Raw genomic sequence first — 66,911 nt, 5'->3', positions numbered from 1 at the left:
GCAGGAGATAACCCACCTGCTCCGCCTCAATATAACACTTCTGTATACCTTCCACCGTCATACACATTACACCGTCACTTAGTCTTCCTGAGTCTGAACTCATCCCGCAATATGAAATTTACTTCACCATCAACTGGGGAACATGAAAAGATCCTTCATACGCCCATCACTCGGGACTATACCTCAAATCAAGATGGAATTCCAGCACCTAATAGTTCCTCTATCCTTCATCAGGCCTTTCTCATCACTCCCACGTCATATAGATACATCTCGCAGTACTAACATACTCATCACATAGCCACGACCGTCACTTCCACTAACGGGGACACTACCGCACATAAAAGTTCAAAATACTTGCTCACACAACCAGCACCTCGGTGCTCAAGCCATAGGCAAAGATCCGGCCTCAAGTCCTCCAGACTGGCCCACTATAACTCATAGAGATCACGTCTCGCTCCTCGATCGGGGAAATCACAGGCCATCAAGGCACATCTGATACTGAGCGCTCATGTGCGCATACGAACGCGTGGGAGGAATTTCAAGAGTTACATTTCAAGCTGAATCAAGGACGCACGATAAGAATTCCAAGAATATGAAGTTTTCCTAAAGGTTCCGCAGCCTCACGAGGATAAATACAGATGTCTCCGTACCGATCCGCGAGACTCTACTAAACCTGCTCATGACTCGTGAGACCTAGTAACCTAGGCTCTGATACCAACTTGTCACGATCCAAACCCCGCTCCGGTCGTGATGGCACCTCTCGTGAAGACAAGGCCAGCCAACCAACCTAAATTGCCTTTTTCAAAATTAGATAAACGTAAATAATCAATTTTAAAGGTGATTCAATAACATTACTTAGCGGAAGTACAACCCAAACACAGCCCAAACCGGGGTGTCACAAGTCACGAGCATCTGTAAGAGTGTAATTACATCTACAAAGTCTAAAAATACGCTGAACAGGAATAATGAACAACAGGGAGAGAAAACGGTGCTGCGAACGCTGGCAGTCACCTCGCAAAACTCCTACAGCTCTGCCTTCACACAGCCAATACCCGATACCGGGTGAATAAATACATGTATCTGCACACAAGGTGCAGGGAGTAAAGTGAGTACTCCAACTCAGTGAGTAATAACAATAAATAATGGCTGAAAGCATGAAAATACATAAATGCACAAGGCAATTCTATATCAGGCAGTAAATTACTTAAAGCATAAAAACCGTAAAGAATCAAATGAAATCTCCTTTTAAAAACAGGTAAATCAGGTAAAACAACAAGTAACTAGTGAGTAGTAATCTGCCCCTCGGGCCCAGTATCAATCACTCAGAACAGTATCAGCCCCTCGGGCTCAGTATCAATCACTCAGCACAGTATCAGCCCCTCGGGCTCACTCTCAGTCACTCAGCATAGTATCAGCCCCTCGGGCTCACTCTCAGATCATATGGGTACCCGCGCTCACTGTGGGTGTGCAGACTCTGGAGGGGCCCCTTACGGCCAAAGCGCTATATCAACATAAGTCCTGAAAGCCTTCTCACATCACTCGTAAGGCATGAAAGCCTCCTCACATCACTCACAAGGCCTGAAAGCCTCCTCAAAACACTCACAAGGCCTGAAAGCCTCCTCACATCACTCACAAGGCCTGAAAGCCTCATATCACTCACCATATCCTCACATATGGCCCTCGGCCTCACTCAGTCCAGATATCATCACAAGCCTCTCAAGCATCAGTACAACAGTAGTGCTCAGCCCAAACAACATTGGAAATATCATATAAATCTCAAAATTCAATTAAAAGTGGCTGAGTTTGCAAAACAGTATTAATCAACAGGACTGAGTTCAAGTAATATATCAAAATAGTGAGGAAAAGGTGATAAAAGTCCACGAAGGATCCAAGTAGTCGGCATGAAGCCCAAAATATGGCAATAAGCCCAAGTCATGTTGATAACAAACACATTTCAATCAAATACGCGGTAAAAATATCAATCAGGACGGACCAAGTCACAATCCCCAACAGTAAACAACCCTGCGCTCGTTATTAAGCGCGTGTTTCACCTCAATATAGCACTACGTTGTGCAAATCCGGGGTTTCAAACCCTCAGGGCATCATTTACTATCATTACTCACCTCGAACCGGCGAAATCTCCAGCTCACGATGCCTTGGCCCCTCAAATCGACCTCCACGCGCGTCGAATCTATCCAAAATCAGAACGAATACATCACAATATGCTAAGGGAACAAAGCCCAAGCGAAAACAATCGAGAAATATCAAAAATCCCGAAATTAGCAAAACCCGAGCCCCGGGCCCACTTTTCGAAACTCAGAAATTTACATCAACGGATTCCTTATCTCCTCACGAGTTCATACATACCAAGAACTCTCAAATCCGAGCTCAAATGACCCATCAAATCCCAATTTGAAATATCAAAAACTCAAGCCCTAGTTCTTCCTCTTTTTGTTAAGTTTCCATGAATTTCAGGATAAATTCCACAATTAAATCATGTTTTTAGATCATAGGACTCACCTCCAATTAATCCCAGTCGAAGCCCTCCTCAATTCCCGTCCTAAAGCTCCCAAGGATGGTCAAAAATGGTGGAAAAATAGCTTAGCTCGCGGAACAAAATGAAACTTTAAAACCCTTCTGCCCAGACATTTTTCGCATCTGCGATCCAAGCACCGCATCTGCGGAATTCTTTCGCTTCTGCGGCCATTCACTTAAGCCAAGACCGCTTCTGCGGTCGCAAATCCGCATCTGCGGCTTCCGCATCTGCGGCTACCATCCGCTTCTGCAGAAATTCCCACATGCCTAAAATCCGCATCTGCGATGCCATCGCCGCATCTGCGACACCGCAGATGCGGCTCCACGCCCGCATCTGCGAAAAACCAACCTTCCAAGAAAACTCACACCTGTGATCCTCCTTCCCGCATCTGCGGTCCCAATTCCGCAGATGCGGAAATACCAGAACCAGAAATTTCTGCAATACACAAGTCCAAAAATTCATCCGGATAGCCATCCGAAATCACCCCGAGGCCCCCGGGACCTCAACCAAAAGCATCAACGCATCCTAAAACATCATTCCAACTTGCTCCTATCATCGAAACACCTCAAACAACACCAAAACCATCAAATTACATCGGATTCAAGCCTAAGTTCTTCTAAAACTTCCGAAACACGCATTTGATCAAAAACCCAACCAAAACACCTCTGAATGACCTGAAAATTTTGCACACACATCCCAAACCACATAACGAAGCTACAGCAACTCTCGGAATTCCATTCCGACCCTCGGATCAAAATCTCACCTATCAACCGAAATTCGCCAGAATACTAACTTCGCCAATTCAAGCCTAATTCTACACCGGACTTCCAAAACCACTCCCGATCACACTCCTAAGTCACAAATCATCTAACGAAGCTAATCAAATCATAAAAACTCCGATCAGAGCTCGTATACAAATAAGTCAACTCTTGGTCAAACCTTTCAAATTCAAAGCTTTCAACTGAAACTGTTCTTTCAAATTCATTCCAAATTTTCCCGGAAACCAAAACCAACGATCCTCATTAGTCATAATACACAACACGGGGCAAGTCATGTCCGAGAACTGGCGATCAAGGTGAAAAAGCTCAAAACGACCGGTCGGGTCGTTACAATATTTTTGCGCCGAAAAGTATTAAATTTGCGGCATGTCGAATAGACACCTTTTCAAACGAACAGGCACCTTTGCACGTGTTGAGACTCGGCCTTGTTGGCTATAAATAGAGAGGCTCAGCCTCATTTTACTACCACTGAATCAGAAAAATCTGTTAGTAATCTGTATTTGTAAAACAATTTTGGAGAAAACATAAACAGAAATGTAAACGAAATAACAAAAACCAATTCGAGCCCACTGAATTCACAGTGTTTCCTTAAGGAATTTAATCCTCTCATAATACCCAAGGTTATGGATTATTTCCTCCCAGGATAGAACGAATTACACACTGGTGTAGTGGTACTTCAAGCCTAGTGTTTCAGCGAACACAAAGTTCGGTAGCAAATCACACTTACTGTTGCTTTCTTTGAAGTTAAAATATGCAGAAGAAAGGAGAAGAACTCAGAAAATTCGTATGAAAATTCTGAGCAGAATAGTCTTTTATTTATAGCCAAAGTTGGGCTGAAATCTGAAGAGGTGCAACTCTTCAGAATGGCTGTTTATGCAAAACGGCCACAGCATAAATGCCATAACATAAATGGCTATTTACTCAACAATAAAGAGGGAAAATTTAAGGGTAGTTAATTTTTTGTTACAAAAACAAAAAACTAGAAATTGGATAACTGAATTGGATTTCATATTAATATTTATTTTAATATTAATATTCTGTTATTAAAATAAATATTAATAACATTTCTGTTAATATTTACTATTAACAAATAAATTTGGTCCAAAAATTAATCAATCAATCGATCATTTGACCAAATCCAAATCCGAATCCGAATCTGAAGCCGAAGTCGAGCCGAGCGAGCGAGCGACGGCGCGAGGCTTGCCTTCTTCTCAACTCTTTATGAGCTAGAAGAAGAGCAATTACTTATATGCCCATCAAAAACCTTTTCCTCTTCCAATATGGGACAATGTTCCTTCATCAAGGGGGAAAACTTAAAATTTCACTTAAAAATTTCATTTCCCTCCAGTTTCCATTCACTCTCTTTTAAGCCTCATTAGTGCTTAAAAACCCAACAATCGCCCACATGAATGGGGAATGGCTATATCACGGAAGTATGCATGAAAAATTGTGTGATTCGCAAGCAAGGATTAATTGCATCTGGATAAGTAGGTTTCCCTTTGAACTTTCCGTAGTGAACTTATGTCGGATATACTCGATCAATCGGTAGATTTGATATCTTTGAACCGTCGAACTTTGGTGTATACCTAGACAACCACAAGTCACACAACCAACCCTTAACCGTCGTTGGTTCTCATTATTGTGTTCGTTTTAGCCATGAACACCGCCTGGTTTCATAAGTGCGTAGAGAACTGGCCTTACAAAGTTCTCCTTGAAGCGGATAACACATCACACTTACATAGATGATTCCTAAACGTGTCATCCCGTAGATACACTATTTGATATACCCCGTATTAAATTTAGAAATCATTAAAAAGCCTTAGTGTTTTATCCTTTGTACTGAACATTGTCTCATCACGAGAATGGACCAAAAGTTTAGTTGACAATGTTGAACCGTCATTAATGACTTTGTTTGATCTCCTTGAACCTAGATCTTGGGATCTCCAGTCTTCTAGGTAGAATTAGCGCCACTATGACTTGTTCTCGGCCATAGTCCCATTCCCCTTGATGATTTCTCAACTACCTCTGTAGTTAGACCTTTTTTAAGTGGATCCGACACATTATCACTTGACTTTACATAATCAATTGTGATAATTCCTCTAGAGAGTAATTGCCTAACGGTTCTATGTCTTCGTCGTATATGACGAGATTTACCGTTATACATAACGCTCTCAGCCCTTCCAATTGCCGTTTGACTATCGCAATATATGCATATTGGTGCCAAAGGTTTGGGCCAAAATGGAATATCTTCCAAGAAATTCCGGAGCCATTCAGCTTCTTCACCGGCTTTATCTAACGCTATGAATTCAGCTTCCATTGAAGAGCGGGCAATACAAGTTTATTTGGACGACTTCCAAGATACCGCTCCTCCACCAATGGTGAATACATATCCACTTGTGGACTTGGAATCAGTTGATCCGGTGATCCAATCTACATCACAGTATCCCTTAATGACCGCAAGATATTTACTATAGTGCAAAGCAAAGTCCTGGGTATGTACTAAATACCCCAAAGCTCGTTTCATGGCCATCCAATGAGATTGACCTGGATTGCTCGTATATAGACTCAATTTACTTATAGCACAAGCTATATCTGGTCATGTACAATTCATAATGTACATTAAGCAACCCAACACACAAGCATAATCCAATTGTGATATGCTTTGGCCTTTGTTCTTTGCTAATGCAAGATTCACGTCAATTGGAGTCTTTGCAACATTAAAGCCCAAGTGCTTGAATTTTTCAAGTACTGACTTAATATAATGAGATTGTGACAATGCCAGACCTTGAGTGTCAGGACCCATTTTTGAAAATAGATCGTGATGGCGCCCAATACCATTATCAGTCAAGCCAACGCGGAAAATGTACTTTAGTTCTCATTTTTACTTTTACCCTAAATAAGTGCAGAAGTTTATAAAGCTCAAGTCAAATCAAAAATTGACAATAATGTGACAAAATAGTTATACAACCCCAAAAAAAAATGATAGTCTATTAACGTGCGTGCCAAGACCTGGTGTCACAAGTAATGGGCAACTAGTAGAATGTATAAAATAGTAAAACTATCCTACTGTCTGAGATAGAATAGACAGCAAAAGTAAGGAAAAGACTCCACCAAGCTGTTGAACGTCACAGGAAAGGAGCAGCTCACCGTGGAAGTCTCAAGCTATGAATCAGGGGTGCGCACCAAACTGATAGCCAGATGTACCTGCCTCAGATCCTGTACAATTAAGTACAGAAGTGTAGTATGAGTACATAAACAATATGTACCTAGTAAGTATCCCGTTTAATCTCGAAAAAGTAGAGACGAGAGATCGACTTGACACTTACTAGGGTCAAATATTATGATAAAATGTTCTACTAGGCAGGATAGTTACAATTAATCAATAGCATGCAGCAAGAGGTAGTAAGTCATGTCCTTAACAAATTTATAGTTAACCATACACATTTCAAGTATTTAGCAGAACAAGTCATGGGTAAGATTTCACATGTATATAAGTCTCATGCGGACATTATGCCGAGGTCGACGGCCCGATCCAACAAAAAATAAATTGTGCACTGCCAGAGAGTCGAATGGCGCGAACCATAGATGCATCTATTTCTACCGAGGCGATCGGCCCGATCCACAAATGTCAATTAATATCAAGAATCACATGAATGCGCATTTATTTCCAAATAAATTTATACAAGTGTCCAACAAGTATATATGTTCGCTTATATGCCTTCCCAAATTTCTAGCATATCCTAAGTGATCACATTGGTGAGAAAATATAGAGACGTTCACAAATATAGCATGATACGGGTCCTAGACTACCCGGACAATTAACATGATAGTAGCTACATACGGACTCTCGTCACCTAGTGCATACGTAGCCCCCGCATTTAGTAGCAAATTACTCAGTTAATACACCTATGGGGACGATTCCCTCTTACAAGGTTAGAAAGGAGACTCACCTCGCTCCAAGTGCACTTCCAATACAAAGAACGAGCGCCAAACCCACAATTCGGAGCCGAACGATCCCAAACTAGTTAAATGAGGTAGGAAGTAATCAATATAAGCTCACAAAGTCGAATTCTAACTATTTAAGCAATTTTCCAACCATTAACACAAGTTTCCTAAAATCCGACCCCGGGCCCACGTGCCCGGATTCCGAAAATTTTTTCGAAGGAAATTGTTCTCTATAACCTAAGGATCAATAATATACAATTTCTAATCCGTTTCATAAGAAATTTCGTGGTTAAATCTAATTTTTTGTTAAAACCCAAGGTTTTGGTCTAACCCCTTGATTTACCTAAATTCTAGTGTTTAATCTACCTAAGATACAAGTATTAAGCTAAGGATAGATGGGATAAACTTACCTCAAGATGCTAGGTGGGAATCTTCTCTCAAAAGCTCCCAAAATCGCCAATGGAAGAGTGAAAAGTGTCAAAAATTGGTTTGGAACCCGTATTAAATGAACCCACTACTTCAGCGATTTCCGCATATGCGGTCCCGCATCTGCAAGGAAATGGCCGCACCTGCGGAACAGGCCAAGATGAGCTGGGACCGCTTTTGCGGTCCTTTGGCCGCTTCTGCGGAGCCGCTACTGCGTTTAGAGGGCCGCTTCTGCGGTTTTGCCTGGCCTTCCCCTGGGCCGCATCTGCGATAGATGGACCGCATCTGCGGTCTCGCACCTGCGGTCCACCAACCGCAGGTGCGGTTATGACAGAAGCAGCAGCTTCAGTACTTCTAAAAAAATTCCACTTCACTCGAGCCTCGTCCGATTGACGCTCGAGGCTCCCGGGCCCCGCCCTAATATACCGACAAGTCTGAAATCACAAAACGGACCTACTCGAACCTTCAGAACGCCCGAAACAATGCTAAATCTAAGAATCACCCCCTAAAACCAATTGAATCAAACTTATGAACTTCAAGTTCTTAATTTTCCTCTAACGGGCCAAAACGCCCTTAAACTACTCGGATTGACACCAAATTTTGCGGGCAAGTCTTAAATGTTATATTGGACTGATACTGGGCTTCGGAACCAACATACGAGCCCGATACTAACGTGATCAATCGTTAGTTAGTTTCTTTAAATCCATGGAATTTCAGTTTAACAATTTCAAATAAAAATTCATTACTCGGGCTAGGGACCTCGGAATTTGATTCCGAGCATACGCCCAGGTCCCATATTTTCCTGCGGACCCTTCGGAACCGCCAAAACACGAATTCGGGCCCGTTTGCTCAAAATGTTGACCAAAGTCAAACTTAGCCTTTTAAGAAAATCCTAAGGAGTCAAATGTGCATATTTCAATCCAAACTCTTCCAAATCCCGAACCAACCATCCCCGCAGGTTGTAAACTAGTTAAAGCAAGAACGGAGAGTGTTATTTGGGGGAACGGGGTTCTAAAAAGGCAAACGACCGATCGGGTCGTTACATCCTCCACCTCTTAAACAAATGTTCGTCCTCGAACGGACATAGAAAAGTACCTGAAGTGCTGAATAAATGAGGGTATATGCTCCGCATATCCTCCTCGGACTCCCAGGTCGCCTCCTCGACTGGTTGGCCCCTCCACTGGACCCTCACCGCAAAAATACTCTTGGACCTCAACTGGTGATCCTGTCTGTCAATTATGGCAATTGGCTCCTCCTCATACCCAAACTCTCATCCAGATGAATAGTACTGAAGTCTAGCACATGGGATAGGTCGGGATGGTACTTTCGAAGCATCGATACATGAAAAACCGGATGAAATCCCGATAAGCTGGGGGGTAAAGCAAGCTCATAGGCAACTTCCCCAACCCGTCTCAACACCTCGAAGGGGCCAATAAACTTTGGGCTCAGCTTGCCCTTCTTCCTGAACCTCATAATACCCTTCATTGGCAAGACTTTCAAGAGAACCTTCTCGCCAACCATGAATGATACATCGAGCGTCTTCTGATCCGCATAACTCTTCTATCTGGACTGAGTCGTGCGAAGCTTTTCCTGAATCAACTTCACCTTGTCTAAGGAATCTTGCACCAAATCTGTACCGTATAACTTAGCCTCCCCCAGCTCAAACAACCTGATAGGAGAACGACACCGCCGACCGTACAAAGCCTCAAATGGGGCCATCTCAATACTGGACTGGTAGCTGTTGTTGTACGCAAACACCGCCAGGGGCAAGAACTGGTCCCACTGCCCCCCAAAGTCAATCACACAGGCTCTAAGAATATCCTCCAGAATCTAAACCGTCCGCTCGGACTGTCCGTCAGTTTGAGGATTGAATGTTGTGCTAAGCTCTATGCGGGTCCCCAACTCACTCTGAATAGCTCTCCAGAAATGGGAAGTGAACTGAGGGCCTCTGTCTGATATAATGGAAACAGGCACACCGTGCAACCGGACTATCTCCCGAATGTAAATCTGAGCATACCTCTCTACCGTATAAGTAGTCGCCACTAGAATAAAGTGGGCCGACTTGGTCAACCTATCAACAATGACCCATACTGAATCAAACTTCCGCAAGGTCCGCGGCAATCCAACTACGAAATCCATGGTAATGTGCTCCCACTTCCACTCTGGTATAGGCATCTGCTGAAGTAGGCCACCCGGCCTCTGATGTTCATACTTGACCTGCTAGCAATTCAAACACCTAGCCACATACTCCACTATGTCTTTCTTCATCCTCCGCCACCAATAATGCTGCCTCAAGTCGCGATACATCTTCGCAGCCCCCGGATGGATGGAATACCGCGAATTGTGTGCCTCCTCTAGTATCCTCTCTCTCAGGCCATCAATATTAGGAACGCATAGACGACCCTAGAGCCGTAGAACACCATCCTCGCCAATAGAAACCTCCTTGGCGCCTCCCTGAAGCACTGTCTCTTTGAGAACCGCCAGATGTGGACCATCGAACTGCCGGGCCTTTATCTCCCCCAACAATGAAGACTGAGCAACCATACACGCAAGAACCCGGCTGGGCTCCGAAATGTCCAACCTCACTAGTCTGTTAACCAAGGACTGAATGTCCCAAGCTAGTGGTCTCTCCTCTGCTGGAATGAATGCCAAGATACCCATACTCTCTGCCTTCCTGCGTAAGGCATCCGCGACCACGTTCGCCTTGCCCGGATGATAAAGAATGGTGATGTCATAATCCTTCAGTAACTCAAGCCACCTGCTCTGCCTCAAATTAAGATCCCTCTGCTTGAACAAATGCTGCAAGCTGCGATGATCACTATAAACCTCGCATGGCGCCCCATACAGGTAGTGCCTCCATATCTTAAGAGCATGAACAATCGCCGCTAACTCCAGATCATGCACAAGTTAATTTTTCTCATGAATCTTCAGCTGACGGGAGGCATATGCAATAACTCGCCCCTCCTGCATCAATGCACAACCCAAGCCAACGCGGGAAGCATCACAATATACTGTATACATCCCTGAATCGGAAGGCAACACAAGAACTGGTGCTGTAGTCAAGGTTGTCTTGAGCTTCTGGAAGCTCGCCTCACAATCATCGGACCAATGGAAAGGAGCACCCTTCTGGGTCAATCTAGTCAGAGGTGCTGCAATAGATGAAAAGCCCTGCACGAACCGCCTGTAATAACCTGCTAACCCCAGGAAACTCCTGATCACGGTCACTAAAGTATGGCGTGGCCAACCCTGAACTGCCTCAATCTTCTTGGGATCTACCTTAATACCCTCTCCTGACACAATATGTCCCAAGAATGCCACTGACTCTAGCCAAAACTCACACTTGGAGAACTTAGCATATAGCTTCTGCTCTCGCAAGGTCTGAAGCACTACTCTCAGATGTTGCTCGTGCTCCACCAGGCTACGTGAGTATATCAAGATGTCATCAATGAAGACGATGACAAAGGAATCAATATAAGGCCTGAACACCCTGTTCATCAAGTCCATGAATGTCGCCGGTGCATTAGTCAAGCCGAAGGACATCACCAGAAACTCATAATGGCCATATCTAGTCCGGAATGCAGTCTTCGGGACATCCGAGTCCCGAATCTTCAATTGATGGTAACCCGACCTCAAGTCGATCTTAGAGAACACCCTATCACCCTGCAACTGGTCGAAGAAATCATTGATACGAGGCAACGGATACTTATTCTTGATGGTGACTTTGTTTAATTGGCGATAATCATTACACATCCGCATAGTCCCATCCTTCTTTTTCACAAATAACATTGGGGCACCCCAAGGCGATACACTGGGCCTAACAAACCCCTTTTCTAACAACTCTTCAAGCTGCTCCTTCAACTCCTTCAATTCCTTAGGAGCCATACGGTACGGTGGGATAGATATAGGCTGGGTGCCTGTAGCCAAATCAATGCAGAAATCAATATCACGATCCGGTGGCATGCCAGGAAGATCAGAAGGAAACACATCGGCAAACTCTCGAACTACTAGAACTGAATCAATTGTCGGAGACTCTACGGTGGTGTCCCGAACATAAGCCAAGTACGCCAAACACCCCTTCTCGATCATTTGCCGAGCCTTCAGGAAAGAGATAACCCGGCTAGGTGTATCAACTGTGGAACCCTTCCACTCCAACCCTGACAATCCTAGTATTGCTAAAGTAACAGTCTTCTCATATGACCAATGTCTCCACACTCGAAACAACCCCGCGGTGCGGCGGCCTGCTACCCTGATGGCTGACCCTGATGGCCTGTAGACCCACTGGAAGAAGCCTAGATAGCTGGTGGGCGGTATGAACTCTCTAGCATAACACTGAAATAAGAATCTGAAGAACCTTGAGGACCTGAATACCCACTAGAGGAACCCTGAATAGCTGGTGGGCGATGAGAACTCTCTGGCATGGCGCTAAAATAGGGACGCGCTGGAGCACCCCGAGCAGGTGGTGGTGCTGAATATGGGGGCCTGCTAGGCTGTCCCTTCCCAAACTGGCCTCTGCCCCTAGCCGGGGCACTTTTGAACTCTCCGGAGAACCTAGCCCTCTTATCCTGCTGCATCTGCTCCCTACCCCTCAAACGGTAGCCCTCAATCCTACGAGCAATCTCCACTACTAACTGCAAAGAGTCCCCATCTCCACCTCTCGGGCCATGTTGGCTCTGATGCAAGAATGCAACCCTGCAACAAACCTCCGCGCTCTCTGCATCAGTAGGAAGTATCATCAATGCATGGCGGGATAGCTCAGAAAACCTCGCCTCATAATCGGTCACGGACATCTGACCCTGCTCCAGCTGCTCAAACTGATACCGCAGCTCTTCACTCTCTCTGCGTCAATAGGAAGTATCATCAATACATGGCGGGAAAGCTCAGAAAACCTCGCCTCATAATCGGTCACGGACATCTGACCCTGCTCCAGCTGCTCAAACTGATACCGCAGCTCTTCCCTGGGTATGTACTAAATACCCCAAAACTCGTTTCATGGCCATCCAATGAGATTGACCTGGATTGCTCGTATATCGACTCAATTTACTTATAGCACAAGCTATATCTGGTCATGTACAATTCATAATGTACATTAAGCAACCCAACACACGAGCATAATCCAATTGTGATATGCTTTGGCCTTTGTTCTTTGCTAATGCAAGATTCACATCAATTGGAGTCTTTGCAACTTTAAAGCCCAAGTGCTTGAATTTTTCAAGTACTGTCTTAATATAATGAGATTGTGACAATGCCAGACCTTGAGTGTCACGACCCATTTCCAAAAATAGATCGTGATGGCGCCCAATACCATTATCGGGCAAGCCAACGCGGAAAATGTACTTTAGTTCTCATTTTTACTTTTACCCAAAATAAGTGCAGAAGTTTATAAAGCTCAAGTCAAATCAAAAATTGATAATAATGTGACAAAATAGTTATACACCCCCAAAAAAAATGATAGTCTACTAACGTGCGTGCCAAGATATGGTGTCACAAGTAATGGAAAACTAGTAGAATGTACAAAATAATAAAATTATCCTACTGTCTGAGATAAAATAGACAGGAAAAGTAAGGAAAAGACTCCATCAAGCTGTTGAACGTCATAAGAAGGGAGCAGCTCACCGTGGAAGTCTCAAGCTATGAATCAGGGGTGCGCACCAAACTGATAGCCAGATGTACCTGCCTCAGATCCTGTACAATTAAGTACATGAAGTGTTGTATGAGTACATAAACAATATGTACCCAGTAAGTATCTCGTCTAATCTCGAAGAAGTAGAGACGAGTGGTCGACTTGACACTTACTAGGGTCAAATAATATGATGAAGTGTTCTGCTAGGCAGGATAGTTACTAATTAATCAACAGCATACAGCAAGAGGTAATAAGTCATGTCCTTAACAAATTTACAGTTAACCGTACACATTTCAAGTATTTAGCAGAACAAGTCATGGATAAGATTTCACATGTATATAAGTCTCATGCACACATTATGCCGAGGTCGACGGCCCGATCTAATAGAAAATAAATTGTGCACTGCCAGAGGGTCGAATGGCGCGAACCATAGATGCATCTATTTCTACCGAGGCGATCGGCCCGATCCACAAATGTCAATTAACATCAAGAATCACATGAATGCACATTTATTTCCAAATAAATTTATACAAGTGTCCAACAAGTATTTATGTTCGCTTATATTCCTTCCCAAATTTTTAGCATATCCTAAGTGATCACATTGGTGAGAAAATATAGAGACGTTCACAAATATAGCATGATACGGGTCCTAGACTACCCGGACAATTAACATGATAGTAGCTACGTATGGAATCTCGTCACCTAGTGCGTACGTAGCCCCTATATTTAGTAGCAAATTACTCGGTTATTACACCTATGGGGACAATTCCCTCTTACAAGGTTAGAAAGGAGACTCATCTCGCTCCAAGTGCACTTCCAATACCAAGAACAAGCCCCAAACCCTCAATTCGGATCCGAACGATCCCAAACTAGTTAGTTGAGGTAGGAACTAATCAATATAAGCTCACAAAATCGAATTCTAACTATTTAAGCGGTTTCCCAACCATTAACACAAGTTTCCTAAAATCCGACCCCGGGCCCACGTGCCCGGATTCCGAAATTTTTTTCGAAGGAAATTGTTCTCTATAACCTAAGGATCAATAATATACAATTTCTAATCCGTTTCATAAAAAATTTTGTGGTTAAATCTAATTTTTTATTAAAATCCTAGGTTTTGCTCTATTCCCTTGATTTACCTAAATTCTAGTGATTAATCTACCTAAGATACAAGTATTAAGCTAAGGATAGATGGGATAAACTTACCTCAAGATGGTAGGTGGGAATCTTCTCTCAAAAGCTCCCAAAATTGCCAATGGAAGAGTGAAAAGTGTCAAAAATTGGTTTGGAACCCGTATTAAATGAACCCACTGCTTCAGCGATTTCCGCATCTGCGGTGCCGCATCTGTGAGGAAATGGCCGCACCTGCGGAACAGGCCAAGATGAGCTGAGACCGCTTCTGCGGCTGGAGGGCCGCTTCTATGGTTTTGCCTGGCCTTCCCTTGGGCCGCATCTGCGATAGATGGACCTTATCTGCGGTCTCGCACCTGCGGTCCACCAACCGCAGGTGCTATTATGATAGAAGCAATAGCTTCAGCACTTCTAAAAAATTTTCACTTCACTCGAGCCTCGTCCGATTAACGCTCACGGCTTCCGGGCCCCGCCCGAACGTACCGACAAGTCTGAAATCATGAAACGGACCTACTCAAACCTTCGGAACGCCCAAAACAACTTCAAATCTAAGAATCTCCCCCTAAAACCAATTGAATCAAACTTATGAACTTCAAATTCTTAATTTTCCTCTAACGGGCCAATACGCCCTTAAACTACTCGAATTGACACCAAATTTTACGGGCAAGTCTTAAATGTTATATTGGGCTGGTACTGGGCTTCGGAAGCAACATACGATCCTGATACCAACGTGATCAATCATTAGTTAGTTTCTTTAAATCCATGAAATTTCAGTTTAACAATTTCAAATAAAAATTCATTACTCAGGCTAGGAACCTCGGAATTCGATTCCGGACATACGCCCAGGTCCCATATTTTCCTGCGGACCCTCCGGAACCGTCAAAAAAGGAATCCGGGCCCGTTTGCTCAAAATATTGACCAAAGTCAAACTTAGCCTTTTAAGAAAATCCTAAGGAGTCAAATGTGCATATTTCAATCCAAACTCTTCCAAATCCCGAACCAATCATCCCCGCAGGTCGTAAACTAGTTAAAGCAAGCACGGAGAGTGTTATTTGGGGGAACGGGGTTCTAAAAAGGCAAACGACCGGTCGGATCGTTACATTGAGAAGTCTTATGAGTCTTAATTCCCAGAATTAAATTCGCAACTCCCAAGTCTTTCATATCAAAGTTGCCAGTTAGCATGCGCTTAGTCGCATTTATGTTGGCAATGTCAATACTTATTATCAGCATATCATCCACATATAATCAAACAATGACTATGTGATTTGGAACATTTTTAATGTACACACATTTATCACATTCATTTATTTTAAAACCATTTGACAACATTGTTTGGTCAAATTTCGCATGCCATTGTTTGGTTGCTTGTTTTAGTCCGTAAAGTTACTTAACAAGTCTACATACCTTCTTTTCTTTACCTGAAACCACAAACCCTTCAGGTTGTTCCATGTAAATCTCTTCCTCCAACTCTCCATTTAAGAAGGCTGTCTTAACATCCATTTGATGAATTCTAAGACCATAAACTGCAGCTAACGCTACTAACGTTCGTATGGATGTAATTCTTGTAACTGGAGAGTATGCATCGAAATAGTCAAGACCTTCTCATTGTCTATACCCTTTGACCACAAGTCTTGCCTTAAATTTGTCAATAGTGCCATCATCTTTCATTTTCCTCTTAAAGATCCATTTAGAACCCAACGGTTTATTCCAGGAGGAAGATCAACCAATTCCCATGTATGGTTGTTCAGTATGGATTCTATTTCACTATTGACTGCCTCTTTCCAAAACAATGATTTCGAAGAAGACAAAGCTTCTTTAAATGTTAAACGCTCATTTTCCAATAAGAAAGTCACAAAATCTGGTCCAAATGAAGTAGACGTTCTTTGACGTTTACTATGTCTTGGATCCTCCTAATTAAATGTACTTTCTTTTGTTTCTTCCCGAGGTCGTTTAGATCCTTCACCAATCCACTCACATTCTTTTTTATACGGATATATATTTTCAAAGAACTCAGCATTATCTGATTCTATAACTGTATTGTTATGATTGTTGGGATTTTAGGATTTATGAACCAGAAATCGATATTCTTTACTATTAGTCGCATATCCTATGAAAACACAATTAACGATTTTCGGTCCTATTTTTACCCTTTTGGATTTAGGAACTTGCACTTTTGCCAAACACCCCCACACTTCAAAATAAATTCAAGTTGGGCTTCCTTCCTTTCCATTTTTCATATGGAATGGATTGTGTTTTTCTATGGGGTACTCGATTTAGTATTCGGCTAGCCGTAAGAACGGCTTTCCCCCACAAGTTCTGTGGCAAACCAGAACTTATCAATAATGCGTTCATCATCTCCTTTAATGAACGATTCTTTCTTTCTGCAATCTCATTGGATTGGGGCATGTAAGGGGTGTTGTTTGATGAATAATTCCATATTCTAAACATATTTGTTCAAAGGGAAATTCATATTCACCACCCCTATCACTTCTTATCATTTTGATTTTCTTGTTAAGTTGCATTTCAACTTCATTTTTGTATTGCTTGAATGCGTTTATTGCTTCATCTTTACTATTAAGTAAGTAAACATAGCAATATCGAGGGCGTCAATAAAAGTTATGAAATACTTCTTTCCACCGCGAGATGGTATTGACTTCATGTCACAAATATCTATGTGAATTAAGTCTAAAGGATTTGAATTCCTTTCAAGTGATTTATAAGGATGTTTAACATACTTAGATTCCGCACGTACTTGACATTTTGATTTGTCACATTCAAACTTAGGCAATACTTCCAAATTAATCATTTTCCACAAGGTTTTATTATTGACATGACCCAAACGTATATGCCATAATTCATATGACTCAAGTAAGTAAGACGAAGCTGAAATTTTATTATTATTTTCAACAACCATTACATTCAGCTTGAAAAGGCCCTCGGTGAGGTAACCTTTTCCTACAAACATCTCGTTCTTACTTATTACAACCTTATTGGATACAGATACACATTTAAAACCATTCTTAACAAGAAGTTCAACAGAGACTAAATTCTTCCTAATCTCGGGAACATGAAGGACGTTGTTCAAAGTCACCACTTTGCCGGAAGTCATTTTGAGAAATATCTTCCCACGTCCTTCAATCTTGGCCTTTGCATCATTTCCCATAGAAAGCATCTCATCGGGTCCAACAGGAGCATAAGTAGCAAAAGCTTCTCTAACAACACAAACATGGCGAGTGGCTCCAGAATCAATCCACCACTCTTTAGGATTGCCCACCAAGTTGCACTCGGAAAGCATGGCACACAAGCCATCAACATCATCATGCTTTTCAACCATGTTTGCTTGACCCTTCTTCTTGTCTTTCTTCGGAGCACGACACTCCGTAGATTTGTGTCCGGCTTTTCCACAGTTGTAGCAATTTTCACTGAACCGCTTCTTGCTTGGGTTGTATTTCGGTCCAGAAGCCTTCTTCCTCTTTTTGTTCTCTTCAAAAATATTTGCTCCCATTATGGTTGAGTTTCCACGGCCTCTCTTTTCAGCAGCTTTGTTGTCCTCTTCGATTCTCAACCGAACAATGAGATCTTCAAGGGACATCTCCTTGCGTTTGTGTTTCAAGTAGTTTTTGAAGTCCTTCCACAACAGAGGCAACTTCCAATCATCGCTGCTACTTGGAATGCTTCATTTATGACAAGACCTTCAGCAAGGCGATCGTGAATAATCACTTGCAAATCCTGGACTTAGGTAATAATAGACTTGCTCTCTACCATTTTGTAGTCCAAAAACTTTGCAGCAACGAACTTCTTCAACCCGACATCTTCAATTTTGTATTTCTTTTCAAGTGTAGTCCACAATTCTTTTGACGTTTCCACGCCACTGTAGACGTTATACAAAGCATCCTCCAGCCCGCTTAGAATATAATTCTCGCACAAAAAATCTAAATGCTTCCACGCCTCAATCACGAGAAAACGTTCCGTTTCTGGAGTTTCATCGGATAGCACAGGAACATCTTCCTTGATGAACTTCTGGAGACTTAGAGTAGTCAAGTAGAAGAACATCTTTTGCTGCCAGCGCTTGAAATCAATCCAGAAAAATTTTCTGGGTTTCTCCGCCGGTGCCAATGATGCCGGTGTTGTTCGGCTCGTTGAGGCATTGGCAGTCACCATTGGAACAGCTTGGTTCACATTTTCATTAGTCATTTCTGTAAAAGAATGACACAAACGTTAAAATCACGTAGATTTTAATCTCCAATAGAGTACAAAACCACAAAGGTTTTACTCTCCAAAAACAGTGAGTACAAATACAGAAAATATATTAAATTCCTTAAACTTGTTAGTAATCTGTATTTGTAAAATAATTCTGGAGAAAATAAATAACAGAAAAAAAATGTAAACGAAATAAAAAAAACAATTCGAACCCACTAAATTCACAGTGTTTCCTTAAGGAATTTAATCGCCTCCTAGTACCCAAGGTTATGGATTATTTCCTTCCAGGATAGAATGAATTACACACTGGTGTAGTGGTACTTCAAACCCCAGTGTTCCAGCGAACACAAAGTTCGGTAGCAAATCACACTTACTGTTGCTTTCTTTGAAGTTAAAATATGCAGAAGAAAGGAGAAGAACTCAGAAAATTCGTATGAAAATTCTGAGCAGAATAGTCTTGTATTTATAGCCAAAGTTGGGCTGAAATCTGAAGCGGTGCAACTCTTCAGAATCGTTGTTTATGCAAAACGGCCACAGCATAAATGGCTATTTACTCCAAGAGGGAAAATTGAAGGGGTCCATTAATTAATGAATCCGAAGCCAAAGCCGAGCCGAGCGAGCGACGACGATGACGGCGCGAGGCTTGCCTTCTTCTCAACTCTTTATGAGCTAGAAGAAGAGCAATTGCTTATATACCCATCAAAAACCTTTTCCTCTTCCAATATGGGACAATGTTCCTTCATCAAGGGGGGAAACTTAAATCTTCACTTAAAATTTTCCTTTCCCCACATTTCCCAATCACCCTCTTTTAAGCCTCATTAATGCTTAAAAACCCAACAAAATCTCTCCCTCTATCTTCTGCATTCTGCATTGTTTCTCAAAATAAAAACATAAGCATTTTGTATGATTTGCTCCGCCATTTGAGTTCGCCGCTGTGATTTGAAGTGCCGCTAGTTATTCCGTTCTATCTTGAAATGAATTAATCTGAAACCTTGGACAACTGTGAAAGAATTGAATTCCTTAAGGACACGCAAGAAGCATAAGGGCTCAAAAATTTTTATTTTTATTTTCTTAAACTCACGTCTTCTTGAGTATTGAATACTAACATAATTAATTAAGAAGTGATGATTGGTTTTAAAATAAAATGTAAACGTAAAGCGGACAAACGAAAGAAAATAATAAGGAAACTCAACAAAGCACTTTCAGCCTAGAATAGTGCATTCATAAGTCAATAGAGCAATATCAAAGTTTACAGTCACTCAGCCACCACGCCATATCCGTAGACGGGGAGCCGGGATTCAAAATTTATGATTCAGTATTCTAATTCTTTTAAGTTTGTGTTTTAAATTCAATAATTTTAAGATAAATACAAGATTTGAACAAAAGTTACTGAGTTCAGTACCCATATCCGAAGGGCTAGCTCCGCCTCTAATAGTCGCCCCTTCCACCACCACAACCAGCACCACCAAAATACACACGATTTTGCTACCAGTACTTCCGCAATCAGAAACATGAGTATTAGTGAGCTTTAGCTTGATTTTATTTTTCTCTTAGATGGAGTCAAGTCTTTTTCAGGATGATCACCACATGCAAATACCACTATTGACACTACTAAAACTGAGAAAACGATAAGGCAGAGCAAGAGCAGGCCTTTAGTGTAAGCTTCACTACAGCTATCATCATCACCATCCAAAGAAGAAACCAAGAACATAGCCTATTCTTACTACTCTATTATATCTGTAGAATGCATATTCATTGAGGACTCAATTTCCTACCTAGAGTACCAGAATTATAACGGTTGGTTAGGATCATGTCACATAATTTAGTATTTTTTCTAACTTTTGAGGAAGAAAAAGAAAACATTGTTTGCTTATCAGTCACTTTGCAAATAAAAGTAATAACAAAAATTCATAGTTTTTATAATTTCTGAGAGTTTTCATTGAGCCTGAATTCATTGTTCTGGACCATTTTTGTTGTGACTCCTAACCATTCTAGCCTTCCTAAAATTGAAAGGTCTCAGCAGTTCAGTGAGCTTAGACGGAAAACACGAATATTAATATATGAATTTAATTAATTTTAACCGACCGACGGCTTCCGTCGGAAATAAGGCGCTCCGACCAAGGCAAAGTACGAAGATTAATAAAAGTGAGTTTTGGCGGACTGACTCACGGTTTCCCTCGGAAAATAAATGTTATAAAACGGACGAAACCCTTGTTCTTTCTCATTTTTCTTTTTCTTTTTTCTTCGGTCATTTCTCTCTTCCTCAACTTTCACCTCCACGCAGCCTCCTCCTTTCACCGGGGTCGTACTTCACTCAGGTAAGATTTTCCCTGTCCAGAGCAGTTTTTTTTCTTCGATTTTTTTTTTTTATATCTGTTTGTTATTTGTTTATATAGATGTTTAGTTTTTGGATTTAGTTTACATGTGGTAATTTTGGTGCTATTTGTACATCATGACTCTTTACAATTTTGAATTTAAGAAAATGACCTTTTTACTCTCTTACGTGTAAAAAGATAAATGTCTTACGTGTAAACGTAAATTATGTATGTGTAAAAAAAGATGTAGGGTCATAAAACGAAAAATATGTTTGTAAAAAGCCAAAAAAACAATTGACCTGTAATTTTGTTTATTGTTTATGTAGATGTTTAATTCTGAGATCTGTCTAGATATTTATTTAGATGTTTAGTTTCAGATGTATCAGCGTTTATTTTTTTGGTTTATTATTTAGGTAATGTAGTGGTGATATCTGTTTTTGTTTATTTGTTTATATAGATTTTTGGTATTTTGGGTTTAGTTTATATGGGGTAATTTTGTTTATTATTAATTTAGATGTTTAGTTATTACGATTTAGTTTATATAGGTAATTTAATTTATTGTTTTTACTGTTTACGCATGTGGAACAAGGACTAGTTTTTTTTTGGTTGTTGGTAATAACTGTGAAATATTATCATTTAACAAATAAATTAGTACAATCTAAAGAACACGTAGAACCATTACCACCTTCTAGGAAAGGTGCAACGTACTCTCAGGCCTCTTACTAATCGCTAGTTACAATATTTTTTGGAGCAAAGAATTGCTACCTCTAGCTTTCCTAGAGTTCCTTTGTATGTCTATCCTATCTCTAAATTCCTTTTGTAACAGTGTCATCACAAAATTAGTATTTACATTGGTTCCTTTAATCACTTTCCCGTTCCTGGCTTTTCAAGTGTTAGTATATCAAGGCCCTCAAAATTGCTGCAGCTACTTCCTTTTTTAAAAACTTCCAGTGCTTTCTTTTGATCTTCTCCAACACCTGCATTACAGCCCCCCATGGAATTGTCATATCAGCCCATTGAAGTATAGCAGTCCTCAATTCTGTTGTCCATCGACGGTCCTGAAACAGATGATCTTGGATTTCAGCAACCATTTCATTACATAAGCAGCAGTTTGTGTCTTGTACTATAACATGTAATTTCAAAAGTTTATCTTTTGTAAGCAGCCAACCATAGAATCATTATGTGTTTTGCCTGCATAATAGAGCTCCATATTAACTTTGTTGCAAGTAGTCTAGTCAGGTTTCCCAACATAGCAATATAACTGCTAGTGATTGAGCATTTCCCAGAGGCAATCAGCATACTTACCCATTATGATACCACTCCATTTCTACTTTTAGAGAATTCAGTTTCCTCCAATACCAACTACAATCAAGAGAGTGTACATGAATCCATATGTTAGTATTTGCTTTCATATAAACTCCATGTACCTATTTGATCCATAACAGGTCTTCCTTCTCTGCCAATTGCCATAATAATTTGCCCACAGAAGCAATGTTCCACTTATTGCACCCTTTAATATTGAGTCCATACTTTTTGGTATACATACGTTATCCCAGGCTACTAGAGGCACCTTTCTCTTCTCTACAGAGCTTCCCCGGAGGTAATCTCTACACTTCCTATCAGTTTCCTTCAGAACACTTTGAGATAGTATAAACACAGAACTCCCAAGAGTTGTAAATAGAGAAGAGTACTGCATTAATCACCTAACCTACCAGCGTGTGATAAAAGTTTTGAGTATACAACATTTATCCTGTTGGTAATCTTATCCACTAATTGATGACACTCAATTTTATCCGCTTCTTTGAGCTTAGTGGCAGTCCCGGGTACCTTATAGGACTTAATTTTTTTATCGAAAGTAAATGACTAAAAATAGAAAATTGATTTGTGCTAGTTTTTTGAATTGATATTTATAGTTTTCTGCTGTCTTTGTGATTCTTGTTGAGTTTCCAATTCCATTTAGTTGATGAAAATTTTCTACTCTATCGTTGGCATCGGTTTTCTCTGTAATACACCAAATTTTTAACAGTTGCTCTAATATAAAGTCACATGACAGTCATTTTAACATTTAATAAACTTGTAATGCCGAAAGAACAAAGCATTGAGAATAACAAATTTAAGATATATGCATTGAAACTTTAATTCTTTAGTCACAGGCAAGTAGCAATTATTGAGAATAAATATCTAAAAGATTGCTTTATTGAAAACTTTAAGAAGTGAATTATCTTATCCTTTTTTTCATGATTGTGTAGATGGAACCTGAACAGCATAGATGGATGTATAATAGAAATTATCCTAATCATGGAGGATTGGATGAAGAATTTGTACAAGGGGTAGCTAAGTTTACTGACTATGCCACATCGCTTTCTCAATTTGGTGATGAAGGCACGATTAGGTGTCCTTGTGGAAATTGCAAGTGTAGAAAGTTGTTGAAACCGGAGATTGTTAAATTTCATCTTTATAAAGAGGGGTTCAAAGAAAAATACCATTTGCGGACTGCTCATGAAGAGTTCGAGCCAAGTGTCAATGCGCATTTTCAAAATTTTAGTGATAGTAAGGTCATTCAGTGGAAGATCTCCCAGGCAAAGGCTGCCCGAGCATCTAAAAAGGACAGCTCGTTGCACACCGAGGGTTTAGTCACTATGAGGACCAGGAGGAGATTGGTAACTTTCTTGATATATTTATATTGGTTTTCAGTTATATTCGTTAGAACTTCCAATGAACTCCTATTCTTTCTTTTGCATGAAAAGGTGTACAAGAGATATGGGTCTAGTGATGAGGTCTTTCCTGAGACCCAGGCAAAGAAAAAGAAGGATGGAAAAAAGGTTTGGGTTGAATCACAGGCTGAGCAAACATATGTAAGGTCCAAGCATTTTTCGTTTTCTTTAGAAGTTTATATTATAATAGTAATCGCAGGATGTCACAGGTTCAAGCCGTGGAAATAGTCTCTTACAGAAATGTAAGGTAAGACTGTGTATAATAGTAATCGCTTTTCCTTCAGAATGAGTATAAACAAAGCTTGGAGAAGTACGCTCGGAGTCAGTCGATCAACGAGCAAGATGGGCAGCGTTCATTTAACCGTCAGTCGCCCAGATTTTCTGGTGCTTCTTCTTCTTCACAGTCCTCTGTGAATCAGGATAAGTCGGAGGATGAGTTGGAGGCAACACGGAGGAAGTTGGAGACAATGCAAAGACAATTAGAGATGACACAGAGGCTGTTGGAGTTAAGTCAAAGGTCTCTGCAAGAGAAGAATGACGATTACAAGCGCATTGACAAAGATATTAAACGGCTCAAGGCTCAGGTTAAGTGGATGGTGAAGTCTGTCAAGAATAATAATATTCGTTTGCCCCTTTCTCCACAGACCGACTTTGATAACACTGAACGGGCAAATGATGCTGCCCCTGGTGATAATGATGTCTAGTTTCATGTCCTTGTGATTCTCCAAACATCTATTACTAGTTTGATGTAATTTGGATGTTAATACTTTATTGTAGCTTCAGTAGTTTGAATTGTATTTGGATGTTGTGGTTGAAACTTTAACATTTATGTTTAAAGCTTTTGGAGTTTGATTGGATATATGTCATCGGGTGGATTTCACTATTTCTTGAGCCGAGGGGCTACCGGAAACAGCCTCTCTACCTCCACAAGATAGGGGTAAGGTTTGCGTACACACTATCCTCCCCAGACCCTACATGTGGGATTACACTGGGTTTGTTATTGTCATCGGGTGGATAATTTAATCGAGCGAAGACGTGTCGAAGTGAAAGCCCCTGGTATTATTGAACGTAAATCTGTGCACGAACCTATGCAAACAGGGTTAAAAGCGGTAGATAGCTTGCCTGGGCTACGAATTTTTCCGTTGGTTGATTCTCGAAATCACCTCTTGAAAAAAAAAGGCCCTCGGGTCCAGACCCACAAATGAATAGGAAGCGAGGCGAGGGTCCTTCATTAAAGGGGGGAAAAGAGGGGTGGGGCTTTGTTCTGGGGGGGTGAATTCCTACTTACTTTTCTTAGTAATGGTAACGAAGGTATGCCAAGGGAAGCTCGGGACTTATGTCAGTAGCTGCCCGAGAAAGGACCACCCAATCCAGACAGGTTCTCGCAACTGCCTTTCAAACAGGACCTCGAGAGGCAAGCCATGGCGGCTCATTCCTCTACTCCTATTTCGGCTCTTATACATGCTGTTGTCACCTTTCAAACCAAGCTCTTGGTGCCTGCTTTAGCTTGGCGGAGGCTGTAACATAAATCGCTTTCTTGGCCGTGCTCCTTTTTTTCAGTTATAGGGCGGAGAGAGGGAGGCAACTGAAACTTTTAGAGTCGAGTTTACGCTCTTTCCTCCTCTTTCAATAAGCTTTTCATAGCCGTAGTCGTACTCAAGTACCCTTGCAGGGGAATCCACTTCTGAGATGGAGAGAATCCCAGGATGCATATGCTCTTTTCAGGGTTGAACCACTTTGGTACTTTGTTTATAGCTTTTTTAAGTTATGCAATAGAAGGGGGGGGCTAGCGCTAGTTTAATAGTTTGATTCATTGTAATTGAGGTACTATATCATGAAAAATACCACTGTTGAGTGTTCAACCGGTGTGCTAACGGAACCAAACAGCAAAAAAGAATGATTTTCTGTAATACACTGCATTGACTTGGACAAGTATGATCAACAAATAGAGTTTGCAGGATGTCAACCTTAAAGAGCAGAGAAGATAGAACTTATACATGTAAAACCAGAAACCTTCTTATTATAAATCAATCATTTAAGGGATTCATGTTGATAGACTCTCATGTTTACCTGTACAAAGACTTCTTTATTTCCGTTCTGTAATTACAGTATCGTATGAATTGGGCATAAAACTTACAGTTACAAACCCATTATAACTAAACAAAGGAAGTGTAGAATCGACCAAAACCGAATATTATTAATCATGTTGCAACATGTTGTACTGATTGATTTACCAGAGAAACTATTTCATTTTACGCGGGAAAGCATGGGAAACAATCAGACAACTTCAGAAAAGCCTTAACGTCTTCTATTGAGCTTCTGGTATAGGTGTCAAAGCCATCCGTTCCTGGTAGATTGGAGATAAGTGTTAAAACAAAAACAAAAAAAAAAAAACCGGGGGGGGGTGGGGGGGTGGGGGGGGTTTTGGTTCTTGAAAAGCTAAGTGCACAAACAGCACTGAGAGAGGGAGAGTGTTTACCTCAGAATACCGCAGATACTGTTGATGTCCCTTTGTTGTTTTAACAATTGTTTCCCACTTGGGATCAGTAGATAGTGTCTTACAAGATTGTTTTTCTGGACTTATTCCTGTCCCAACATATGATCTTGAAGATGCATTTTTTGTGGACAGTGAAGGCAAAGTACGGCAAAGCCATGAATCTGATGGAGATTTTGGTAAAGGAGGGGGAGCAGGAAGCGCCGAGTGTACCATGCTTGAGTTCTCTAACTTTTCTTTTTTAACATTTTGCTTTCTTGTACTGCGTTTAACATCATTCTTTGGCTTCGCTGAGGTGACTGCATCCTGGTAAAGGTCTTGAGCTTGTCCAGAAACCATCAGTGCCATCATTTCCCCTCCGTTGTTAAATTTTTCTGCTGATTGTGGTGGATTGGAGATTTCCTTTTGAGTATTTTGCTGTGAAGTTCTACCGTCCACAGGCTTAGTAAAATAGCTAAGCGAAGAATCTACGAAGGGCTTTTGTTCTATTGTCTTTTTAAGAATCTCACGGTCCTGATCATGTAAGTTAAACGGTCTCTCCATCGTAGGGGAACATGATTTCATGATTGGAGATTCCACCTTATGTACAATATCTACATGCAGAGTTTTCTCCGCCAGAGGAGTTTCTAAATCCGCTTCCCTTGCATCGTTCCAATAAGGAAAGCTATTACCGGTATTCTTCTGCAACCCCAAGCAAACAGGCTCTGGATTATTTCCTTCTTCATTAGATCCAGGGATTGCTTTATTCTCGTAGTCCTGAGAAAGATCATTAGCATAGGCAGAAATGTCCCTGCCTTTCACATCGTTCTTATCCTCATTCTCGGATCCGCTACAAGAAGCGGTAGATGATGATCCAGTTCGTGTTCTACTGGCAGGAGATATGAGCACTCGAGTTCGTACACTCATACCAGGTACAGGATTCAGAAGACAAAACGAACTTTTCAAGCAAAAACGCGGCAGTAATCCACAAACTTTATAAGGTATATTTCCATCATCATAACTGTCATCATCACTTTCTTCTTCTTCGCCGTTATCATGAAATTGGGAATAATGACGTGCAAAACTAGGTCCATAACGCAATTGAGGCCGCTTATCCCCATTTACTACCTTCTTCAGTTGTCTTGGTTGCTCCTGAACAGCTGGTTGCTTCCTGGGCGCGTAGTGAGGCATTTCTAAAGTCTTTTCTGAAGCCATCGCCTTGGCTGCTGGCAAAAACCGATCAATCATGAAATCTCTAGTTTGTGGATCTGTTAACGAGGTACCAAATGGTTTTGCTTCTGGCTCGTCTAATCCACTTAAGCCACTTACGCTACAATTCACGAAGAATGATTCAGTTCTCGAAAGCTTATCAGGGGCATCCATATATGCTTCATCACCATCCTCTGATTCACTTTTTTCCTTATCCTGTTTAATTTCTTTTGAGCAGTCAATGCTATCAATCTTCTTCGCCTTCTCGTCCAATTTCATGCAGCTCGGTGTGGAATGTTGAGCATTTCCTATTTGGCTCTTACTAACATTTTGACTCTCATGAGCATTATCAGAATCCTGGTTATCTTTCAGCTTCCTCCCTGGGGGAAGTCTCGGTGCCATAGGTGGTTTTTCAGAAGCCCGAATCTGCCGTTTGCTTTCATACTTGGGTTTTCCAGGGCTTTGTTCCCAGAGGAAAGGTACAACTCCTGGGTTCCTCACTGGACCTGACTTCAGTTCTGATTTGTAACGAGGAGGATGAGTTACGGTGGGGAGAGAATATTCAGTTTTCTTCGTCTCATCTCTCCCAGAAGCCGCTGTTGGAGAGACTCGTCTTACTGACAGAAAGGGTTGACTCAAATTCAGTTGCTTATCCTCCATGAAATTCTTCAGCAACATACAAACACCTTATTTCTGCAGATATAACCATCAAACTGTAAAACTTACTGCTATATTCAACAATATGGACAATATAACAAATGGCACAATCCTCAATAATAACAACAAAAAATACATAGTATAATAAAACAATATTTCAACCAGCTGCTGCATTTTCCCAAACTGATGTTACTCATTGTAACAGTTGATGAATGAGTCACTACAGATTGGTTTTACTCCTTCCAATAACTAACTGAGTCAATCCAAGTTTGTATTTATCAGCTTACTTCTCTCTCTTTTCTAGGAGAAGCAACAATCAATCAATCTAAACTATCCCTAAATCCCAAGTTATATAAATCCATTGACCAGATTACAAATGCTCATAAAAATTCTCCAGACAAACACAATATCCAATATAAGTGCTATTCTAACTAAATTGTATAATCTAATTGTAAAAATACTTTTTTTCTAAACGCATACAGGATTCATTTATATTAGCTAAGATCTCAAAGTAAACACCATAAGTCTCTTGTTAAAGATGCAGATATTCAACAGTTTGTGCTTGCAGCTGGCACCAAAATCTAAGTAGGATCAGGAAGCTGAAAAAGTTGATGGTTTTATATTGTCGTATAGGGATTATTCCTTTGATTCTTAACCACTTCATTTAGACAAAGATCCAAACAGATGGGGCAAAAACAGAAGAAATTGTCACTTACTAGTTCATGAGTTTTTGCCGCTAGCTTTAATTTCAACTACAACCAACTAAACTCATTTATGGTCACCTTTGACTCCCTCTCACCCAACCTAATTAGTGCAACCATGTCATCTTTGGATACACTTAGGCAAACTGATAATGATAGAAAAATTGGAAAAAAATGAGATACGTTTCTGAATAATCAAATAGAAAAGCTTCGCTACAAGATTCCGAGTTGAAAATAACACTGTAGATTCATAGAGGTGTATCCAGAAAAATTCTATTTACTTTGATATTTACCAATATGGTTAGCCCTATTTCTGGCGTTTTGCTTATACTAACAACAGTGTCATACCCAGTGTATTCCCGCAAGTGAAGTCCGGGGAAAGTAGTATGTACGGACCTTGTACCTACTGTGTGTGAAGGTAGATAGACTGTTTCAATAAAAGCAAAATCACAACAGTTATGTTTTGCTTATTCTAAAAGTTATTAAAAAAAAATGATGGAACTTCCACTAGCCTAACTTTAAAAATTTGATTCTTGAGGATCCTATTGAACTCATGGAAACTTAATTTTACTTGCCCTCTGTTTTGGTATCTCAACCAATATTGTTATCAATCCAAGTGTTTTGCCTTAATCTAATTTACCACCCCATCTTCCCAAACCCCATACTCTCCATTTTTACATGCAGCATACCTACCCAAAGAAACACCCAAACTGAATATAAAGAATGCCCTCCCTACCCCTACCCCCACCCACACCCCTCTTCTTTCTTCTTGGGTTGAAGCCAACAAAAAAGATTAAAGCTTGGAAGTTCCTTGTAATTATAAACAATTCTCAGGCATCAAATGGAAGCCATAGCAATCCAGCAAAAAACACCTCTCAACAAAATTAGCAACCCCCCAAAAAAAGAAATCAAGACAGGGTAACCAATGATAATACATTTTAAAAAATAAAAAAAACCAGTGAGAAATCTGGAATACCTCTGATAAAGGGATGATCTTGAACTGCAAATGACTTTCTTGGCTAATTGAATGAGCAGAAACACTATGTATACATAGCTGTAAAACACCCAAGAATCAAAAATCTTTATTAAAAAAAACAAGATGAGCTAAGAGAGAGAGAGAGAGAGAGAGAGAGAGAGAGAGAGAGAGAAACAATAGAGATGAGCTAATACAGAAAGACAAGAATAAAGGACTAACCTCACTTACATATTAGTACTAATTTCTGGATTCTCCTTGAGAACTTAACTTACCTTGCATCAATGGAGAAACTCCAATAAATTGTTTTTTTTAACACTTAAACTATAGCAAATATTGTACCAAATATTGTTTTTAAATTCAAATAAACAACTTGAAGTTAGCTAAAAAGAATCAATACGTTCCTTAGTTTACTGATATTTTGACTTAGCCTTTTGGTTACTGGTTTTTGGATCATGTGATGGCATTTATTTAAAAAGGTTAGGGCCCTCAAAAGTCATAGTCATTCACATGCATCATTGTCATGCATTTAAGTGTGTAATCTTGGGAAATAGAATTTTGGCCAAATACATGTACAGCCCATTCAATTTGGCTCCATTTTTTATTTTGGTACTCTATTTCTGCCTTGTTCCATTTTGACCCTTCAACTATATTTTATATGTTTCATTTTGGCCCTCCAACTCTATTTCTTATGTTCTACTTTAACACAAAAGTTGAAACCGGTGCAAAAAATATAGCGCGTGTGTACACACAAATATGAGGTGTAATAATATCCAATTAAATGTTGCCACCTTATTTTTTCATCCATGTCAAATGGGTCAATACTAAAATACCCGAACCCGATCGTATTTTTTCATCCACTATTGCCCCATCTTCATTCTCTAAGTTCCAAACCTTTCATCTGCCGATTTCATACTGGCCCGTTTAGATGAAATAAACCCACAAAAAATATGGTCGGGTTCAGATATTTTAGTATTTACCCCTTTGATATGGATGAAAAAACTAGGTGACAATATTTAATTGGATATTTATTACACCTCAGATTTGTGTATACACACACGCTATATTTTTTGCACTGGTTTTAGCTTTTGTGTTAAAGTGGAACATAAGAAATAGAGTTGGAGGGCCAAAATGGAATATATAAAATAGAGTTGAAGGGCCAAAATGGAACAAGGCAGAAATAGAGTGCCAAAATGAAAAATGGTGCCAAGTTGAATGAGTTGTATATGTATTTGGCCTAGAATTTTTATTTACTTTCTGACCCCTCAACTTGTCTTTTTAAATAATTGGTCTATAATCATTCATGTATTATTCTAGGTTCTTGGACACCTCATTCTCTACGTAATTCTTTGTAATAATTAGGGGACTACTCTTTTTGGCAAAAAAACATCTTTTTGCCCACTATAAAAGGTAAGAGGTTACTCGCTCTGTCTCAAATTATTTGTCGTGGTTTTTAAAAATAATTCTCAAATTATTTATTATTTTAGAAGTTCAAGAAAAAATTAATTATCTTTTTTTCATTTTACCCTTAGCAGTAATTATTCTTGAAGATGGAGATTCCACATAGAATAAATATTCAATGAAAATAGATTATATCTTAAAACATAAGTAATAGTAAAATAGTCACAAAAAAAACCCTTTTAATTAATATTTCTTAAGAACCGTGTGAAAGAGAAATATGACAGATAATTTGATACAGATGGAGTAAATGATTAGCTACATCACTTTACTTTCTAACACTTTTTTTATTTAGGTCTGTTTAAATTGGGATTAAGGAAGTAATACGGTGGATTTCAATTTATGATACCTAGCTAATACATTGAATTTTGATTTGTGACAATAATTAAGGAGAGTTAAGGTGTATATAAGTACTATGGTTTTTATAATAATTAGAGCATTAATTAGCCTGGTTAGCTGGATCTATTCGATCTTATTAAAATTGATTACCCCTTTGACTAGATAATAATTCACTCGACACAAGAAAGGAAAATTTATAATAACAGAACAAAAATCATTCTGCTAAAGACGATACATGTGCAAAGTATGTTGTATAGTACTTCTTCTTTTTCAACATTTATAATGCACAATTTGCACATAGTACTCTCGTAGATTTATTTTGCTGCTATAATATTCCAATCTCCAATAGGAAATAAAATTTCAATAATTTTGTTTCCTTATTTAGCAATCAATGGTTCATTAGTATTTAGAGAAAGACAAGAATCCGGTCAACCCTAAAAAGGAAAACGAATTCCTGCAAATTTTGAAACACTCCTTCCATAATATTGTTCTATTTTTTCTTCTGAATCATCGCAAATGTTGTACACTTTTTTTATCCTCTATTTCATTTTATTTAACAAAAAAGATAATATTGCATAAGTATTATCTCCCTACAAATATTAAACATCTTATACGTTCAATACTTCATTTGATTTATCAATGATCGCTAGTGTCAAAGCAGAAGTGTAGATCCATATTGAAATGACAGACGTAACTGTTTGAGAGTATTAATTTTCAACATGGCTTTATCACTATTGTTTTTCTTTTTCAAACTATTTTTGAAATGCATTTTTCGAATCGAATGTCTATCGGAAATAACCTCTCTGCCTCCACAAAGTAGAAATAAGGTTTGGCTACACACTACCCTCGATAGATCTCATTACTTGTAAGAATTAATACACTGAACATGTTATTATTGTCGTAAAATATTGTCACTTTCATGTAGAAAGATCAATCATTTCTCTACTCATAGCTCAACAAGTAAAAGAAAAGAAGGTGTGGGTTCTAAGAGAAGTACTAATAAAGGAAAACTTAGTACCATCGCAGGGAGACTTTTCTTCTCTTTTTTCCAGCGTTCAAGTTGGATTTCTGAAGCAATTCCGGTGTGTTTCAAATTATGTGTTTCCAGCGTTCAAAAGGGAGCACTTGGTCACTTCCGGAGTTCGATGACCGAGACTCAAATTAATTATTTACTCTACAGGAAGTCTGATAGAGGTCTTTGCACAGATTGCAAGGTAATCCCGAGTGAGAACCTCTCGATCTTCATAGGCTCCTAGTCATGGACCTTGAGATCGCGAGGAAGGGAAGGAAGAGGGCGATATATAGTTAACATAGGATCAAGTGGGGAGCCTTGACGGAAAGCAAAGCACAAGAATTGGGGGTTAAGCTGGTGACTATGGGGGCTAGGAGTAGTAGGGACTCAAGCGCTATGTGGACCATGACTGCGCAGTGCATTAGGGAAGTCGTGAGAGAGGTATTAGGGGTCTCAAAGGTTTACTCTAGTGGTCACAAGGGAAACTGGTGGTGGAATAGAGAGGTGCAAGGAAAAGTGAAAACCAAGAAAGCGTATCTGAAGCTAGTGGAAAGCGTAGACGATGAGGAGAAGAGAGCGAGTAGGGAGCATTATAAGTTGTCTAAGAAAGAGGCAAAGCTAGTAGTTACGGCGGCCAAGACTGTAGCTTTTAGTCGTTTGTATGAGGAACTCGAGGGCCAAGGTGATAAGAGGTTGTTCGGTTTAGCCAAGGAACGAGAAAGGAAGGCGCGTGACTTGGACCAAGTAAAGTGCATCAAGGACGAAGAAGGTAGAGTTTTGTTGGATGAGGGGCTTATCTGTCGGAGATGGCAGACCTACTTCCATAGTCTCTTGAACAAGGAGGGGGACATGAGCATTGTATTGGCGCTACAACAAAAAGGGGCTTTAGCGGCAATAGAAAAGGTCATTAGCGGCAATAACAATTGCCGCTATATCCTTTACCAGCCATTGGTCTTTAGCCGCTGAAGCCGGGGTCGGCAAAGCCTTTAGCGGTCATTCTCACAAAAGCTGGTAAAAGGTATGATTTATTGCCGCTAAAATATTAGCTTTAACGGTAATTGTTTACGGCAATTATGATGGCTGCTAAATCCATTTCTAGAAATGCTTAGTTTGCTCTTTTAGCACCTATTTTATTGCCGGTAAATTAAATTAAATTGCCTCTAAAATTACATACTTTACCAATTATTATAATGGTTTCTAAATTCATGCAAAAAGGAATTAAGTTTGCACAACGTTTATCTTTATTATCTATAATTCCAATAAAATTTTTGAGAAATAATAACCCTTTTAGCGGCAGATGAAAGGTACAGTTTAACAACCTTTTAATTGTCATTAAAACTATCTTTGAATTGGCAAATACAATAAAATAATTCACAAAACACATAATATTTCATTAAATCTAGACAAAAAAGTACTAATCTATCTTATTAATGTATCAATGGCATAAAAGATAAAATTACATTGTTTGAATTAAATAACTAATATCATTACAACTAATCATATTGAATGTCTACAATAACAAAATAATAGATACATAAGTCCACGATAAATATTCGCAACTCTTCATTATATTGAAACCTTCCAAATGCTAAAAGTTTGACATCATTAATGTATGACCTGAAATAATAATAAATGTATGTTAAAAGATGAAATCAAGTAAAAAAATTAGTAATTCTATATGTAAATATATTCTGAAAGGAGCTGCCAACTTCAACCAATTAAAATGGATCCCAACAACTGAGAAAACATTAAAAAAAATCATTTAACAAAACTCACAGTTGCTCAACATTTCATTCAATATGTCCCTGATCAATTAAGGGAACAAACGAATAAAAGAGAATGGTCATTTAACAAAATTAACTAATCCGCAGAATTGTACTACTCTGGCCAGCGGGGTATCGGAAACAGTCTCTCTATCCCATTGGGGTAGGGGTAAGATAAGCGTTCACACTACCCTCCTCAGACTCTATTTCGTGAGATTTTACTGCGACGTTGTTGTTGTTATTGTAGGCCAGAAAAGTTGGATCCTTTTGTTAGTCTAGATATTGCTCCAGAAAGCAACCTTTTTAATTCTCCTTTTCAATGACACACATAGTATCGTAGACGTATCAGAGAACTTAATTTTATTAATATAGTTATATATCAACCTAGCATAAGTTTAATCATGTAAATAAGCTGATCAGAAGCAGGTGGAAAAAGCCAGCAGTATAATAGCAGATAAGCATTTCTTAAAAATAACAGAGACAACTATTTGACAACACAAATTGAAATACAAACCAAACACTTAGATACGACCAAGTTTGACACTTCATGCTGTAACAAAACTAATTATTCTAGATAATCAAATTATCCAACATTTCCCCCAGTCAATTTCAGAGAGAATGTAATCATACCTAGAATAGAACAGGAGTTGTAATTTCCCGGATATTATTATGTTGAGCATGATAATGGTAACTACTATTCCTTAAACTTGGTGAGCTGAACAACTTTAACTTTTCCTAGGCATATTTTTCCTGTAGCAAAACCTTTACCTACATGGACAATATTCTGATTAGTAAATTGAGAAATCATAACAGAATTTTTATTGTTAAGTGTGTTGTTTAGCATCATCTATCTATTCTTGTAGAAATTTATTTTAAGAATACTCAATAAAGACAAATAACGGTATTTACTTGGAAGAAATATGGTAGGCAGAGAACATCCTTTGATCACATAATACATATTCCAGCCCTTTCCATAGAGGCAAACCTATAACACAAGATAAAAACTTGAGTCAAATAGATAATCAATCTCAGATATAAAGTTCCTATACAGATAGGAAGCATCTAAGAAATATTAGTTGTACAACTTTGATCAAGCCTTCCTCTCCACTTAAGAAATATTATAAAAGAAAAATAGACCACCATAACAAAGAGATTAAGGAAAAAAATATAGATCTCATATGATAAAAAATCGAAGAAGCAGATATTAGAAATTTGAGCACTTACTTTTAGAATTGCTCACATGAATATGTTGTTGTCTCATTGAGAAAGAGCGAGAAGCGTTCATTGGTGTGGGAAAAAATGAGCCACAAAATTGCTTATTACTCTATAAAATGGAAGCCAAAAGCTTTCTAAGATGATAAAGGTACAAGAAAATAGCATGAAGTGTACCGACAGGATTTCTCATTTCCAGAGGAGTAGTCATGGTTGGAGAAAATACTGTTCCGACTACTTTCTCTGCTATGTTACCAGGACTAACAGCTATAGAAGTTTCCTTCTTGGTAGCACCATTTACTTCCCTAGGTTGTGGACTGCTTCGTGTCCGACTCTTTCCCTCGCCAGCTGTTAGAAGTTTGAACAACAGACATTAAAAGATGAAATCACGCAAATTTCTTTCGAACTGGGATTTTCTCATTTAACAAATATGGAAGCGAATACGAGAAAATTCACTCTGAAGCAACTGCACATTCCACAAATAAATCCTATATCTATTGAACTTGATTGAAATTTGGAAACAAAGTTAGAAAGAGACCAAACTCTTACAGTCATTAGGAGTCGTCTCGCGGCTTCTTTTCTTACTGTTCTCACCCACCTAGAGCATGAAGAGAAAATATCAGTTTCCAATACAAATTTTTTTAAAAATTAAATGAGAAAAATAAATTTATAGATCTCTGAATATCATACCTCTGTTGTGTGTATGTTACTTCCGGCACTTGAACCTTCAGTTTGCCCACTGTCACGACATGAAATCTAATAATTAGTCAATAACTTAAACAGGATTACAAAGTGTTCTCTAGAATGTAAGGACCGGGTATTTGTAAATATTCTATTTATATGAGTCGCATGGTTCTTAAATAACTAAATATTGCACAAACCTCTCAGAAGCTCCATAGTCAGTGCCATCGCCATTGTCAACACTGTGATTTCCTATTGTCATTCTAAGCCCATTAGAACCTTTTAACTTACTCGTGCGTTGATCAGTATTCTCCGAAGACTTAGCAGAAGTGTCCATGCTCAAAGAAGCAGCATCCTACACAATGTAGAGTGATTTAGCTTCAATCCCACCATTAGGCAATACATCGAGCTAAAGGAAAGAATATTTTATCGGAATAAATAAGTTCACAAACACATAAAGAACTAAAAGTAATATATACCATGGTTTGGCTGACAGCAGGAGATGATGTCATTCCATGAGCCTGAGGACGAGACACCTGGAATCAGATAAACAGATACTCCATAAATTGAGCATGTTCCACGTTTTAGCCACAACTCTTTGTCGCTAGAGTTACATGTTACAGTAACTCTCTGTAAACATACAGTCATAGATGTAATATGAAGATGACAAAACCAAGTATATTCGATAATTATAAGATCATTATATTTTATTTTTGATAAGAAATCAGTTCCCTATGTTCCATATAAAATTTTAACTTGAGATAACACGTACATCCTACCAAGTGAAAATGCCCCAATCGCACAAAGAAAAAGGAACTGGTAAAGGTGGTTCAAGTTTTCATATGATACCCTCTACCAATGATCACTATTCACTTGAGCCAATCTGTTAGCTAATCTTTAAAATTAATAATCGAGATGAGCTTCTCTTGCTCCATCATATTAAAGAACACAAGATATACACCAACTTCTTACCAACAGATGAGCAGTAGACTTCTAATAGTGTACATACTGGAAATGCTGGGAACGGAGACTCACGATAGGAACTCCTGGATGCGCATAAACACCACCATGAGCATAGATTCCTGCATATGGTGCACCATAAGGTGGCATCATAGGCTATAAGAAAAGGAGAATCTCGGTTAGCACTAACGCAGCCAAAGCCCGATAATCTATTACCTAACACTTCGATCAAACAAATCACAAAAATTTAAAAGAAACATTTGGCCTGGAAAATACCTGTAGGGGTCCCCACATATAAGGATGAGGAGCATGACCAGATGATGAGGACCATAATATGCCTGAACATTTAACTGGCTTACGTTAAATACCAACAACCACTAGAGCTACAGTAAGAATATCTAACAAAAAAGGGCAGCCTAGTGCACAAAGCATTCCATATTCACGCAGGGTCGGGGAAGGGCCACACCCCAAGGGGTGTGATATAGACAGCCTACCCTAATACAAGCATTAGTGAGTACTTCTATGGCTCGAACCGTGACCTATAGGTCACACGAAGACAACTTCACCGTTGCTCCAAGGTTCCCCTTCTAAGAATATCTAAGAGTAAGGCGAAAAACGATTAACCTGCATAGCCGCCCAATAAGGATACACGTTAATACTGCTCTGGTCCTGTCAATACAAGAATAAATTTTCCAACTACTCAGAGACTAATTTCAAAGAAGAGATTAACAATAACCATAGATACTCCGAAGCATAGGAGAACAATGTCAAACACACAACACAGATTGAACAATAACAATTTCTTTTGAGATCTATAGAATGTCAAGATTAAATTTCTCCTCAGGCAAAGAATTCAATAGCCTAAATAAAATAACTATAAAATCAAATAAAAATAAATTCTCTAGAAAATCAATAATAATCCATAAATCACCTAATGTAGAAAGCTGTTTGAAAAAACAAATCTCTAACAAACATTTGCAATTTATCAGAAATAAATAAAGTAAAGAGATTAAATAATCAAAAAAACAAAACAAAGATAATAACGGACCTTGAGCTCAGAGGCATCTTAGCTTCTTCAATTTCAGAAAAATAGCATCCTAAGGGTTCCTATACTCTTACGAGCGGCGATGAAGAAGAAGAAGAAGAATCGCAGTCGCTATTTTTGCATCTGTCACCGGAATTTTTGACATTGTCTAGTAGTAATCAAAAGAGGAAGTACATGAAACATTATGCTAACCGATTGAACAGGAAAAGAAGAGATGAATCGGGCGTTAGGGTTTTAGTGGTGTTTCATTTCTCATTCCACTATGACCCTGATGAAAAAGGAATAAAACAATGACTACTTAATTATGAATTATTAAGGAGGATAAAAAAAATAATTTGGAGGGAGTGCACTCTTGGACTTATTAAGAGTTCAGTAGAAGGCATAAGGTTCATAAGGTTCAGTGGCGATTATATTTAATTGCCGGTAACATTGGCCTTTTCGGAATAAATTAGCGGCAATTATGTTATTGCCATTATATAATTGCCACTAAAAGCCTATTTTGTGGTAGTGTGGGTGATTTGGAACTATCAGGGAGTTGTTATGACTTTGGGTATTATTGGCGGATTAGAGTTGATGAAGTTGAGGGGGCTATGCATAAGATGAGCAGGGGCAAGCGACCGGGCCAGATGAAATCACGGTGAAGTTTTAGAAAAGTGCGGGTAAGGCAGGCTTAGAGTAGCTCACCAGGATATTTAATGTCATTTTTAGAACGAAGAAGATGCTCGAATAGTGGAGGTGGAGCACGATGGTTCCTGTATACAAGAACAAGGGTGATATCCAAAATTGCAATGACTATCGGGGTATCAAGCTTCTTAGTCATACTATAAAAGTTTGGGAGAGAGTGGTAGAGCTAAGGATGAGGAAAAGTGTATCCATTTACGAGAACCAGTTTGGGTTTATGCATTGGCGTTCGACTACAAAATCCATCCACTTTGTTAGGAGATTGATGGAGCAGTATAGGGAGAGAAAGAAGGACTTGCATATGGTGTTCATCGACTTAGAAAAGGCGTACGATAAAGTTCCGAGGGAGGTTTTGTGGAGATGTTTGAAAGCTAGAGGTGTACCTGTTGCTTATATTAGGTTGATTAAGGACATGTATGATGGAGTAAAGACCCGAGTGAGGACGGTGGGTGGGGACTCGGGACATTTTTCGGTTATGATGGGGTTGCATCAGGGGTCGACACTCAGCTCTTTTTTGTTTGCTCTAGTGATGGACGTACTGACGCGCCACATCTAAGGGGAGGTGACGTGGTGCATGTTATTTGCAGATGATATTGTATTGATTGACGAGACGCGAGACGGTGTGAACGCGCCATTAGAGGTATGGAGGCAGACCCTGGAATCTAAAGGTTTCAAGTTGAGCAGGACCAAGACAGAATACTTGGAGTGTAAATTCAGTGGCGAGAATCACGGAAGGGAAAGGGAGGTGAGGGTGGACTCACAGGTCATCCCTAGGAGAGGGAGTTTTAAGTACCTTAGGTCTATTATTCAGGGGGACGGGGAGATTGATGAAGATGTCACACATCGTATTGGGGCGGGATGGACGAAAATGGAGACTCGCTTCCGGTGTTTTGTGTGACAAGAAGGTGCCATCGAAACTTAAGGGTAAGTTCTACAGAGTGGTGGTCAGACCAACGATGTTGTATGGGGCTGAGTATTGGCCAGTCAAGATCGTTCATGTCCAGAAGATGAAGGTAGCAGAGATGAGGATGTTGAGATGGATGTGCGGGCACACCAGGTTAGATAGGATCAGAAATGAGGTTATTCGAGACAGGGTGGGTGTGGCCCCTATTGAGGACAAGATGCGAAAAGCACGACTTAGGTGATTTGGTCATGTGAGGAGGAGGAGCACAGACGCCCCAGTGAGGAGGTGTGAGAGGTGGACATTGGAGGACCTACGGAGAGGTAGAGGTAGGCCAAAGAAGAGGTGGGGAGGGGTGATTAGGCAAGACATGGCGCAGCTTCAGCTGACCGAGGACATGACCCTTGATAGGAAGGTATGGAGGTCGAGGATTAGGGTATTAGAGTAGGTAGTTTAGAGTGTTCATAGCAGTAGTATTGGCACGCAATCTCGCTTTCTGTTGGTAGTAAGTTTATGTTATTTTCTTTCATTGTTGATCACCTTACTACCTTGTTATTTTATTCTGCTTTTATATGGATCTTTGGTACTGTCCCTTCTTGTCAATATTTTCATTAATGTGGTGCTTATACTTTCCTGAGCCGAAGGTCTATTGAAAATAGCCTTTCTATCCTCACAAGGTAGGGGTAAGTTATGCGTACACACTATCCTCCCCAGACCCCACAGTGTGGGATAATAATGGTATATTGTTGTTGTTGTTGTTGGTATTTTGAGACCGGCTATACAGTGTCATTTTCCTAATTTTTTTTTTAACAATGTCAAAATATAAACGGTAATTCTAAAAAGGTCAATTCGGAGCTTCCTTCTCAGGCCCATGAAATGCTAGTGGGCTTAGAAAATTTAGCTCATCAAAATCATCTCTTGGAATTTTGGATCTACGAATATACCGCAGTTTTCCCTCATTAATCTTTGGTGTCAACTGTCACTTAACTTGTTTGCAAATCACTTAACTTGTTTCAAATTGTGTTCCATAGTCATTTGCTCCCTTCCATAAAGCAAGTAAAGCAATTATTTTAGGCCCCACATTTGTGGGATTCCCATTTTTTGTTACACCTAATAGGCTATGTATAAGTTTAAAAAAGGTTCTGTGAAGTGAAAAAGTTTGATTTCTTTCTTTAAAAAGTATAGAGAAGAAGGATTTGCAACTACTATAATTTTTGCCACGAAAATTGAACTTGAAATGAATATCGAACCCGAATTTTGTAAGAAATATATGATATATAGGAAGTAACAATTTGATGAGAATGTTGATAATAAAATCTCAAAATCATTCAAAGAGTCCTTTGGAGTTGATTACTTTATACATAATAGGCACGACTATTATTTTTTTTACTTCAGCTTAGATTTGAACAATTTGAAGCACATAGAAATATTTTTAGTTTTCTATTTAGCGGTAAATATTAAGATCACTAGATGATGGAAATTTGAAAAAAAAAATTGCCTTAATCTTGAATGTTCCTTATAACATAATAATCAATTCGATATTGATGGTTTAGATTTATTTTCGGAAATAAAAATATTAAGAAAAATACTAATTAGAAGATAACAGATTAATTGATACACTCGGTCAAATAAAAAGATTTGATTCTTTTTTCAATGCCTATATTACTTATGGAATAATGTTAATATATCTTGTTACCGTCGCTTCAACGGAAAGAAATTTTCAAAATTAAATTTGATAAAATCTTACCTAAGATCAACAATGTCTCAAGAAAAATGGATTAGGTATATTGTCAATTAAGAAAGATTTATTAGGAGTTATTGATTATAAAAAAATTATTAATAACTTTGTATCTAAGAAACGATACAAAAATAAACTTCAAATAAATAAATAATTAAAAAAGAATTGAGGTCTCTCAAAAAATTTGACCCTGTTTACAGGTTAAAAATTAAAATGGATATAGCCATAATAAATTAGGTCAATTTGGACTAACATTAGTAACCCAAAATCCAAATTGATACTTACTCGCATAATGCTACTACAAGATTCTTAATGGTGTTTCTGATCAATAATTCCTCACGTCCTCTATTTATTATTTAAAAAATTATAAAAAAGGTTTTAAATTGGATATGAAAAGGTTGAACAACATGCTTAGTCAAAACCTTTTAGTGATCCACACCAACTATGAACAAGTCGAGTCATTATGTATTTATTCCATATTTAATCCAACTTATTTGTTTGAAATTCTTACGTGATTGTCTACTTGACGTTGGGCTTGTTTGCTCTAAGCAAAACAATTATTTTATGCGAAAATTTATTTAATATGTTTGTAAATAAACAATTATTTTATTTACAAAAAATCTTCCTTTACCAAACAATCCTTGCTTTGCACACAATTGTCTGGTTTATCGTAACTAATTTGAATAATAAAGGTATTTTCATTTCCTTAAAATAGATTTGAAGGAAAATAAACACATTTTGGACTCCGTCTTGTTTGGAATTGGAATATAACTATCTAAACTAGAAGAGGAAAGAGTACATTTTCGTCATTACAATCGATAATTCAAGCAAACTATGTAACATATCCAAATACTTGGTAGTTGGTGTTACAACAAGAGGAAACATGATTTTTAAAATTGCATGTATATCAGTTCAAATTATCCGTATAAGGATCTGTGTATACGGTTAAAACCGGGCCCATCCGATTTTACTATTTGACCGAGATCAGGGAGTCGCATCGAAGGTCGGCCTCGTAGTGGATCGACCAAAGCACGGGGACAAGGCACCGAGTTCGGGAATCGAGGTACCGATCGAGATCGAGGCCAGTGGCAATCGAGACCAATCGAGACAGACATCGAGCAAAATCGGAGATAGCACAATAACATAAAGGCGTGATATCCGCGACTGGTCGAAGATCAAGGCGGAAACCTCGGAACAGATCAAATTAAGAGCGGATGTTTAGACTAATCATGAGATTTACTTCCGTAATTAGAATTGTATCATAAATAGGATTCCTCTACTATATAAAGAGGGTTCTAATCATTTTGTAACCATCATATATTCACGCATATCAAAGCAATACAACACTTTCTATCTAGCTTATATTCTTGTTCATCAGCTTGCTTATTTCTAACTATTTGGGTACCGACCAGTTCGAGGGCATTCTAGCTCGAGGTCTGAATTGCGTTTCAACACTGGTTTTCTTTATCTCATTGTTAATTTCTATAACTAATCTTCCTATTCATCAGTTGGTATTAGGTGAAATCACGTGTCCTTAAAACCACATTATAAGTTTAATTGTTATCCAATTTTTAGGGTAAACAGTTTGGCTGGGCTAAGGATAATAGTGATTTTCAAGTATTAATTCTCATAACACACACTGCTTTATGCTTGTTCTCGTAAGTATCTTTGATTTCAGGAATCAACATGTCAAACTCTCAAGTAGAGCCTACTCACACAGACAACGGCCTTGGTCTTCATGGCGAGAACGAAAACATAGTTGCCCCGAGAAATAGAGTACCTCCAGTCAACCCCGACGGACCGTCGGCCGTAGACCCAGTCGATGTCGTTGTCGACCCTGAAAATAGCGTCCACAGAGATGCTCGAGCAGCCGATCAGAATGCACCAAGCGCTGAAGGAGGCGGAATTAGCCTTCGAATAATATTCAATATGTTGCAGACTCAACAAGCTGCGATAGCACAACTCCAAAATCAGAATCGAGCACCAAGCAGAATTGAGCTCGAAACATCACAAGAAGTTGTTCATAGAGCCGAACCTGTACCGGAGAAATCGAACGTCATTGAATCGGGGACTGATCCCGCCATTATGAAAATGCTCGAGGAGCTCACTAAACATATTGAATCGGGTGAAATGAAAATTGAGGCTAATGACAAAAAGGTCAAAACGTACAACTCCCGGGTTAACCAAATACCGGGGGCACCACCGATTCTAACGGGTTTGGATTCGAAGAAGTTCGTGCAAAAGCCTTTCCCTCCAATTGCGGCTCTGAAGCCCATCCCGAAGAAATTCCGCATGCCAGAGATTCCCAAATATAATGGAACCACCGACCCTAATGAGCATGTTACTTCTTATACATGCGCAATAAAGGGGAATGACTTAGAAGATGATGAGATTGAATCCGTTCTACTGAAAAGTTTGGAGAAACCTTATCGAAAGGGGAGATGATATGGTACCACAATTTGCCACCCAGTTCCATCGATTCCTTCGCCATGCTTGCAGATTCTTTCATAAAGGCACATGCCGGAGCAATAAAGGTTGAGACTAGGAAGTCGGACCTCTTCAAAGTGAGACAAAAGGTCAATGAAATGTTAAGGGAATTTGTATCTCGGTTCCAGATGGAACGCATGGACCTACCCCCGGTCACAGATGATTGGGTTGTTCAAGCCTTCACTCAAGGTTTGAACGAACGAAGTTCGATAGCATCACGACAACTAAAGCAGAATTTTATTGAATATCCAACTGTGAACTGGGCCGTATACATAATAGATACCAGTCGAAGATCAGGGTCGAGGATGATCAATTGGGAACCCCTTCCGGTTTCGTTTACTCAAATAGGCCTGTCGGTAGAATTCAAAGGGACATCGACAGAGAACCCCAATCGAATAGGGATCGGTACCAACCATACAATGCAGATCGCAAAAACAGCGACCCGAGACGTAATTCCATTCGAAATGATCGAAGGAATGATCGAGGACAGTGCTCCCGAGGGCTCATGAGTAAAAGGGCTTCGATAAACATGTCGAGCCCACAGAAGCACCACGACTATCGAAATACAGCTTCAGCATCGATGCATCAAGTATTGTGCAGCCATTGGGCAGATCAAGGATGCCAGATGGCCCGGACCCCTACAGACCGATCCAGCTCAAAGGAAATACCCATGGACACAAAATCGAAGACTATAGACAATTGAGGGATGAGGTATCTCGTTTATTCAACGAGAGTCACCTTCGAGAATTCTTAAGTGATCAGGCCAAGAATCACTTCAAAAATAGGGATTCAAACAGGCAAAACTAGCAGAAAGAGCCACAGAGCAAGGGTCGGCAAACATTATTCGATCAAGGGCCGCAACTCGGCCTCCAAGATCAAATCGTGCCCGCTCGAGTACTTAATGGCTTCAACGTGGCAAGTGAAACCACCAAAGGTGAAATCATTTTGCCAGTAAATGTAGCCGGGACTATCCAGGAAACAAAGTTCCATGTGATCGAAGGTGACATGAGGTACAACGCGCTGCATAAAAGGCCTTGGATTCATAACATTAGGGCAGTGCCTTCGATGCTTCATCAAGTCTTGAAATTCCCGACATCAGAAGGAATCAAAACGGTGTACGGTGAACAACCCGCCGCCAAAGAAATGTTTGCAATCGACGAAGTAGGACCGATATCGGCGCTTTCATTAACAAAGGGATCGGAGTCGAAGGGAAATCAAGAAGTCAAATAGCAACCATAGTCACCGGCCTTGGCCCGATCGGAGGAGCAGGAACTTTCGAGGATGATGATTATATGATACCTCGAACCTTCATAATCCCCGATGATTCTGATGCAACGAAGTCAACAGTCGAAGAGCTGGAACAAATTATACTGATCGAGCATCTGCCTGATCGAAAGGTATACCTGGGCACGGGGTTAACTCCCGAGCTCAGGAAAAAACTCGTTCAATTCTTTTTAAATAATATGGATTGTTTTGCTTGGTCCCACCTAGATATGACAGGGATCACAGGGGAGATCACTACGCATCGATTGAGTTGGACTCGAAGTTCTGCCCGGTAAAACAAAAGAGAAGGCCCCAGTCTAAGGTAAAAGATGTGTTCATTAAGGACGAGGTAACAAAACTTCTCAATATAGGATCCATTCGGGAGGTAAAATACCCCGAATGGTTAGCAAACGTAGTTGTAGTTCCTAAAAAGGGAAACAAACTTAGAATGTGCGTAGACTATAAGGATTTAAACAAGGCATGCCCTAAAGATTCCTTTCCTTTGTCGAATATCGATCGCATGATCGATGCCACGCCGGCTACGAGATCCTTAGTTTTCTCGATGCCTACTCTGAGTACAATCAAATACAAATGAACCTGGATGATCAGGAAAAGACTTCGTTCATCACTAAATACGGCACCTATTGCTATAATGTAATGTTGTTTGGACTAAAAAATGCTGGTGCTACTTATCAACGCCTAGTTAATCGAATGTTCGAAGAACAAATAGGTAAATCAATAGAGGTTTATATTGATGACATGCTAGTTAAGTCCCTGCGATCAGAGGACCATTTAAAACATTTGCTGGAGATCTTCAACATATTGAGAAAGTACAACTTGAAGCTTAACCCGAAGAAATGTGCATTCGGGGTCGGTTTGGGCAAGTTCCTCGGCTTTATGGTATCAAATCGGGGGATCGAAATCAACCCCGATAAAATCAAGGCAATCGAAGAAATCACAGTAGTTGATAATGTCAGGGTTGTACAAAGGATAACAGAGCGCATAGCTGCCCTAGGTCGATTTATTTCGAGGTCCTCAGATAGGAGCGACCAGTTCTTCTCACTGCTTAAGGAAAAGAGTAATTTCGCATGGACCTCGAAATATTAACCGGCTTGGAGGAACTCAAACGATACCTGTCGAGCCCGCCATTGCTTCGTACCCCGAAGACGGACGAGCAACTTTACTTATACTTAGTGGTCTCGGAGATAGCGGTAAGTGGGTCTTAGTTCGAGAAGAGCAAGGTACTCAATTTCCTATTTATTATGTTAGTCGGACCCTAGGTGAAGCCGAGACCCGATACCCACACTAAAAATTAGCGCTTGCTTTAATAAGAGCCTCTAGGAAATTAAAACCATATTTTCAATGTCACCCAATTTGTGTTGTAACCACCAATCCCCTTCGCAGCATTTTGCACAAGCCCGAACTCTCGAGTCGATTGGCCAAATGTGCCGTCGAGATCAGCGGGTACGATATCGAGTATCAGCCGAACGGCCATCAAGTCTCAAATCTTGGCAGACTTCGTGGCCGACTTCACGCCAGCCCTCGTACCCGAGGTCGAAAAGGAACTATTATTAAAATCAGGTATGTCATTGGGGGTGTGGACCCTCTTCACAGACGGCGCTTCGAACGTGAAGGGGTCCAGGCTAGGCATCGTTTTGAAGCCACCAACAGGTAATACAATTAGATAGTCTATCAAAACTTCAAAATTAACTAACAATGAGGTAGAGTATGAGGCCATGATTGCAGGTCTCGAGCTAGCTAAGAGCTTGGGAGCGGAGGTCATCGAGGCCAAGTGCGACTCCCAATTATGGTAAATCAAGTCGACAAAACTTTCGAGGTTCGAGAAGATCAAATGCGGAGGTAATTGGACAAACTACAAGTGTCTCTACATCGATTTAAAGAATGGACCCTACAACACGTACCTCGAGAACAAAATAGCGAGGCCAATGCCCTTGCAAATTTGGGGTCGTCGATCGAAGACGATGAACTTAGCTCGGGGACCGTCGTACAACTTTCGAGGTCAGTAATCAAAGAAGTACACGTCGAAATAAACTCCACAAGTCTAACCTGGGATTGGAGGAATAAGTACATCGAATACCTAAAGAACGGGAAGCTTCCATCGGAGCCTAAAGAATCGAGTACTCTACGCATGAAGGCCGCACGGTTCACATTGGCCGAAGACGGAACACTGTATAGAAGAATGTTCGATGGACCGTTAGCGAAATGTTTGGGACCAGGGGACACCGACTACGTTCTACGGGAAATTCACGAGGGCACTTACGGAAATCATTCTGGTGCCAAGTCATAGGTTCACAAAATCAGCAGAGCAGGATACTATTGGGCCGATATGGAAAAGGACACTAAAGAATTTGTTCAAAAGTACGACTAGTGTCAAAGGTATGCGCCAATGATCCACCAGCCTAAAGAGCAACTCGACTTAGTCCTATCCCCGTGGTCGTTCATAAAATAGGGGATGGATATCGTCGGCCCTCTACAATCGGACCCAGGTAAAGCTAAATTCATTTTGTTTATAACTGACTATTTCTCTAAATGGATTGAAGCACAGGCCTTCGAGATAGTCAGAGAAAAAGAAGTCATAGACTCCATCTGGGACCACATTATATGCCGATTCGGAATGCTTGCGGAGATCGTATGCGACAATGGAAAGCAATTCGTCTGCAGCAAAGTGACAAAGTTTTTCAAAGACCACAAAATAAAAAGGATCCTGTCAACGCAATATCATCCTAGTGCGAACGGACATGCCGAATTGACAAAGAAGACCGTCATCCAAAATATGACGAAAAGATTGAACGAAGCTAAAGGAAAATAGAGAGAAATATTGCCCGAGGCCCTTTGGACGTATCGAACAATGTCGAAATCCAGTGTGGGGGCAACACCGATCTCTTTAGTCTACGGTGCCGAAGCTCTGATCCCGGTCGAAGTTGGGGAACCTAGCTTCAGGTTTCGGTATGCTACGGAAGAGTAAAATCACAAGGCTATGATACGAGCCTCGAATTTCTATATGAAAGACGGGAAGCCGCCCTCATTCGAATGGCTGCACAGAAATAGTGAATCGAGAGGTATTACAACTGAAGAGCCAATCTTCGACAATTTAAAATCGGAGACTTAGTTCTGAGAAAGGTCACCCTTAATACCCGAGACCGAAACAAAGGAAAACTTGGACCGAACTAGGAGGGATCATATCAGGTCCTCGATATCGTCGAAAAGGGATCCTACAAACTTGGCACGATGGACGACAAGCAATTACCAAACAATTGGAACGTATCACTCCTCAAACGATATTACTGCTAAGGTACAACCTTCTCCATTTTCATTTATATTTTATGCTAACCAATTGCAGGTGTTCAATCGAAGACATCGAAGGATTCTTCATCACAAAGTCCTTAGGTCTGAAAGCATGCGTTGCACTCTTTTTCCCTTAGACCGATTTTTGTCCCTAATAGGTTTTTCCGGCAAGGTTTTTAATGCGGCAACCATTGTTCGTGCTAACTTAGAGCAATTCAACAGTGTCTGAGGCTTCTTTGCAATCAACCTCGAATATTGGGGGTCATCACCCTCGGATGTCAACTTTGTTACAAGAAAGATGCTTCGCGTTGACAGGATCTCTATAGTAAAATTTTGTAAGGGCCAAACGGCCAAACGAACCGTGCCCATGTAGATTACTCGAGCCCCAGAGGCAAACATGTACGCATGTATAATCTCTTGAGAAAAGTATTTTTCCTTACAAAATATTTCATGCCTTAGAGAAAATTTTTACTTTATAATTTCATACTTTCGGTCTATTGTGGAAATAGTCTTAAGGGCCGATCACAGCTGAAGTTCAAACAACTTACCCCGTACTCGGGGACTGCCATCCAAAAAATAGACGTAATCGAATTATTAAATTCTCGACATCATAAGACCTTAAAAAGGCAACCCTCATTTATATAGGCCACGGCCACCCCTATCGGGGACTAACACTTTGAACGGTTCAAAGTATAATCGGGAAACAAGCCCAAGATGCAAATCCTAAGTTAAAGGCTACGGCCAAGCTAACACGGTTCGGAGACGTCTGAATTTCATAATAAAAATAGGCCTTCTAATATCTTCACAGAATCGGTTAAAAGGGCTACCGTCGGCAAAATTATAAAGGGTTTCAATAACATCAACCCCCAAAAACCCTAAGGGGCACTGGATTGAACTCTCGAACAACCTTGTTTCATGCTAAGGCATAACAAATTTTATATGATTAACTTCTTTAAGCCGAAAAGGGAAAATAGCCATTCTTTTGAGGTCATATCGGCCTAATTCAAGAGCCTAAGGGCCGTTTTATTTTTTTGAGTTCGAGAAGTTATCCTCACTCAACTAAAACCTAAGGGTCATCCTACTCCGAGTTCGAGCAGTTACTCACTTGATTGTAAATACTACACTACCTAGACCTCGATCAAACTACCTAAGCTTCGAGCTTGTGAACAAAATTTTCATAAGGCATGAATGAAACACAAGGCAGAAATTGAAGTGAAAACATGTAAAAAAGAAAAGAGGTCTTTTTATATATAAAGATATTTATAAGGACCGGTCAGGGTCCTACACAAAAGATCAAAAAGAAAAATCCTAAGGTTCCTAACTATTGTCGGAGGTGGTTTCCTCTTCACCAGTGTCCTCCCCACTCTCAGACCCGCTCTTGCTCCCGTCATCATCATCATCGTCGGAGGAGGCCAATGCCTTAGCATCGTCTTCAAGCTCTTCGGCCTTCCTTATCTCGTCAGTAAGATTGTAACCCTGAGCATGGATCTCCTCGAGGGTCTCCTCCGAGACTCGCACTTAGCGAGTTCGGCAATCCAGAGAGCTTGAGTTTGGGCGGCCTCGACAGATTCTCTTTCTTGGGCTTGAGCAGTTTCAGCATCAGATCGGTAGACGGACACGATCGCCTGCGCATCGGCCTTCACCTTTTCCGCCTCAGATTTAGCTTTTGCGAGTTCAGTGGCCAACCGAGCCTCAAGCTCCTCTATTTTCTTGGCCTCAGCTGAGCTTTTCTCCTTCATGCCTTGGAGCTGAATTTCAGGCGCTAACAATTGGGCTCGAGCAGCCTCTTTCTTTGAGGCAAGGCGGTCCATGTTTTGTTTCCAACCGAAGGTTTCCGCCCTCATCATGTTACCCTCCTCACGGAGTTGTTCGATCCTCTCGGCCTTCTGTTGAACCTATGAAATTGAAGTGTTAGCCATCATCCCCAAACTGATACCATGAGCTTCTAAGATTTTCATTACCTGCTCAATCAGGTCGGTGTGTTCTTTGTGAGCCGTGGCCAATTCGGCTCGGAGGTCCTTGATCTCATCTTCTTTTTGCCCGCTGAGAAGTTTGAGGGCATTTCTCTGCTCTATGAGCCTTTGAAGATCGGCCTCCCATCGGCTCAACTCTGCTAGAGATTTAGAAAACGCCTCCTGATGGAGTGCCAAGGCCTATGCAGAAAGAAGAGGAAATTAGACAAGAAGAAACAAATACAAGTGTGATATCGATGAGGGGAGTTGAGACTTACCCGACTCAGGATTCGTTGAGCCTCATAGAAGAGACTCGATTCTTCACTTAGGTCGGTAGCATCTTCGACTCCGGTAAAGCAACCACGAAAGAGGTCCTCCCCTCCGTGGGCTCCTTCCACATTGGGAATCCTCAAAGCTTGGGCATCCTGAATTGCCTCCTCGAAAAATGCAGGGAGAGTCGGCGAGTCTCCAATTAATATTGCCCCAAGTGAGTCACTTTGGGAGAGCCGGCCCCTTCAGCATACCCGCCGACTACTCATTTCGGCGGGAGGCATCTTCAGTCTCCAACAACTCGGGGACTTTGCCCAGGTCCTCTCCCAAGACCCCCTCGGTTTGAGGTGGAGTCTCTTCAACCCTCACCGACTCAGAGTCCTTTGGGGCCTCGGTATTCCTCTTCACTCGGGCCACCAGCTCGGAGCCGCCGTCTTCATTTTCTTCTTCTTCCTCTCTTAGCCGCTGAACTACCTCCGCAAGCAAAGCGACAGTGTCTTTCTTTGGCTTACGAGCGGATTTTTCCTGGGCTTTGGATCCTTGGAGGTTGAGATCCTATTCCTCTTCTTATCCTTCACCAGTTTTGGGGCCGGGGGCGAAGTCTCCTCCTCACCAGACGGGTGCCTCATGAAGGCATCCTTTCTAAAGCCTGTATGAAAGGAAATCAAGTAAGCATGAAAGAGACATTTCAACAAAAACCATCACATACGTGAAAACGGGGCTTACCATGATTTTTGGCCTCCCATCGGCCCCTTGCTAAGTCGTGCCATGAGCGCTCAGCGTACGAAGAAGTCGAGCCCAGGTTCCAAACCTAGCTCTCGAGGTTATGAATTGCACCGGGCATCCAAGATACCTCTACATCATGGAAAAGGATATCGATAAGAAGAAACGAAGGAAACAAAACAATAAATGGAAGTTAAAAGTAGGATTGTACTTACGCTTCATATTCCATTTCTCGGGAAATGGCATCTTCTCGGCCGGGATTAGGTCGGAAGTCTTCACTCGAATAAACTGGGCCATCCATCCTCGATACTTGTCCTCATCTATGCTCGAGAACAGCACCTTGGCGGCCCGGCGCTGAAGTTTATTAACCCGCCTCGATAGAGACATGGGCTGTACAACCTGATGAGGTGGTCGAGGGCGAAAGACATCACATCGACTTTGCCCACGAAAAATCGAAGTAGTATAACAATCCTCCAGAAGAAGGGACGGATTTGACCTAGGGTTATTTGATATTTACGGCAAAAATCGACGATGACGGGATCGAGGGGGCCCAGCGTGAAAGGGTAAGTGTAAACACTTAGAAACCCTTCCACATGGGTGTTGATGTCCTCTTCAGGGGCCGGAATCACCACCTCTTTGCCTTCCTAGTTGTAGTCCTTCTTTACCTTCTTAAGGAAACTCCCAGTTATCCAGCATATATATCTCGACATTGGCTCGCATCGACCAGGGATCGATGAAGTTTTCTCGATCTCAAATTCGTAAGTAAGGACGCACCCCCCGGGAACATACTCCTTAGGGCATGGCTTCACCGGTGTTTTGTCATCGGCCAGCCGTGATGAAGAAGCATTTTCCTTTTGAGGAACAATTTTTGCCATTTTTGCCATTTTGGTATGAGTTTGACGAGAGAAGAAGATAATAGGACTTGGAGTTTGGGAGGGGATTAACAACGAACCCTGAAGGTTTTGTAGAAAGGAAGAGCTTAAGAGATCAAAAAGCTTGGAGATTAGAAAAGGTGAAAGTAAAATCAATGGAAAAGGGGCCTATTTATGGGATTCACGACGACGGTTCAAAGGCACTAGTGGCCGACCACCAACTGTCATTCATTAATGACTTGGGGAACTGTACTGTAGGGAGGTTTCGGTCACTTCCGTCGCTTACGTCATGAGGATGACGTCATGACAGATCAAGGTAGAAAATCGAAGGCTCAATTTGTTTTTTGTCATTACACTCCAAAAAAATGAGGGGACTATCTCTATACGGTTAAAACCGGACCCACCCGATTTTACTATTTGACCGAGACCAGGGAGTCGCATCGAAGGTCGGCCTCGTAGTGGATCAGACCAAAGCACGGGGGCAAGGCACCAAGTTCGGGAATCGAGGTACCGGTTAATAAGTGGTGATTTTACCACTCATTCTAGTCTCTTTTCTTTGGTTTTTACGCCCTTTAATTATAATATGAGGGTGTTTATGGTGTGTATTGTTAGATTTTCAGGTAACTGATGCCATGAAGAGAGTTGAATTCAATTGAAGTGGAATTGAGGATTAAAAGGTTGAAACAATGCAAAACTCTTTAGTGATTTCGCATCAACGGAAGAATGGTTGCAGAAGCGACATTGCATATGCGAGGAAATGGTCCGCATCTGCGGAATTGAGCTACCTTTCTTGGAATCGCATCTGCAAGACAAGAACCACTTTTGCGGTTGCGCATCTGCTCTTGCAAGTCCGCATCTGCGGAGCCAGAGTTTCCCTTCAATATTCGCATCTGCGAAGCCGCACCTGCAAGTATTCTTCCGCAGGTGCGGTCGGGCTTCAGACCTGGGCAGGAATGACATTTCACATTTGCTCAACTCCAAACCCACAAATACACGACCTAGCCAATCTTTGGACATCTTTGGCTTAATTTTCAGTCCTAAGACTAGAGAGAACAAGTTTGGAAGCTAGGGTTCTTGCACACACACTTGGGTCATGAAGATTTGAAGCTTTTGGTTGAGAATTTCTTACTCATTTATGCTCATTTCTTCATTTTTTTGCTTTGTATTGTATATCTAAGTGTGTAGCATTTATTCCAACACTTGAATCTTATTTATGGAAATATTCATGTTTACAGTGTGGATTAAATATCTTGTTGTGCTTATGTATTGAATGATTTTTATCTTTTTTGAAGTGAGTTATTGTTTCTTTAATTATTCTTGTTGTTTAATATTTCCAAAGGGATTAGCTAACCCTAGGACTCGCCCATTAACTTCGAATTAATTTTGAAAAAGATTATTTGGGGTTGGAAAATATTAATTAACAAGAACTTGAGGCTTTAACCCTCACTTTATAGATTCTACCTAGAGATAGGATTGAACTACTTGTAGCCATATCCGGGTGTGCTTAATTTCTTAATTGTTTTAGGGGTAATTCAATTAGGAAGTCTTGTTAGTCTTTGGCAGAAGCTAATATAGAATTACTACCCGAGGCTAATTAACATAAACTCGCTCATATATGTTAAATCGTGAAATACATTGGATCATTTCTTGAGTGTAATTCTCAATGCATCCATACTTGTAGCCATTGATCATTTTTCTCGCTTTCTAGGTTAGTTTACATTTTCGTATTTAGCTATAAATATTTTCTCAAATCAATTCTAAGTGTTTGTCATTGCATAACAAGTGATAATTCTCTTACAATCCTAATCGCATACATATTTTTCTCTGTGGGATTCGACCCCGACTCATAGTTGGGTAAATTATATTGCATGCGACGGTGTCCATTTACTTTTTAGTAGTGGATTTGGACTTCATCAAAATTGGTGCCTTTGCCGTGGAACAATTTGGCGTAAGTTAGGTTGTTTGAGAAATAAGCGTAAGTGCTTTGGTCCAAACTTGTCAATATTTGTGTAATTAATTTTCTTACCTTGGTCTATCTTTCTTGTTTGATTCTTTGTTTATTTTCTTAGTTTTAAAAACAAAAAAAGGGCATCATATAATGAAATTGGTCGGATGGTAGTTGTTCATACTTTGATGACCCTTGTCCTTATTGTGGAGGACCACACTCGTGGCAAAATTGTTTAAATTCTCCTGGAGGCGGATTGTGCGCACAATCTCAAACCCATGAGTGGAGTATTTGTGATAAGTGTGGTCGTCAAAATTGTCATTGGGAGTATTGTGCTTATTTGTCTTTCCGTTCCCCAAATCCTCGCTATGATGATTCTACTTTTTGTGATGACAAGTATAAGGGCATGGAAGTGGAAGAAATTAAGCATGGTCAAAATGGAGAGTTCAAGCTCATGTTAGAATGCTTACTTGAAGGAGGAAGCAAAGAGCAAAATGCCTTGGAGGAGCTTTTGGAAAATAGTCTCCAAAATAACTTGGCACTTGAAAGCTTGAATTCACAAATGGAAGAAATGCTTGAAGCTTTAGAGGTCCGAAAAGCCTCGGAAGTGAATGATAGCCAAGAATCTTCCTTAAAGATTGAAGCCGAAAATCCTTGCTTGGCATTTGATCAAAATCAAGAAGAACTCTCAAATGCTCAAAATGAGAAGATGATGCTCATGTTGGAGACCATTCTTGAAAATGAGGAGAATCACAACTTTGCACTCGAGTACTTGAAGCAAGTCTTGACTCAAAATGATGATAATATCCGCAGTTTGGAAGATTAAATGCAAATATTAGTTGATGCTCACTATGCCCACCAACTTGAGAGTGTGGAAAGAGATCAAGAAGAGTCCAACTCCGAGGAAGAAAGTGAGCTTTACTCTGAGGAATCAAGAATTGAACATCTGCCAACTGACTCCATACTTGTTAGTGATGCCGAGAAAAATATGGAATTAGAGTCAACTAAAAAATTTGAAGATATGGTTGAAAATGACTCTAGTTCGGGGGTAAAGAGGATGTCAAAATTCGGAAAAAAATTGAAATTTGGAGGTTTGATGTCACATTCCAAGCATTTTTCAACATTGGAATTGTGCGGTGATATGGGAATTGAACTGCACGAGTCAATGAGAGATTACGAGGAGGAAATGCAAAGGCCATATATCTTACAATTTGAGGTAACAAGAAGGCAAAATGACATTCCTCACATGAAATCCAAGAAGTGCAAAATGAAGAAATTAATGCTTGGCTTGATCATCTACTTACCACCCCAACCATTCATGGTCACAAGCTTGATTCCAAGTTAGATGCCCAATTCATATCGTCCAAGTGGCAAGAAAAGTGGCAAAGTTGATCCTCATCGTGCCACGATGTTAAATGCGGCGCTTGGTGGGAGCAACCCACCGTTTTCAAAATTTTCGATCGTTTTTTAAATTTTCTTTTTTAGAATAGCTTAGAATATTATTTTTGACTAATCTGCCAAGTTTCAGATTTTTTGGAGTTGAATTAAGGAGTTTGGGATGTTGGAACGACCCAAAGCAGTAGCTGCCCAAAATTGGCCTGCTGAACCCTGGTGTAACCGCACTTGCGGACAAGTCACGCAGGTGCACTTCCGCAAAAGCAGGTTTCCAGGCGCATATGCGCAGATTCCGCAGGTGCGATGAAATTCTCGCAGAAGCGGCTGTGCAGAAGCGTTTCTTTAACCACAGATACGAAAAATCGGGCAAGTTTAATAAATTAATCCCTCATTTCATCAGGTATTCTCTGACCTTTATCCCCAAATCTCAAAATTTCCTCTCCTATCTCACGCTACTGCTCTTCATCACTGCTCACACTTGAGTTCTCAAGCACTAACCACACATGTATCATGTCTTTTTTCTACTCCTCCCCTCTATTGTTATCTTTTTTTTTCTTCTTCATCTTTTCTTTTTCTTCTTCCTCATCTCATCTATTCTACAATCACGTTTTTATTTTTTTTAATCATTGTTAGTTTTAGGAGCGAGGGAAAATGGTTGAGAATGTCTGTGTGTGTGCTGCTAATGATGAAACAAATTGTTGGGGTATATGAGTACCATATTAAATTGAGAAAACATATCATCATCTCTGCTTGTCATGTGTTTGACGAATTGTCCAAAAGAAAATTGTATGCTAAGTACCACAAAATCAGTCTCAATAGAGTCATAGGTTCATGTAGTGCACTAATTTAGAAGTCTTGAGTATAAATTAGGTGCTACAAATCAGGCTACAAGTGAAAAGAGTCGAAAAAAGTCTGGGCGTTTGAACCCTCTGATGAACACCGCAGAAGCGAAAAAAGTGCCGCAGATGCGGCATCGCACCTGCGTTGACTGTTTTGTAGGTACAAACTCTAGTGAGATGGGCAAAACCGCAGAAGCAAGTAAAATCCCGCAGAAGCGAAACCGCAACTGCGATGGTCTTTCCGCAGGTGCGAAAACTGGGCAGATTCTGCAATTCCAGTAGCTTTGCAACTAGAGCTTGGGCCCGTTTAACTTGATTCTTTGGCCTAATTGCATTGTTTTAAATTGCTTAACATGATTCTACTGCCCGATTAACATTGTTTTGATTTTTTGAAGGTACTTTGAGCTAAAATGGACCCGAACATGAACGAAAATGCTCCGCTTCATCATGAAATTGAGGAGGAACAATTTGATAATTCACGCTTCATGTCTGCTAATTGTCATCGCCGATATTATGACAATCTTATCACAAAGAAGACCATGCTTGAAAAAGGGATTGGCCGAGCTGCTCCTAGAATTCTATGGCCGTCTATAAACCTCCGGATGGTCATGCTTCATTCATACTCCGTGTAAAGCCAATGAGGAGTGGGTTCGTAAATTTTACGCGAATCTTAAGCGTACAAACTTCGCCGACCCACAACTCACCATAAGGAGTAAGATAGTGAGGTTTAGGACTGAGTAGATTAATGACATACTCGAGATTCCTAACCATCCACTCGAGCCAGTGCTAGAAAAAGATCATTGTAACAACGCAGAATGGCTTGTGTCTAAACTCTATCCTGCAAGCATGAGAGCAAAATGGGCCAACAAGAGAAGGGGTTCGAACTCTACATCCTCTACAACAAGGTATCACCTTGTGGAAATGTCTCAAATGTATCATACACTAGAGCCTTGATCATTGCATGACTTCTTGATGGCATTCCTGTGAATGTCGGCCATTATATCCTGCAGGAGCTGAGAGAGTATCTGCTAGACGACAATGCAGGGTTGATGTTTCCTTCGCTGATTACAGAGTTTTGTAGGCGGGCAGATGGTGAGGTGCGCAGAATCGATCGTTGGTTGCCGACCATCAAACCCTTTCATCCATTGAGAGTAACGGGCGAGGGTAGTGCAGTAAAGAGCAAGAAGAGGAAAGTCACCACTACTGTTGCCGGACCAGAGTCATCCTCACAGGCAGCTGTGCCTGAGGAACCATTTGGGGTGCTAAACCCCCAGCTTGCATCCATTCGTGACTTAGTATCACAGCTCCCCAGTGGGCCCTCATCCTCCCAGCCTATGCCCGCCTATTTCACTAGAGAAGAAATGACGACTTACCTAGATTCACAGAAAAAGCAGGTAGAGTCCCATGAGAAGATGACAGCTACTGTTGACCGACTCGAGACAGCCTATGGCAACTTGGCCAAGGCACATGCAGATCTTCAGTCAGACTTCCAAAGGGAGAAGGTAAAGAATAAGAAGAAGGTCAAGTTTATGATAAAGATGTGGAGAGGCATCAAGGCCATCTTCAAGGTGGGGCAGCCGAACAGGAAGATACCAGTGGAGGACGACGATGATAGCGAGAGTATTCTTTCATGTCAAATGCTGCTGGTGATGATGCTGATGATACCGATGATGATGAGGTTGTGACTTGTGAGTTCTTCATGGCAGCGATTGGCCTTCCTCCCGCAGTCTGCTAGTCTGATACAGACCTCAGGGAGACCCTCAAACTACTTGTATTTTTATTTTGATGCAGTGAGGACACTGCAATGTTGTTAGTTGGGGGTGGCTTTAGGGAGTACAGTTTGTTGATACATTGATACTTGACTTGTGCCCTTGCCGGGCTTATTCTGTTGTATGGATATTGTGTGCCCTTACCGGGCTTATTTTGTTATTGCTTATAATGTGCTCTTGTCGAGCGCAGTTATGAGTAGCTATATATGTGCAGATTAGTCACTTTTGTTGTTCTTTTTTTTTGGTGCAAATCCTTTATTTGTTCTTTAGTAGTTTTTAGTTTATGTTATTTTTTCTCCTTTAGTATTAGTTGCTTTTGTTATTTATTTCCTTTAGTAGTTTTTATTATCTTATTTTTATTTCTTTAGTAGTATTTTCTTGGGTTTTCTTTATGCTACGATTCTTTCTCAAGGAACATTTTTGTGTCGAACCGGGTGACTTTTTCCTATGATGGATGGCGTGACGACTTTCTCAAGGGAACTAGTCTTGTTTTGTTATGTGGAGACTTTTAAATTATTTGGTACTAATAAAATTAGTCTCTTGTATGTGAAGTGAGAATTAAAAATATCCCTCCGAATTTTTGTTTTAAATTGAAAAAGTTAGTTGCATGGGGAAGATTAATTTTTGTGATAACTTTTTGGCTATTTTGGTGACTCTTTGCCCTCTAGTTGGCATGATATTGCTTTAGATGCTCTTATTAAGAAGTGTAATTGATCCGTCTTGATTTATTAATAATTCTTGTGTTTACTTCTATCATCTAGAACTTGCCCAGTTGGTCTTTCAATGCTAATGTTAGTTATGTTTGGTTGGAGGGATGACCTTAGGCATTCTTTGTGGTCTTTGAAAAAGCATCTTTAGCCTTTCAAGCCTACCATTGCATAAATATTATCACTAGTTTATCCCATTTGAGCCTTTAACCTTTTCTTTGGCCATCTCATTACAAACCTTTACCCTTTTGTGAAATAATTCCCTCTTTTGAACCCGTCCCTCCTTAAATATTGAGAATGGGGCTAAAAGCCTAAGTTGGGGGTGTTGGTGTCAAGTTGGAAATTGGTAAGGTTGTATATTGAAGATAGAAACATATACCTCAAAGTTGTTCATATGAAATTACTCAAGCTCCAAAATAAAATAGTTATATAAAAAAATAAAAATATGTATATATAAATATGGTGTCATGAGAAAAATAGAGAGGTACTTTAAGGTGGTTCTACGTTGGTAACTAGATGCCAATAAGGGCTATGTGATTTAAAAAGAAGCAAAGTGCAAAAAGAAAGACAAATGTGAGTAGTGTTCAAGGAGGGTGTAGTCACTTGTATCCCAAATGCTTATCCGACCCTTCCCTAAACCTACATTACAAGCTTAAAAAGTCCTTATGTGATCTCCAACCGAATGTTCTTGAATAGGCGACAAATTAAAATAAGGGCAAGCTTATGGCATGATATTTTGTAAAACTTGAAATTCTTTGTTGAGAGTGAGCGTCTTTGTGCATTTGTCCCTTGTGTTATTATTATAAATATGGTGATTTTGGGACTTTCTTTCTTGTGAGGGCACATGAATTATGATGGACTGGTGACATTGATGTATCCGGAAATGAGTAAATTGAGCATATGTAGTAGACTAGTGCTTTTGAGTCACTTCTTGAGGTTTATCGTTGTCACTTGATTATTTTGAAACTCCTTTGCATTTCTTGAAGTTGTTTTTAAATGAGGGAGTTATTTGGATAAGACTCGCATGCTTGAGCCTAATTATTAGTACCAACTAAATTCATAAGTATGGTGCTTAATTGGAGAATGTGATTTGTAAATGATGGCAATACTACTTGTGCTTTAAATGGTAGAACCTTATTGAATTGTTGGTTTTGATTTGCTTGAGGACAAGCAAAAGCTTTCAGTTGGGGGTGTTGATCAGTGGCGATTTTAGCACTCATTCTAGTCTCTTTTCTTTTGTTTTTATATCCTTTAATTATAATATGAGTGCGTTTATGGTATGTATTGTTAGATTTTCATGTAAATGATGCCATGAAGAGAGTTGAATTCAATTGAAGTGGAATTGAGCAAAAAAAAAGGTTGAAGCAATGCAAAACTCTTCAGTGATTCCGCATCTGCGGAAGACTGGTCGCATAAGCGACATTGCATATACGAGGAAATGGTCCGCATCAGCGGAATTGAGCTACCTTGCTTGGGATTGCATCTACGAGACAAGAACCGCTTCTGCGGTTGCGCATCTGCGCTTGCAATTTCGCAACTGCGGAGCCGGAGTTTCCCTTCAATATTCGCATCTGCGATAGGTGATCCGCATCTGCGAGTATTCTTCCACAGGTGCGGTCAACGGGCTTGAGACCTAGGCAGGAATGACATTTCACATTTTATCAAACTCCAAACCCACAAATACACGACCTAGCAAATCTTTGGACATCTTTGGCTTAATTTTCAATCGTAAGACTAGAGAGAACAAGTTTGGAAGCTAGGGTTCTTGCACACACACTTGGGTCTTGAAAATTTGAAGCTTTTGGTTGAGAATTTCTTACTCATTTATGCTCATTTCTTCATTTCTTTGCTTTGTATTGTATATCTAAGTGTGTAGTATTTAGGCAGAATAGCCTGGTAGACACTTGTACTTATACCGCTTTGACATCCCGGTCCCATTACTTTGCGAAGTTTCATCTAAGCACTTGTACGTGTCCAAAAAGAGTATTTTAAACACCTCTGACCATTGACTATGATACGTGTTTCACTTGCTTGACAGGAATGACACATCAGATCCACATCACTTGCCATGTCATTTTTTATCTTTGTCAATTAAAAATTCCATTTGAAAAACTAAAGTTAAAACCCTCTGTTTCACGTTTTCTCACCCATTTTCGGGTCCTTTAAATCATGTTTCAGTCAACCCACCGGAACAATGGCTCATATACATATTTTCTCCAAACGGACAGAATTTACAAAATTTTAATTGACACTCACACACAAATTCACAATCACTCCACTCCTCACCGTCAACTTTCAGTCTTACCCATTTTTAGAACCACTAGTGACCATCGCGACACCACTCCTTCCGCCAGCGACAAGAAATAGTAGCCATAGAAGATAACCATCAAGCTCAAAATTTTGAAATGCTTCACTCGCCAGAAAATACACCCAACAAGCTTAGTATTTAAGAAGTATTGAAATTCAAACAAAATTTATTTATTTTAATATATTTTTATTTTTGGAGAGTATTGGTGGAAGAAAAATTTGATTTAGAAACTTTAACCACCGAAAAAAATGGTGGAACAATAGAAAGGGGAAAGGGGAAAGGGGAAGAAGACCGTTGGAGACGAATTGATGGAAGAAGGGACGCACAAAGCAGAAAATCTTATGAAGAAAAGAATAAAGAAAGAGAAAGGGAAAGAGGAAGGGGTGGGATCTGATAAAGAAAAGAGAAAGGGAGGGGAAGAAACAGATAAGGACGATAAGGGAGGGGATTATATTTTTCTTTCTTTTATTTTTTGTTTATTTTTTGGTTTTGTCGTTTTCTTATTTCCCTTGAAGTAAAATTACCAATTCCGTGAATTCACGTACCATATGTGCGTACAAAACACGCGCTTTGTCCAACTCATCCATATAAATGCCACATAAGTTCAGTCAATGGTCAGAGGTGTTTAAAATATTCTATTTGGACACGTACAAGTGCTCAGATGAAACTTTGCAAAGTACTGGGACCGGGATGTCAAAGCGGTATAAGTACAAGTGTCTACCGGGCTATTCTGCCTAGTATTTATTCCAACACTTGAATCTTGTTTATGGAAATATTCATGTTTAAAATGTGGATTAAATATCTTGTTGTTCTTATGTATTGAATGATTTTTATCCTTTATGAAGTGAGTTATTGTTTCTTTAATTATTCTTGTTGTTTAATGTTTCCAATGGGATTAGCTAACCCTAAGACTCGCCCATTAACTTCGAATTAATTTTGGAAAAGATTATTTGGGGGTGGGAAAGATTAATTAACAAGAACTTGAGGCTTTAACCCTCACTTTATAGATTCTACCTAGGGATAAGATTGAACTACTTGTAGCCATATCTGGGTGTGCTTAATCACTTAATTATTTTAGGGATAATTCAATTAGGAAGTCTTGTTAGTCTTTGAAAGAAGCTAATATAGAATTATTATCCGATGCTAATTAACATAAACTCGCTCATATTTGTTAAATCGTGAAATACATTGGATCGTTACTTGAGTGTAATTCCCATTGCATCCATACTTGTAGCCATTGATCATTTTACTCGCTTTCTAGGTTAGTTTAAATTTTCGAATTTAGCTATATATATTTTCTCAAATCAATTATAAGTGTTTGGCATTTCATAACAAGTGATAATTCTCTTACATTCCTAATCGCTTACATATTGTTCTCTGTCGGATTCGACCCCGACTCATAGTTGGATAAATTATATTGCATGCGACCGTGTCCATTTATTTTTTAGTAGTGGATTTGGACGTCATCACCGGTCGAGATCGAGGCCAGTGGCGATCGAGACCAAACGACACAGACATCGAGCAAAATCGGATATAGCACAATAACAGAAAGGCGTGATATCCGCGACTGGTCGAAGATCATGGCGGAAACCTCGGAACAGATCAAATCAAGGGCGGATGTTTAGACTAATCATGGGATTTACTTCCGTAATTAGAATAATTGTACCATAAATATGATTCCTCTACTATATAAAGAGGGTTTTAATCATTTTGTAACCATCATATATTCACGCATATCAAAGTAATACAACACTTTCTATCTAGCTTATATTCTTGTTCATTAGCCTGCTTATTTCTTAACTATTTGGGTACCGACCAGTTCGAGGGCATTCTAGCTTGAGGGCTGAATTGCGTTTCAACACTGGTTTGTTTTGTCTCATTGTTAATTTCTATTACTAATCCTCATATTAATCAATTGGTATTAGGTGAAATCACATGTCCTTAAAATCACATTATATGTTTAATTGTTATCCAATTTTTAGGGTAAACAATCTGCTATGGCAGTGGCCCATTTTTTGGAAATACCATTTCACATATTTAAATTAAATGGCCTTGTATTTTCTTTCCTGTTGAGCCGAGAGTCTCCTGGAAACAGCCTCTCTGCCCGTTTCGGGATAAGGGTAAGGTCTGCGTACACTCTACTTTCTCCAGACCCCACTAGTGGAATTTTACTGGGTATATTATTGTTGTTGTATTTCATTTTGTTTTTGCAGAAATAATTGTAAATCCAAGAAAGAACAGATAGATTTAAAGGAATAGTTTATTTTCTTCTATAACTTTGTATTTCGTCTCCACGTGTTGAGATAAGTTATAGTGAAATAAATAGTATTGCTAGTGTTATTAAATGTATGAGATGTTAATTAGGGTTATCGTTTACTATATTTTGGGAGTACAAAAATGAAGGAAAAGGAAAAGTAAAATGGGGAGGAAACAGTAACTTCATATTTTTTTTTGGAATGTTATATAAAATGACGATAACATTAGATATACTTTTTACATTTCATAATATGTCGTTTTAATCTTCTTCTTTTTTGAAGGAACAACGTAAATAAATCAAATTTATTTCGAAATGGCTGGCTTGTAAGTTGTACCATACCACTACTCTCTACTCGTACATCGTGTAGTGTGGATTGGACCTAGTCAACCATAGTAGCCATGCCTTGATCTTGAGAGCCAAAATTGACTTAAGCCCCATTTGCAATTTGGTGAGATCGAGACGTTTTTTTTTTCCTTAAAAGAAAATTGACTTGAGCTCGATTTGGCTTCTTGTTCACGTCGGCCGATGATTTAACATCCATCCGTTTCATTCTAGACGAGATAGTTTGATTCGATACGAAATTTAAGAAAATAACGAAGACTTTTGAAATTTGTAGTCTTAAAAGCTTAAAGGGAAAAAACTTTGTTGGACCATGACATTTGTGTGGTTATAAATGCTTCTCATTTAGGGTAAAGTGCGTAAAATGAATAGTTTAAAGTTGAATTATAAATTTAGAAAAGTGTCATTTGTTTTGGAACAAACTGGAAAAAGAATAACTCATCTAATTTGAAACAGATGGAGTACTTTGTTCCCTAGGTTATAATAGCCACTATTATTAAAAAAGCGAGATGGTTGAGATCTCTTAATCCTTACAACAACAATTATATCTTAACCTTAAACAAGTTAAAGCCGGCTACATAAATTTTTATTGATTATTTTTGTTCATTTAAGTTCTACTCATATTATCACTATACCAATAAAATTCATGTAATCCTTAATATTTAATAAGAGATTTCATATTTGAGTCTCAAAAATGGAAAAATTTCTGGAAGAGAGAGTTTTACTCCCCATTATGAATCGATAAATTGAATTAGTCAGATAAATGGACTTCGAATATCGATTATTTAAACACAAGAATAATAACCCGTTAATATTCACCATTTAGTTTTATATCATTGCTATTTATAAAAAGACAAATAGTTTTATTCTCACAACTTTTTATATGCTTAGGATTATGCCAAATATTTTATTAATAAATCATTATTCCATGGGGTTTATCTTATATAATAATGTTTTATTGAGCTCGTTTTTTTTAAAAATGTTAAAGGTATAACGGAAAAGGGTCAAATATACCTTTGTGCTATTTAAAAAAACATAAATTTACCTCTCGTTATACTTTGAGTCCAAATATATCCCTCTTGTTATACTATTGGTTCAAATATACCTATTTTTCGTTAAGTTTGTCTAAAGTAGACATCCAATCCTATGTGGCACTGACGTTTAATGAGGTGGATGCCACATGGCTTGCCACCTCAGCGCCCTAGCCCATGTTACCCCTCCCTTCTATTTTTTTTCCACCACTAAAATTTTTTCCACTCTACCACTATTGCCACCATTACCACTGCCATGAAAAATATTGTATAAATTTTTTAGCCTTTTATATATGGATTATGGGCGCTGATATGGCAATGCCATGTGGCATCCACCTTATCAAATGTCAGCGCCACGTAGGATTGGATGTCCATCTTGGACAAACTTAACAGAAAAGGGGTACATTTGAACCAATAATATTACGACAGGTGTATATATGGACTCAAAGCATAACGAAAGCCATATTTAAACTTTTTCTCATAGTACAAGGATATATTTGGCCCTTGCTGAAGATATTAAAGATTCCAAAAGTGTCATTATTTGTTAATATTTAACTTATAAGGTACTCAAGGTTAAAATCTTGGCAATACATAAACAAGCCCTCAGACTTGGTCTCAGCTGGCAAGTATGCTCTCCGACCTTAGGTCTGCACAAGTAGATACCTCAACTTGGATAAAGTTGAACACATAAACACAAATGCTGACATGACACTAACGCGACAGATAAATTTTGGAGGTGTCTAGATGATGATTTTGTAAGTTGGAATGTTCAACTGACAAAGTGAAGACAGGTTGAGGTGCCTACTTGTGCACATACAAAGTTGGAGGGCTTATTTGGCAGCTAAGAGCAAGTTTGAGGGCCTATTTATTTACAAAATGTCAATTCTTTTGGAAATGTGAAAATGTAAAAATTTCAAATCTTATCATTTTTTTGCATTCACTTCTCCACGACTTTGCATGAACCTCTTATTTAAAACGTTACTTAAATTGATGGGAAATAAAGTAGATTTAATTCAAAAAAAGTCGTTTCAAAAGAATTGAGTGCTGCGCCAGCTGAGAGGCGAACTGTGTGTGTTTAAAGTGTAAAAGGATTCACGCGGATGAAGCTGTGGATGTTGGTAAGCCACCCCCACTTTGCCAGCTGGCCTGTCGGAGTTTACAGGCAAACTTCCTCCCCCGCACGTGACTCACACCTCTCTTTCTCCCTTCAAATCACACTCTTTTTCTCACCCTTTTTCTTTATTCATTATATTGTACGTATATGTATATTCCTTCATTTCCCGAAATTATGGAATAAAATTCCCAATTCCGTTGACTGTTGACTAAAACCAACTCTCTTGTGCCTTCCAAAGCTTGTACTGTACGCTTTATTCATTGTACCAAGAAAGCACAGTATATCACAAGCTTAAGAAATCAGCGTTAAATAGTTACAATACTTTGAATAAAACGCCATCGCTTTCTTGGTGGATGCATCAATAACAATTAATAGACCCAAAATATAATCAAACACAATCCCCGCCTCTATCTCTCTTTCTTTCTCTTTCTCTCTCTAGAATTTTGGTATCGCCTTTGAGGTGTTACTTTCGGTTGAGACAAGAAGCTGAATCTTCAGGAGATGTAGGATTCAAATGCGATAATTGCCTCTTAGTGAAGTTAGCTTCAGATTCATTTTTCTAAGATCTACTCTGCTGGTAAACTCTCCGATCACATTTTTTTTAATTATTTGCCTTTGTATTCATCATTTTCAGATTCGATAAGTATTATTTGCATGTGTATTTGTTAAATTCAGCTCGTTAATTGTTTTATCATTAGTAGTATCCTGATTTTGAGTTCTTCGTGAGTTCTTATGAGGAGTTTTAAATTAAATTGTTATGTTAATGCTAGTAGAAACTGTATTGGTGCTGAATTTGACTGCACTCCAGTTCATGAAAAATGAATTGCGAATCAATCTATCTGCTGCTTCGTCAGTCAGAACCTAGAAT

The 66,911-nt window shown here is 39.7% G+C and overlaps 3 protein-coding genes and 1 pseudogene across 6 annotated transcripts in view; 2 read left to right on the top strand and 2 right to left on the bottom strand.

Moving 5' to 3' along the window:
• Positions 1–20,738: 20,738 nt before the first annotated feature.
• On the top strand, positions 20,739–24,506 carry LOC109241696. Its single transcript, XM_019408458.1, has 4 exons — positions 20,739–20,952; positions 23,199–23,609; positions 23,697–23,804; positions 23,948–24,506. The coding sequence occupies exons 2-4, from the start codon at positions 23,199–23,201 to the stop codon at positions 24,365–24,367; spliced, it is 939 nt and encodes a 312-aa protein (XP_019264003.1). The 5' UTR covers positions 20,739–20,952; the 3' UTR covers positions 24,368–24,506.
• Positions 24,507–25,657: 1,151 nt separating this feature from the next.
• On the bottom strand, positions 25,658–30,110 carry LOC109241703. Of its 3 annotated transcripts, none has more exons than XM_019408466.1 (4): positions 29,899–30,110; positions 29,680–29,757; positions 26,143–28,038; positions 25,658–26,010 (listed from the first exon to the last, which is right to left on the bottom strand). In XM_019408466.1, exons 3-4 carry the CDS (start codon positions 28,021–28,023, stop codon positions 25,972–25,974), a joined length of 1,920 nt encoding a protein of 639 aa, XP_019264011.1. In that variant the 5' UTR covers positions 28,024–28,038; positions 29,680–29,757; positions 29,899–30,110; the 3' UTR covers positions 25,658–25,971. The 3 variants fall into 3 exon arrangements, with proteins under 3 accessions (XP_019264011.1, XP_019264013.1, XP_019264012.1); XM_019408468.1 differs by having other exon boundaries at positions 29,908–30,110; XM_019408467.1 differs by lacking the exon at positions 29,899–30,110 and having other exon boundaries at positions 29,680–29,871.
• A 3,775-nt stretch (positions 30,111–33,885) lies between these two features.
• On the bottom strand, positions 33,886–38,966 carry LOC109241695 (annotated as a pseudogene).
• Positions 38,967–66,193: 27,227 nt separating this feature from the next.
• Positions 66,194–66,911, top strand: part of LOC109241700 (serine/threonine-protein kinase EDR1) — a 15,154-nt gene continuing 14,436 nt past the window's right edge. Inside the window, exon 1 of one of the 2 annotated variants that reach the window (XM_019408464.1) lies at positions 66,194–66,620. The gene's annotated coding sequence lies outside the window, so the exon portion shown is untranslated. The remainder of the gene's footprint in view (positions 66,621–66,911) is intronic. The other variant, XM_019408463.1, reaches the window with a different exon arrangement.

This window comes from Nicotiana attenuata, unplaced genomic scaffold (genome assembly GCF_001879085.1).
Source record: "Nicotiana attenuata strain UT unplaced genomic scaffold, NIATTr2, whole genome shotgun sequence".
Taxonomy (NCBI): domain Eukaryota; kingdom Viridiplantae; phylum Streptophyta; class Magnoliopsida; order Solanales; family Solanaceae; genus Nicotiana; species Nicotiana attenuata.
The sequence above is the reverse complement of the archived record's forward strand: the minus strand, read 5'-3'. Positions and strand labels throughout refer to the sequence as shown.

Bases quoted from the DNA above. Each gene is read 5' to 3' on its own strand.
- LOC109241696 (XM_019408458.1), top strand. From the start codon at position 23,199: ATGGAACCTGAACAGCATAGATGGATGTATAATAGAAATTATCCTAAT. The intron at 23,610-23,696 runs GTAACTTTCTTG...TTGCATGAAAAG, and splicing joins TGAGGACCAGGAGGAGATTG to GTGTACAAGAGATATGGGTC. The intron at 23,805-23,947 runs GTAAGGTCCAAG...CTTTTCCTTCAG, and splicing joins CACAGGCTGAGCAAACATAT to AATGAGTATAAACAAAGCTT.
- LOC109241703 (XM_019408466.1), bottom strand. From the start codon at position 28,023: ATGTTGCTGAAGAATTTCATGGAGGATAAGCAACTGAATTTGAGTCAA. The intron at 26,011-26,142 runs GTAAACACTCTC...CCAATCTACCAG, and splicing joins AGTATCTGCGGTATTCTGAG to GAACGGATGGCTTTGACACC.